The 71,062-nt window shown below is 43.8% G+C and overlaps 5 protein-coding genes, 1 long non-coding RNA gene and 1 pseudogene across 7 annotated transcripts; 3 read left to right on the top strand and 4 right to left on the bottom strand.

Moving 5' to 3' along the window:
- Positions 1 to 10,370: 10,370 nt before the first annotated feature.
- On the bottom strand, positions 10,371 to 19,243 carry LOC136538658 (fructokinase-like 2, chloroplastic; annotated as a pseudogene).
- Positions 19,244 to 23,027: 3,784 nt separating this feature from the next.
- On the bottom strand, positions 23,028 to 26,944 carry LOC136523016 (cytochrome P450 85A1). The gene is made up of 9 exons (XM_066516802.1): positions 26,387 to 26,944; positions 25,563 to 25,884; positions 24,572 to 24,721; positions 24,233 to 24,481; positions 24,055 to 24,141; positions 23,889 to 23,967; positions 23,696 to 23,802; positions 23,480 to 23,604; positions 23,028 to 23,389 (listed from the first exon to the last, which is right to left on the bottom strand). Exons 1-9 carry the CDS (start codon positions 26,575 to 26,577, stop codon positions 23,302 to 23,304), a joined length of 1,398 nt encoding a protein of 465 aa, XP_066372899.1. The 5' UTR covers positions 26,578 to 26,944; the 3' UTR covers positions 23,028 to 23,301.
- Positions 26,945 to 30,692: 3,748 nt separating this feature from the next.
- Positions 30,693 to 33,307, top strand: LOC136536453 (uncharacterized). The gene is made up of 3 exons (XM_066528740.1): positions 30,693 to 30,722; positions 31,999 to 32,114; positions 32,644 to 33,307. Exons 1-3 carry the CDS (start codon positions 30,693 to 30,695, stop codon positions 33,305 to 33,307), a joined length of 810 nt encoding a protein of 269 aa, XP_066384837.1.
- Positions 33,308 to 34,043: 736 nt separating this feature from the next.
- On the bottom strand, positions 34,044 to 35,673 carry LOC136536454 (fructokinase-like 2, chloroplastic). Its single transcript, XM_066528741.1, has 4 exons — positions 35,557 to 35,673; positions 35,029 to 35,324; positions 34,254 to 34,909; positions 34,044 to 34,073 (listed from the first exon to the last, which is right to left on the bottom strand). Exons 1-4 carry the CDS (start codon positions 35,616 to 35,618, stop codon positions 34,044 to 34,046), a joined length of 1,044 nt encoding a protein of 347 aa, XP_066384838.1. The 5' UTR covers positions 35,619 to 35,673.
- Positions 35,674 to 35,819: 146 nt separating this feature from the next.
- Positions 35,820 to 40,527, top strand: LOC136523037 (uncharacterized). Of its 2 annotated transcripts, none has more exons than XR_010776073.1 (3): positions 35,820 to 35,961; positions 36,442 to 39,272; positions 40,487 to 40,527. It is a non-coding gene; the product is annotated as an uncharacterized lncRNA (long non-coding RNA). The 2 variants fall into 2 exon arrangements; XR_010776062.1 differs by lacking the exon at positions 40,487 to 40,527 and adding an exon at positions 39,356 to 39,469.
- LOC136523027 (cytochrome P450 85A1) lies at positions 39,458 to 43,375 on the bottom strand. Its single transcript, XM_066516811.1, has 9 exons — positions 42,817 to 43,375; positions 41,993 to 42,314; positions 41,002 to 41,151; positions 40,663 to 40,911; positions 40,485 to 40,571; positions 40,319 to 40,397; positions 40,126 to 40,232; positions 39,910 to 40,034; positions 39,458 to 39,819 (listed from the first exon to the last, which is right to left on the bottom strand). Exons 1-9 carry the CDS (start codon positions 43,005 to 43,007, stop codon positions 39,732 to 39,734), a joined length of 1,398 nt encoding a protein of 465 aa, XP_066372908.1. The 5' UTR covers positions 43,008 to 43,375; the 3' UTR covers positions 39,458 to 39,731.
- Positions 43,376 to 50,285: 6,910 nt separating this feature from the next.
- LOC136536455 (uncharacterized) lies at positions 50,286 to 52,526 on the top strand. Its single transcript, XM_066528742.1, is given in 5 exon segments — positions 50,286 to 50,311; positions 50,528 to 50,601; positions 50,604 to 50,952; positions 51,035 to 51,578; positions 51,975 to 52,526. Coding segments are annotated over 5 exon segments (1,545 nt in total).
- The last annotated feature ends 18,536 nt before the right edge of the window (positions 52,527 to 71,062 follow it).

Raw genomic sequence — 71,062 nt, forward strand, 5'->3', positions numbered from 1 at the left:
GTGTATGATACAAATTAAGCAAGATTCATATATAAATAATTGTTAGCGTTTGAAAGGATAATAAGTAGAGGTTAGTTGAATATCAGCTTGTGGCATATATAAATAATTTCTTTACTTACTTCATGTATCAGCACAGCTTTGTTAGAAGTAGAGAGCAAGACAGTGATGCAAAAATTTCTTAGTATTTTCATTAAACAGTGATGTATATATATAACATACAAGGCCTTGGGTGGATAGTTACTTGTCAGTGAGACAGCGAAGAGACACCCCTCTGTCTCTACAAGAACACAGGGATTGATCAATAATAATTCACAACACTCCCCCTTATAAATTAGCTTCTTGTAGGCTCCACTATTCATACATTATTATAATTCTTTAGAAAACACTGTGGAAAAAACCAAAGTAATATTCATACATTATATTCATGGTACAGTAAATGATGCTAGCTGCAGATTGTAACAGGTGCCTGAATGAATTTCAGTAAATTACTCACTTGCATGTGCCACCAACACCACTGGTGTCTCAGCAACATTAGTGTATATATATACACGCATGGCCGGCCGGTGATCACTAACGACCAAGAGATCATGGAAAGGCACGAGTGATATCGCCATGATATTGTGCGCATGAGCAGAAGGCAGTCTCAAAGTGGATGGGATCGAACAGGAATAGCATGCACCGGGAAGGCAGGAACAGCAACACCTCTCACCCGTTCCTCCTGTGTGCACATGTCCAGAACGTCACAATAGCCCAGAGAAGGAGCATCTCGAACGTCACACTGCCTTTCACATCCGCGGAGGATCGAGCTGAGGGATCTTCTCCCTCGCGCTAGCCTGTGGGCTCTCTTCCGCTTGTGTCATAGAAATAGCGTTAGCTGGAACATTGGGACGTGCGAGAAAGACATGTCTTCTAGACATTTTGGCAGGTTTAGACATCATTTAATTTAGAAAATTAACATAAGATTTGTGACATCGTATATTTGCTCTTGCGCATGTGGTCTACGTGCGGCAATAAGTATGTCGAATACCATACTAAATATAGCAGCCATACTGAATATAACAAATACAACAAAAACAGAAGTATACTCAGGGGCGGGATCAGCTCAAGGTCACGGGCGACACGACATCATTCTCACTAGTCGACATAGTGAGTTTTTCGAAATCCTGATATAAAGTCAATTTAGTTAATAGTTCGCTGTGTAGTACTGTGAACGGCCACCCGTTCGCTGGTCTGAAACTTGGCTGAAACTGGCTGAAAACACTGTTCCGGCTGAATTGTTGTGAGAGAAAAACACTGTTCCAGCTGAAAAAATAAGCCGAATATAGAGTAAGCCGAACAGGGCAGTCGTTCGCTAATCATCTGAATGTCGCTGGGAAGTAGACGCTTGATGATCGCCAGGAATAGGAGCAGTCGACCGATGAAGTGTGCTCCCAAAAAATCTCATCACCCACACACCCAAGCAGGTGTTGCAGACATTCGTTGGTTCTTGAGGCTTGCTCTTCCAACTCCTATTCACGCAGGACTAGAGGTGCGGTGGTTGTCATACGCACGAGGCTCAAGCGTCTGCCTGCTCTTATGCGCCAGCGGAGGAGACCGATCGGATGGGGCCAGATGGGGAGATGCATGTGGATACTTCGATGTTACCACGATGGAGTAATCATGGAGTAGTGGACTGAAACTCCTGCAACGATTACTCCCAAGTATAATGTAAGGAGTAAATATCAGTAACCTGTAACTGTACATTTGTTAGCTCTATCAAATGGCTCAAGTGGCAAAACCCATCCCACCCCATGGTGCGCGTGGCCCAGCCTGAGCGCGTACACGCTCACTCCACAGCACACCTCGGTTCGGCTAGACGCACGCGCACGTATGGTACGCCCTTAAACCCGGCTTGATCCGCTTATTTTTTTCATCCGGAACAGTTTTTTTCTCTCACAAATTCATCCAGCATTCCTCCAAACCATCCAGATTCCTCCATAATTCAGACAAGCGAACAGGCCCTTAGGATTTATTGAAAATCACATACGGGACTGACACTTAGTGAAAATCACATACGGGACTGACACTTTAATGCACCTAGAATTTAATGTGGACTTAGGATTTATTAATTTAATTTAATTAAAAATGGGTCAATCCTAATTAAAATCCACCAATCTCTACCAAATTTTAGGACACATAAGAAATGCTCTTGATTCTATGTTGTTTGATATACACATATCAATGTTTCGATGAAGACTGTTAAGTTGAACATGCACCTAAAACAGATGTTACAATTCTTCACAACTGAACAAATGACTATGCCTTTACTGATACTAGGCTGTCAAAAGTATCCCTTTGATTATATTGGAGCATATATGTGAAAATACAGGGCCTTTCATACCTTCCAACTACAAGTCGTCTAATCTTTCAATAGCAGCAGATATACTTGCTACAATTAGCCCACCAGAACATTAACCCATTATCAAAGAATCCATATGCCTTACATGCCAACTCACCCATACAAGCAACCACTTCATATATGGACCAATAACAAGCATGACGATGACTTAATCAACACATATGGTAACCTAAATACTAGGCAGAGAGACTAAGGGTGTGTTTGGTTTGTGGAGTCACCCCATACATCATGAGGTGATGCATCATGAGTTCATCCCATGAATTTTGGTGGAACCAACTCATTCCTCATGCATATACTAATTATTAGCTTGTGAGGAATGAGGTGGTGATGGATCAACTTATTCCATTCCACAAACCAAATACAAAAAGTGAGGATTGAGAAGATGAAGGACCACCCCATTCCTCAAACCAAACATACCCTAAGATTTACGTGGAAACCCCTTTACAGTGGAAAATCATGGGTGGTTGTGAGCAATCTGCTATAAGACGAAGAAGAAATACAAGATGTGGGAGCCAACAAAGTTAAAGGCTCCAAATCCTCCACAAATCTCCCTTTCTATTGGACAGATTTGATGAAACGAAACCTCTCCATTCCTCTTCCTATAACTCTAGCTATCTCTCAAGCACAAGAACAGACAAGATGAGGAAAGAGCCATATATTGGAAGTTTTCATAATGGTCATGAGAGCTTCAAAGTATCACAAACACCCCCAATTTTAGCATACAACATGTAGGCAATATTTTGCATAATAAATAAACCAATTGGCTTCTAAATGGTGAAATCAGGAAATAAACATCACAGTCAGTTTGTCATCACTAACCTTCATCTCACCATTGCACACATAAAAAGTGAAGGCACCACAAGAATCTGGTAGAAAATATTTCAGTACTCTTTAGTCATCCGTGAATCATACAAGTTAAGCAAGATTTATATATAAAAAAACATTGTAACCATTTGGAAAGATAGTAAATAGGGGTTGGTTTGATTCCATACCATATCAGCTTGGCACATAAGCATGACTCAACAGTACTCCTACATCCGGTAAAGGATATACAATTCTAGCAGTATCTAATCAAAACATCTTAAGTTTGACCTAACTTATTTATAAATATCAATATTTATGATACCAAATAAGTATCATCAAATTCTTCATTGAATATATTTTAATGATATACTTATTTTGTGTCATAAATATTGATATTTTTTTATAAATTTGGTTAAATTTTAAATGGTTTGACTAAGGAGAGAACTATAATAGCATATTTTTAGGATGGTGGTAGTAACTGCTTTTCTTAATCCATGTATCAGCACAGCTTTGCTGATGTAACTAATGACATACTGAAGAAATAAGGGAGGGAGACTGTCCTAAAGCAGACGATAACACACTGGGCATTGGCTTATATGTTTTTTACAAAATACAATTAACTGCATTTGTTTGTTGATTAAAAAATTCAAAAGTTTTGGTTATTTTAAATTAACAAGGTTTTTCTGCTTGGATAAGGTAGAGATGTATCTAAAAACGATTATAAGACAAAAGTATTATAAAAAGAAAAAAAATAATTTGAGGATAATATGCAATTCTAGTATCGGTTTTCTCTTAGAACCTTCGTATATTTAATAAAGATAGCAACAATTGTTAAATGGCGCTTCATATTCATATTAGCTGAAATACAAAGCACCCACGGACCATGGTGCAACATGTATATGGAACGTTAACTATTTAATTGTGAGAAAATCATCTGTACTTATATTGCAAGGTAAGACACTATATCTTCGTATTCATTTGTTTATGGTACAGCAAAGCAAATGGTGCTGCAGAATGTAATGTGCCTTAATAATGAGTATCAATAAGTGTCTCACTTGCGCATGTTCCACCAACACCGGTGGTGTTGAGCAACATCTATACATATATTCCTCCAGTATCACTGGCGACCAAGAAAAGAGATGAAACAGCAGCAATGTCCATGATGTGGCGCACATGTCGAGGGGAATAAGGATAGGAGGCACCAGGAAGGCTGGAACAGCTGATAATCTCCCTCCTGCTGCACCAGAATGGGAAGTACGTTGAGCCAGTAATGAGAAGGACCGTCACAAACGTCGCATTGGCGACCCGTGCCTCGGAACACACTCAACGTTGCTTCCGGCCACAAGGATTCTTCTATCTAGGCTGGAGGCCTGGAGCATCGAGCAACGGCGCCGACTGGAGCGGTCCCTCCCACTGCTACTCTGCCTGTTTAATTAGTATAGTCATCTTTTTTTTTTAGAAAATAGAATATATTAATATCTCAGCTTCTACATCGACCAATGCATATTGCTGAGTCATCTTTTTTTCTTTCTGGAAAACGAATCAAATTAAAGCTTTGGGTCTTATGCCAGAGCAAAAGGAGTGGCATCAGATCCGATGCATATTGCATCATTTCACTCGATCATATCTTTGCTGCTCTTACTCGATTTTTCCCTTCATCTACGTAGTTTGACAACTGGCCGCAAAGCTATTCATCCTGCTTTCTTCTATTGCCATCACTGTTGTGATTGTTATGGTTGATTTTGCTCACCAATCGTTTGAATCTATCTTGCGTTCTCAGTTTTCAACCGTTTTGCGGGTACCTAGAACGTGATTATTAATAAGGAAAATTCTATGCACGTGTTGGATGACCCACCTATTAATGAAGTGGAGTGTCGAAAATGCGACAAAATACAACAAAATGGAGGATCTCCCTCGTGGTCAATGGAAAATGAGCATCAACTTCTAAGCTGCTTGAAAAGGTTAAAGTCTCTTTCCTTCTAAATACTGTGGTAGTACTTTTCTTTATCAATAATGTGCATCGTGTGCTATAAAAAATACCGCAAAAAATGGAGGGACTAATAAATCTAGGTTGGACCATCACTACTAATCTTCGTCTTGGCATTGCACACAAAAGATGAATTTGCCACAAGCATCTGGTGCAAAATATTTCAGCACTCTTTAGCTAGTCACTTGTGTATGGTACAAATTAAACAAGATTCATATATAAATAATAAGAGAATTGCTCCAATACTCCTTTTTCTAAAAGAATGCACAGATCTCAAAGCAACAGCCCGTCTAACTAATTGTTTTGATAATTATTTTTCTCTTGGGTCCCGCCTTGGCCTGGCCCATCCAACCCAGCCCGAGTCCAACCCTAACGCGTGTCATATATTGGAGTTGCCGCCGCCAGAACTCGAGCGGTTCGTCACGTACTCACGTGCTCCGTGGTGCCCCTCGTCGAGCGTTGCGTGATCAGGTACTCAGCGTAAGGCTGTCAGTAGTCTTTGGTGCTTTTGATGATCTGCTGTTCAATCATAGTCTCAGCATGGAAAAAGAGACGAGAACACCATGTTGATCGGTCACCGCTCACCAGGTCGATCGATGTTGGTTTCTACTACTAACAACGGTGAATGCGTTAAAGGTAGAATAAATTAACAGCGGTCACATGATCAGGGTTCGTCTAAGAAACATGACAGGAATTGCTTATGGTTCTGGGAACCACGAGCATGGAACTTCCATGATTGAATTGAGATCGGAATATTGGGCGACGCCGGAGAGACACCGAACAAACAGGATCTAGGTTGGACGGGCCAGGCCCATGTGGGACTCAAAAGGAAAATAATGAATTAATTAGAATGGGCTGCTTTAAGATCCGTATATTTTTTTTGGAAAGAGGAGTACCGGAGCAGTTTCCAATTAGAGAACTGTTACCAATTTGAAGGATGATAAGTAGAGGTTAGTTGAATTTCATGCCATATCAGCTTGTGGCATTACTGGCCTACTAAGCATGACTCAACAGACAGTAGTTGCTTTTTTACTCCTTATATCAGCACAGTTCTACCTTTAGTCCCGGTTGGTAATACTAACGCAGACTAAAGGCAGACCCTTTAGTCCCGGTTGGTAAACCTTTAGTCTGGGTTGGTATTACCAACCGGGACTAAAGGTCCCCCGATGGGTTAGTTCAAAAGGAAAGCATTCCATCCATTGTTAGATGTGTTGTGTAGGTGGGGTGGTAAGCTACGCGCGAGGCAGTGCATGAGGTCTTAGGTTCGAATCTCACGTGGCACAGCGGTGGGAGACATTATTTTTTTTAAAGCTGGGATGATCTTTAGTCCCGGTTATGACAAACCGGGAATAAAGAAAACATCTTTAGTCCGGGATTGGTGACACCGAACAAACAGGATCTAGAGAGCTTGGGTCAGGACTGGAATCGGCTAGGTTGGACTGGCCAGGCCCATGTGGGACTCAAAAGGAAAATAATTAAATAATTAGAATGGGCTGCTTTAAGATCCGTATATTTTTTTGGAAAGAGGAGTACCGGAGCAGTTTCCAATTAGAGAACTGTTACCAATTTGAAGGATGATAAGTAGAGGCTAGTTGAATTTCATGCCATATCAGCTTGTGGCATTACTGGCCTACTAAGCATGACTCAACAGACAGTAGTTGATTTTTTTACTCCTTATATCAGCACAGTTTTACCGATGCAAGCAACGGCAAGCTGAAGAAATAAAGGATAGAAACTGCCCTAAATCAGAGGATAACACATTGGCATATATGTTTATTACAATTAACTAAATTTTGTTGATTAAATAATTCCAAAGTTTTGATTATTTTAAATTAACAAGGATTTCCTGCTTGGATAAAGTAAAGATTTAGTTGAAAGCTATTAGAAACAAGAACTATTCTAAAAAGAAAAAAAGCTTAATTTGTGGATAATATGCAATCTCAGTCCTTTCTTAAAACCCTTCAGTTTTAAAGATAGCGACAACTTTTGAATGACGCTTCACATTGATATTAGCCGAAATATAAGCACCCACGGTGAGAGAGGGAGACTGGGCCCAAATGGACAAGCTTCACCACAAGGAAGCTTCAGCCTGTTCGTTTCGTCGTAAATGATCGTGGATTATTTACTGCTGGCTGGTTTGGCTTGTTTGATGTAAGAGAAAAATACTGTTCCAGCTTATAATTCACGATCGTATACGATCGTATAAGCCCAGCCGAATAGGCTGCTTATCAATCTGATCATGATAAAAAGCAATTGTACTATATGTATGATAAATTAAGACACTATCTTGGTATTCATTTGTTTACTTATAGCAGAGTGAATGATGCTGCAGATTGTAACGTGCCTGAATGAATTCCAATAAGTGGCTCACTTGCATGTGCAACCAACACCGTGTCTCAGCAACATGTGCGTGTGTATATATACACGTCCGGTGATCACTATCGACCAAGAGATGGTAGATAGAAATAGAAAAGCATGAGTGATTTCGTCCATGAGATTGTGTGCATGAGCAGAAGGCGATCCTCAAAGGGAATGGGAATAGGAATCAGAGGCATGGGGGATGCAGGAACAGCAACAAGTCTCGCAGCTTGCTCCTGCGAGTGATCGACCAGTACCTTCTTGGTAGAAAGGTACAAAAGGTCTGTGCCAACTAGAAGCTTCTTCGTAGACGAGTGCTTTGGTCAAGCACAGTTGCTTTTGGTCAAGCACAGTGCTTTGGTCAAGTACAGTTGCGATATCAATCTGTGCTTTGGGTCAGGTAACGTGGGGAGATGGAAAGCTCTGTGCTGAGTTGAACGAACTTAAATTCCTCAAAGAGCTTTGCCTGTCAGCTGTTTCGATGGAAGGGTCCGAAACAAATACTCAGGGTGTGATGGGGCCACGAAGAGAATAACTGTGTTGCGATATATGTTGAATACTCTCATTAGAAGTAGACCGTTGATCATACTGAACCTAGACTGTATGGAAATTCTTGCTGTGAGTGCAGTCCAAATGGGGGCCTATATGTTGTTGTTTTTTTGGCGTGAGTGATGTATACCCACGCCCCCAAAACTTTGGATGACCCACCTACTAATGAAGTGTAGTGTTTAAAAAATACGACAAATTGCTCTCTCTCGTGGTCAATGAAAAATGAGCATAAATTTCTAAGCTGCTTGAAAAGGCTACTTGTTTATTTTGGGAGTCTCCTTCGGTAATCGCTTTTCTTACTGCATGTATCAGTGCTTTTCTTACTCCACGTAGCACAGCTTTGCTGATGCAAGTAATGGCAGACTGAAGGAATAAAGGATGGGAACTGCCGTGATGAAGTAATGGTAGACTGAAGAAATAAAGGATGGAAACTGCCCTAAATCAGACGATAAACGCAATTGTACTGTATGTATGACAAAGAAGACACTATCTTCATATTCATTATTTATGGTAGAGTGAATGATGCTGCAAATTGTAACATGCATGAATGTATATATACGTCTGGTGATCACTGGCAACCAAGAAATGGAAAAGCATGAGTGATGTCGTCCATGATCTTGTGCGTGAGCAGAAGGGAGTCCTCAAAGGGAATGAGAGTAGGAATAGGAATCAGAGGCACCAGGAAGGTGGGAACAGCAACAAGTCTCGCAGCAGGAGCATTGAGCAAGAGAGTTTGTTGGAGCATTGACACACGAGGAACACAATGTCCCCATGGGTCTCGTACTCTGATCGATTTCTTGGGACGTGATTGTTTCAAAAAAAAGTTCTTGGGACATGGCCTACTCCTGTAGCCTACAGATTTATGTTTTGTGACACGAGTGATGTATACCTGCGCCCTCCAAAACCTTCCCTGGAGGAAAGGAAAAGGATACAGGGCGGCCACATGCGGCAGCAGTGCAAGCAAACACACTGACCAAGAGGTGGACGGCGAGTGAGGAATTTGCATTGACCAATCAGAACTCTCTGTCAATGTGGCACTATACCTTTCAACAATATACCTTGATTATGAATACAGTTGGTCGCTCTGGAGATCAGAGCTTGCCAAGGGGCTGGTTTTTGTGCAGTTCACTAGGCTGAACCTGATAACAATGGGAGCCAACAATGGAGATGGGCAATACCCTTGTCAGTGTGTCACTTGGCTTCGTCTCGGTGTTGCAGACAAAAATTGAATGTATCACCAGCATCCCTTGGAAAATATTTCAGCACTCATTACCCCCTGTTTATCATAGCACAAACTTTGTTTCGTTATTAAAAAAAAAGTATACATATGGTAGTATGACAAACTGAGTATCGATTTCCCACTCTTAGAAGTCAGAACCCTTCATTAAAGGTAGTCACAACTGTTAGAAGACACTTCACTGGGAGTTGACATATTTTAACTGGCTGGGAAGGAATTTAGAGGTCTGTCTATGAGTACTGAATACAGGACATGACCTACTAAAATTTGGTACCTGATACTATCTTAATCTTATCACCCACAAATGGTTGGCACTAGGATGTCAGCACCACCCAGAACAAGATGGCTAGTTACAGGATGTACTTATGCCACGCTTTCTCCTTTAGTCCTTTATAGCTTGAGATTTTAGAGGAAATGATTGGGGAAAGACACTTACTGACATGGTATCAAACCCAGGAGAGCATTACTCCACGATTTTGCTGGAGAGAGTTTTTGAAGGGACAAAAGTAGTTTTCAGACTAATAATACGAAGAGAGTACCAGGGCTCCACTAGGTCACAAATAACATCACCCCTCCCCCCCCCCCCCAAACACACACACACAAAAAAATTAAAAAATCCACACAGTACATCTCACTGAGCCTATAAATGAACGACTGCTCAAGAATGAATAGATTGTTGGTGACTTGACGTTCAATTAGCCTTTTTTTTTGCAGCAACTTATACAAAAAAATGATTAGTGCAATTGCATGACACAAGAACAAAAGACAATAAGCAATGCACACGATAATGTTGAGAAACATTAGAATGTTTGCAAGGACAAATGACAGCAATTCACGAAAGAAAGCTCAACTTATATTTTCTAAACAGCTGGCTTTAAAAATCTCATCCGATTTGATACTTCCAATTAGCTCTACCTTTTGAAACCCTGGGTCCAACATTAATGTATATATGAGGTGCTTTATTAATAGTAGAAACCAGAACATGTAATGCATACTACCAAATATAGGTACAGCTACCAGAAACTTACTTTGCTTGAAGTAAAACAATTCCTCCATATTCATTGTTCCTTTTTTTTCTTGCAATGAACATTGTTCTCTGTTCCTCTTTTTCTGTCCCAATGATCCATGTCCACTATTCAGTGATGCACGAATGCGAAACAACAAAATCTATCCTTGGTAGGTCGATTTTTTTTAAATCTATCCTTGGTGTCCGTGCCTTGTAATAGGCATAGAACAGCCAACAGCAGACTCAATTTGGACCACAATAAATATGTCATTCAGTGTTAAGAAAAAAAATCTCTTTTACCTGAAAAGGAAACAGACTGGACAAGTCAGTCACATAATATATTTTTGATACACTGGATATATGATAAATAACATTTGGTGCATAGCCGATAAGATCAAAGGAGCTCCATTCCACAATTAGTAGTGGTGCCACTGGCATAAGGTAGCGATTTAACAGAACATGGGTCGCAGAGAAATCAAGAATGAACAAAGGTTGCATTCTAGGCAAATTTCCTGGCATCAGTCACATTTGCATTGTCTCGATAGAAAATTTGATGCTATCAATATGTTAGTCTTACTTTGGGGGCTATCAACCTATACTCGACCAACCTAAAATCTGCATGTTTAAGCTAATTCTTCTGAATACCAACTTCAGCTAACTGCAGCGACAAGCCAGTTTCCATAAATAAATAAAGGAATCCGGTATATAGACACCGATGGCCTGTCCTTTCACTCCACGTATGCAAGTTCACTGGTTGACGAGTTTTCTGATTGCATGGCATCAGGAAGTGTGCAGTATTCCTTCTCTGTGATGAACCTCACTTCATACTGCTCACTGGTTGGATCTGCTCTTTCTTTGGGAAGGAAGCCCCGCTCTCGCGCAAGCATCCACTGATCGATAACACCACATTTAATAGCATGTTTGACTGCCTTGTGCAAGTAAACCTTGTCTGTGACCAGGTGAGGGCTAATTACCAGCATCCTCATGAGGGCTGAAAAGACAAAAAGACACCAAATGTTATAGCAGTTGAATGCATGTCAGACTAGTAAAAGATAAAGTGAGGTTCAAACAGTTTTTAATCAAACTGGAATAATTCTCACCAAAGTAAAGTGGCAATTGTGTTTGTTGCAGCTGTAGGATGCCCAAAGATGGCCCTCACAGCATGCAGAACTTAGAATGTTACAGTCCTGGGATGGGTACTTTGCTAAGCACAGATGGACATTGAGTAATAGGCAATGTCTCCTTCAATATTTTTTTCAGTTATCATAACACCTATTGTTAATGAAACATTGTAATGCACTAGGCTATGCATCATGGTGCACAGGCCAGAAGTTCCTCCCATTATCTTAAACAAAAACAGTATCCTCTCACCTAGTAAAATGTGACAAGAAATATTTAGGGGGTCTTTGGTTTTAAGAACCACCTCATTCTAGATGAGGTGGTGCATCACAAGTCCTTCCCTCAAATTTGGTAGAATGGCTCCATTCCTCATACTATACTAACTATTAGCCTGTGAGAAATGAGGTGGTGATGGATCAACTCGTTCCATTCCAAAAACCAAAAAAAAAAAAGAAGAAGGAGGTGAGGAGTTAGAAGATAAGGACTACCCCATTCTTCAAACCAAACAGCCCATTTATCGTTCACCGCCTAATGTATGGTCTCATTAATGAAACAATAACATATCCTTTAGAAGTATATTAGGGGGAACACATGAGGTACCTGCAACAATGGCATCACCAGACTGTGACATATCACTGGTGAAAGGAGTGGTCGGTGCATCTTCTGTACCATGGACCCAGCCATTGTGCTTTTCTGTGTAATAGTGAATCTTGGAGGTACCATTTGTCACAAAGAGGACCTTGAGATTATTGTGCCACAATTTCATAATAACTTCTGGACTATAGTGTGTGAATTTGGACTTATCATTATCATTTGTGTCAAATTTCCCAGATGGTTTAATGCCGCAGAAAAACTCAAGTTCTTGTTTTGTGACTTCAATAATATCGGCAGCTTCCCATGCTTCCTTAATGAGCAACTTGGTTTCCTTACTGGATGACCATAGTGGAAGTGGAAGATTAAGATCAAAGAATATTGTACCACCAAATTTCTTCGAAACATCAATAGCTTTCAACATGATGACTCTGTAGTGGGCTCAAGCAAAGCAGAAGAATTATAGTAAAACATCTTAGCTTGTATAAGATGCAAAAGGTAGCAGTTAGCAAAGACAAATTATCGTACATGTTCTCTACTTTTATGTGCAGCAACTGTCAGTGCCTTGCCGCTAAAATTTTCTTATCCAATTTGGTATCATTTATTTGTTCTCTCACACATGATATCGGAACACAGTGAATAGCAAGCCCTACTAGAACATTTACAGGCACATTGTTTTTAAAATGTTTATTACAGAATAAAGCAAAGGCCTGCGTAAAAACCAGATAGTAAAGCAGACTAGCAGAGCAATCAGCGGTTGCTGCATTTGGTTCTTACTGGGCCTAACTGTGAACAAGTAATGTAATCCGTGACCTATGCATCAAATATTTAAATATCATAATCATATTCATCCATTTATGATGGAAATAATCTGTATCAAGTTTGAATCGACATGAGTAATGCTGAGTAGCCAAATTTTATTAGATCTACCTGCTAACTGTTATTATTTGCTCCAAACCATTGCCATTATCTCCGGTACTAGCTCTGGTTATTCTTAGGTATTGAACAGTATATGTACAGAGCGACATCTCTGCAATAAAACAACATCAAGATGGAGTTCTAGTATTGTAAATTATCAACAGAAGTATAGCATGCCACAAATTTAATGCAAAAGGAAGGTTCTCAAAATTATCCACAGAAGCATTGATTTAGCTTAGAAATAGTAAATTTTGATAAAATTATAGAATTATTGAGCCAAAATTTTGTTTGTGGCACTACAACATCCATAAAAGATTAAGCATGAATATTTGAACCCAGATACGAGAACTGACTTGTGATGGTTTTGCACCCACGACATTGTCTTAGGGGGAGGGTGATAGGACGTGAGGTCCTACCGGAGCTGCTGCGGAGGTTGTAGGGATGGAAGCCCCGTCCTATTGGGGGGGGGGGGGGGGGGGGGGGGGGGGGGCAGCCTGTGCGATGCCCATGGGCCCATGAGGCTGGGGGCCCATGAGGGTACCCATGTGTATACTGTATAGACGTGCCAGGACGATGTTGTCGAGCGCCATCAGCCCATCAGCGCCTCGGGCACGTCTGGCTCGGCCTCGAACACGTCCAGCCCCGCGCCGCCGAGGCGGCCCTCAGCGAGCGCCGCGACGAGCTCGGACGTCCCTCCGGCGTGGCGGCGTGGCACTGGCACTGCGGTGCGGCGTCCCTCTTCACGGCAACGGCAAGTCGGCAAAGGTATCAGGCCTCTTAAATAAACAAATCAATTTGATTGCAGTTCAGTACTTTAGTGTACAGATCAATACCTGCTTACGGGGATAGGGCTAGGCTTCAGAGATTTGATTTGTAATTCGATATTTTTTTATCATGTTAGATGTTGCCAAAGAAACATAAGTCCGGTGCTCAAAAAAGGAAAGAAAGAAAACAAGAACTTCAATCCAGAGAATCGCAAAAGGGTGCGTTGCATAGGTTTTTTCCAACATCAAGAAATGCCGAAGTCAGTCAAGATCAGGGGCAGGAACATGATCAACCAATAATCGCACAAGCTTATGGCAATGATGGTGGTACAGACGAGCAGATTTTAGATGCACAAGCTGATGCCAATGAAGGTGCTACAGGGGAGGAAAATTTAAATGTGCAAGCTGATGCTAATGAAGGTGCTGCAGGGGAGGAAAATTTAGATGCGCAAGCTGATGCTAATGAGGACATTTTGGGATCAGGTGAAAATTTGCAGCCTTCGGATGATACAGAAAATTTATATATTGATGAACAATCAATGTTGACTATCTTTGATCATAGTGTTAGTCGCTGAATTCTCACTCTTGGTAGTAGGAGAATTCTTACTCTCATCGAGAGAGGATGACACTAGGAGTTGGGGCAATTTTCTTGTCTATTTCTCACACAAGCTCACACAAATGCCATACCAACCTGAGGGGTTGGGGTTACATATTTATAGGCTGCTAGCCAGCCAAGCATATGCCAAGATGCTAGTCTAAGATGCTAGTCTAAGATGCTAATATGCTGTCCTAGCTAAGATGCTGTCCTCTAGTCTAAGATGCTGTCCTCTAAGATGCTGTCCTCTAGTCTAAGATGCTGTCCTAAAAACAGAAAAACAGCCACAAGGACCATGTGAGCAAGAACCAGCCCCACAAAGACCAGCCACACATGACTTATCCATCACATAGGACATGGGAAAATCTTAACAATATCAAAAGAGATATCTTAATTGAGAAAGGGCCTGTGAGAGAGATGGATTTACAATTTCCTAGTGATCCTAGTAATAGGCGTTTTTCATATGCTTACTACTCCAGAAAGTTAACTAATGGAGAGGTTGTTGACAGGAAGTGGCTGGTTTACTGTAAACATGTGGACAAGGTCTTTTGTTTTTGTTGCAAGCTATTCAAATCAAATCAGAACAATTCTTTGTTAGCAAATGATGGAGTGAGGGATTGGAAGCATTTGAGTGAGAAACTAAAACAACATGAGAACAGTGTGGAGCATCTGACAAACATGAATACATGGAATGATATTCGGATTAGATTGAGCAAAAATAAAACAATTGAGGATGAAATGCAGCGGGAAATTGCAAAAGAGAAGGAGCGTTGGAGACAAGTTTTGGTAAGAATAGTTTCTGCTGTGAAGTTTCTTGCTAAACAAAATCTTGCCTTCCGAGGAACAAATGCAAAACTTTATCAATCAAATAATGGTAATTTTCTGGCCACAGTGGAAATGATTGCTGAATTTGATCCTATCATGCAAGAACATATTAGGCGCATTCAAAATAATGAAATCTATCATCATTATCTTGGCCCTAGGATACAGAATGAGTTAATTGCTATGCTTGCTGATGCTGTGAAAAAACATATCTTAAAGATCATAAAAGATGCCAAGTACTTCTCTGTTATCTTGGATTGTACCCCAGATGTTAGTCATGAAGAACAAATGACACTAATTGTGCGGTGTGTTAATATGTCAAGTGCCATTCCAAGAGTAGAGGAATTTTTTTTAGAGTTCTTAAAGGTTGATGACACATCAGGATTGGGGCTTTTTAATGTACTGTTGGATGCATTGCAGTCTCTTGATTTGAACATTGATGATGCAAGAGGTCAAGGGTATGATAATGGTTCCAATATGAAGGGAAAACATCAAGGTGTGCAGGCACGTGTGCTTGAAATTAATCCAAGAGCATTGTATATGCCATGTGCATGTCATAGTCTGAACCTTGTTCTTTGTGATATGGCAAAATCCTGTAGAAAAGCTATTACTTTTTTTGGTGTCATACAACGGATATATGCATTGTTTGCACGATCTACTAAAAAGTGGAAAATTTTGACCGATCATATTGAGAGGTTCACTGTCAAACCCTTGTCTGATACTCGTTGGGAGAGTCGAATAAAGAGTGTGCAACCTATCAGGTATCAAGCTTCTCAAATAAGATCAGCTCTGAAGGAGGTGGAAAGAACTTGTACCGAGGACCCAAAATCGGTGAGTGAAGCTGGATCATTGGTAACCACTATTGAGAATTTTGAATTTTTAGTTGGTATGGTTATTTGGGAAGATATTTTATCTGTTATCAACATGGTGAGCAAAAAGTTGCAGTCTCCAATTGTGTGCTTGGATAGTACTTTGAAACAGATAGAAGGGGTCATATCATATTTTAAGAAGTACAGAGACAGGCTTCAGTGCAAGTATTGAGACTGCAAAATCCATTGCATCTAGTTTAGATGTGGAGCCAACATTTCCTACAAAACGTAAAGGTAAAAGGAAGAAGCAATTTGATGAACAAGATTATGAAACTGAAGAATTACAACGGTCAGCTATAGATGACTTCAATGATGACTACTTCCTAGTTATTGTTGATTATGCAATTGTTTCATTGACTAGCCGATTTGATCAGCTAAAGGAATTTGAGAAAATATTTGGTTTCTTATTCAATTCGGAAAATCTAAAGTCCTTGGATCATAGTGATCTACGAGACTGTTGCACAACTTTTGTGAATACTTTTTCTCATGACAACAAGTCTGATGTTGAGTTAGATGATTTGTTCTCTGAGTTGAAAGTGTTGCAAGTAACTTTGCCAGATCAGTTGATGTCAGCATCTGAGATTCTTCACTTTGTTAAAGTTGCAGATTGCTATCCAAATGCCTCTATTGCATATCGGATTCTGTTAACTATTCCAGTGACAGTAGCATCAGCTGAAAGAAGCTTCTCCAAATTGAAGCTACTGAAAAATTGTTTGAGGTCAACTATGCTACAAGAAAGATTAAATGGCTTGGCTATGTGTAGCATTGAGAAGGATATTTTAGATACAATTGATCTTGAAAGTGTTCTTGAAGATTTTGCATCAAGAAATGCCCGAAGACGCTTTTTTAAAAAGCACTGAAGCACCGTAGTTTTATTTGAGGTAACCATCATAGTTATTTTGCTGTTTTTTATCTTCTTTGATGTACTGTTACCTTTTCAAGAAGAATTAAATATATGCTACAAGTTATATACTTTAATCGTCCTATTCAAATATTACATTGCCGGGCCCTTAGTGTCTTACTGGCCCAAGGGCCCATGAAATTTGTGGGACGGCCCTGAGGGGAGGGTGAGGTCTGATCTCTCAGCGACGGCGTGGTGCCGTGGCGGCGAGAGGAAGAGGCGACGGCTGCTCGCTGCTGCTGCCCTAGGGCTGTGCGTGAGAGGAGGCAGGGAGGCAAGGAAGTCACGTATGTAGCCCTTGGCCCTTGAGGCCAGGCAAATAACGTTTGCCTTGCTTGATTCCTTCAATAATGTTTACAAGATATATATATCCCCTCTAAGAGACCCTATTTTAAGAAATAAATATCTATTTGGGGAAAATAGCAAATAATAAAACACAAGGATAACTGGGCTATTAGCCCATCTAATTCTAGGCGCCACCTATCTGATCTGGGCTGAACTGGGCGCCCCTAGCCACTTGTACGCTGGCGCCTGGTATATTGTATACCAGTCATAACAGAGGGAGTACTAAATCCTTTAGGGAGTGACTCACACAACATGTGACTTGTGAGCACCCAGATACGAGAACTGAAAAAGTCTGAATGCAAGTTCAGAATATGACTAAATGCATTATCAAATATTTTGAAAATGCATCCTTATGTTCTGAAATAGAAGAGGACCCGCACCTACATGTGTACAAAGTGAAAAGCTATACTCTTTTCAGGATCATAAAATAAACACGCAAGAATCACATATCATTATTAATAAATAAAAAATAAATGTCGCACATTGCATCTAAAACATAAAGTATTATACATAGGATATGATATCACAGGATTTATATTTGATGATCGTTTGATATTTACCTCTTTTAGAACTGCCGGGTTGATATCAGACTGCAGGAAACAATCCTCAGCACAAGGTTTAACACAGTTTGTCTTCAGACTTCCTTCGGTTCTGACCTTCATCAAGGACACAGCAGTTGGCACTGAAGGGTCCATACAAACTGCTCGAGTTTGAACTCCACTGATGTTTAAGTGATACAGCAAACTTTGACCGTAATCATCATCACCTAATTTTCCCATGAATGCAACCCTTCCACCAATCGCGGCTAAAGCTAGAGCAACATTGGATGAAGACCCTCCTGGTGCCCTCACAAACTTATCTAGAGACCAAAACATGTCCTTCATTCTATCATGAATCTCATGATCTATAAGCCTATTGGCTGGTCTTCCAGAAGGAATAAAGGAGTATTTGGCAGGTCCAAAGCAGCACACTAGCGGAATTAAATCGTCAACGTCTCCAATATCCTCATGTAGAACTGACTCTATTTTACTTTCCAGAACGTTGGCAGAATTCTGTAGCTGAGTCTGATCTTCTCCTTCATTATAGAGCATCAAATCTTTGCCCGTATGCCCTCCATCATCATCACTAGATTCCTCTACAGTCTTAACTTTTCTCCTTCCCCTCTTCTTCGGTTCCTTGGCCTTATCCTTCTCCTCTGAGCTTGCAGCAGTAGCAGCTGTAACAGAACAGAGAAAAATTGTGACTTGTTAAGGTTCCCAGTAGAGAAAAATCATGAAAACTGCAGCATACAGAAACAAAAGTGCTGCAAAAAATGCAACCAATATGTACATTTACCTTTCTTACGGCCTCTCCTCTTAGCTTCCTTAGTCTCTTCAGCGGCCGTTTGTTCAGTGACGATTTGGTTTCCTTCTCCTTCGCCTCCCGATGTTTCAGCGGCGGCTTTCTTTCTTCCACGTCTTGGGGCTCTTTTCTTTTTAGTTGAGCTTTCACCATCGCTTTCATCGCTTAACTCATCCACAGCATCTTGAGAAGTCCTTGATGCAAAACTAACACTGCGGTTAAGCAACCTCACTGCAGACTTAGTCATGTTCTTCCCCAAAATGTTTGTCTTGTAATGTACCAATTGACCCCTGCCCACAACACAATCCAAATGAATTGACCAAACATTATTCAGGTCCGTGAATCACAGGACAGAGCCGCATTTCTAATCCCAGAATGAACAAAAAGACAATTCTGGCTCCTAATCTCCTCTATCTCACCACAGACTGCAGCGACCGTACGGGGGGAAACCGGCATGTTTCACGCGGGCTCGCATTGATAATTGGGATGTACAGCAGCGGATTCACTATGTTGAGAGATTACCTGATTCGATGATGAGGGCGCAGGGAGCAAGTGAACTGCGGAGGGAGAAGAAGAGAAGCCATCAATGGAGGGGAGTAGCAAAAATCCCAGTAGCCGCTCCAGTCCTGCTGGGAGAAGAGCGACTGTGCCCACTGCTTACTGCTCAGCAACGAGGAACAGCAAAACCCCTTGGCTGGAGCAAATTACTTATTTGCCCATAGTTCTGAGGATAAGAAGCAGAAGCGTCATAACAGGGAAGGCGTATTCCATGAGTTCGCTTTCTTAGTCTGTTCGCATAACCTCTTGTTTCTCCTCCCCGGTCGGCGCACGGCGCAGCGCTCTCCTCTTCGCCGCGTGCGCCGCCTCAAATCAAATGAAATCCGGCCTCCTCAGCACTTCTCCGATCCAAGTTTTTCCGCTCGGGAGGTATTGATATCTTCTTCGCTGCGCCCGTCGAATGGCACTCGAGTTGTTTCTTCTCACATCCATGCTGACATTTGCAAGTAGAACCCTTGATTCCTATCCTGCCTGCCACCAGTTTTCGCAACTAGTTTTAGCGGTTATTGTCGGCGTTGTTGTTTACTGTAAGAACCCTGTCGAGTTCTTGCCTCGAGGCCACAGCGATTCCGCCATTCTTGTCCGGCTCCGACTTTTCAATTTCCAGCACCGGTCACTGTTGCTCTGTTGGAATCCTATCGTGCCCCTGCTCTGGGTCTTCTCATTGTTACTGCCACAGTGCTACAGCTACAGATGTGTGAAATGAAACGCCTCTGCAGCAGATTACCGTTTCAAAGGATTGTTTAGCTTCAAATGCTCATTCTGATATAACCTGTCCATCATTTTTTTCCCCTTTCCTAAATTGACAGTTGAAACAGCCGTTTGCTAATTTTCCTCTCATGTTGGCAGTACCGAGCTTGTTGGGTCATTGACAAGAGCAGGCGTGCATTTCCCGACGCATCATTCATTTGTGGAATCCTATGTCAGTGCAAGCTCCCAAGGCCAAGAGATTGTCATTGCTTTAGGGAGCAACGTGGATGATACAATCAGTGCAGTGTAAGACGACAACCAAGCTTGGACGACATGATTCAGTCGGACGAGTCAAATAAATCGAGTAGGATTTATGCCAAACTGATGAAAATATAGTCCCAAACCAGTTGGTATGGATGTCATATTTTATGATAAGCATCAGACGAACAGAAATATGAGAGGCCAAAAGTTCTAGTTCCTTTTGAAGGATCTTCTAGGTACTGATCCTTGGATCAGTGCAAAGTTGGCATTCACTCTCAAAATGCTGAAATGTGCTGTTTAAACTGTTGAAGAACCTTCAAGGAGAGCCTTTGTTTGATCATAAAAGAGGGCCTAATAATAGTGTTACCTGTGGGTCATGGCCTCATAGACATGCTTAATCTGAAGCCAGATAGCTTTAGTTATGTGCGGAAATTCTTGAAGTGGAGGCGATCTTTTCTGAGATCAAATTTCTAGTATCTGAACTTGCAGATACAGTTGACATTGGCACTCAGTCCACACGCCATTTTGCGACAAGGCTCTCAGAAGATGAAGAGCTTCAAAGGTTGATTCCTGTGCTGGGTGCTATTGTCAAAGATACTTGAAATAGAAAGAAGCTATTATCCATGAATACAATTATATGCAAAAGTGCAAGCGAAACTGTAAACCGAGGAGTATATATGGTCAATGATGTATCTCGCAGGTGTCTTAACCTCATCGTCTCTCACATTGTATGTATATGGCAGGGGATCTATTCACATTGCAGAGAGGCTACAATTTCGGTTTATATGGCCTCTGAGCAATACTCAAGTATCTAACATGGAACTGGCAGAGATCTTTTTGAACAGAACAACAGATCTCTTCTATTAACAGAGAAGAATCAGAACAAAAAAACTGTACAGGACAAAAAACTCAAGCAGAGCTAAACAAGAACATCACACCGAGCTTGATGGGATGATTTCATACAATTTTATGGCTCAATGGAACTGGCAGAGATCCCTTGGTCGAGAATGATTGTTGACCCTGAGATTGTTCTTTTCAAAGTATTCTTAACAGAACCTCCAGCTTCTTTCTGGTGTGTCGTCCATAAGAAAAGAGATGTGTCAAGGAAGCATTATTGCTTCACATGTACTAGTATGTTACTTGAACCATCTAGGAAAAGGATTTCCAGGTTGGATGTGTAACCGTGTCAATCCCACATGCAATGGTAGATTTGATGTTGATACTACAAAGGTTTGTGATGCATTGTTGAAGCAAATAAAAGTGGGGAAGTTTTTTGACACCAAAGTCTTAAACTTGTGCTCTTGTTTTCTTCTCTTATGGAGACTTTTGCACTTGTCGATTAGTATGATATTGCTATTTCCTTTTCAATATAAACTCTCTCTTGTTAGTGAATAAGACGGCTGTACACTCTGACTTGTGTGCATATGCTTGCCTTGCTCCATGTCAGTAACTGTCAGTCCACTGATTTCCAGGAGCAACAGAATTTGGGGAACATACAATGCATTTGCATCTCTTGTACTTGTTTCACCACATGGGATGCCATCATGGCAGGGTGTTACTTTGCATATGCCTTCTTCTGTTTGAGTATGTACCAACTCTTGTGCCCAGTGCACGATTGTTCATACAACGTGCGACTGTCGTTGTCTGTTGTTACTTGTTAGTTCTGATCATAGATGGTGCGTGGAAAAATGTGGACTGACAGAAACTCTCTTCTCCCAGTGCACTACAGAATAGGAGTTTGCATGTCAATTCTTGTGAGTGCATGCATGTGGTTGCCCTGCACTCTGCTTGTATTTCTTGTCCATGTGGCCGGTCTGATTTGTATCTTGTGGGTTGGTCACTTCGTAGTAGACGTGAAAAGCAGTTAGGCTAGGTATTTACTGTTAAGCTTGACTGCTTTAGCATTTTTTTTGTATTTCAGCTAGAAGATACCTAAATTAGATTCTAAGCATTGATTCTGAACATTCTACTTTCAGATTCACGATTTTTTTTCAGTCCTTGTGTATGAAATGGCTTGTGTACGAAAAATTACCCTGCAATCTGTAATAGCTTGTGTACGAAAAAAAGTTTTACATGAATTACATAACATACCCTTTAGTGCTAGGAGTTTTCTCGTTCACAATTTGTTCCTGGTAGGCCACAAGTTAGGAATTTAAGAAAACAAAGTGCAGTAGTTTTTTTTTTAAACGATCAGAACCATTTATCTTTTAAACTTAAGTGAAATGTGCGATGACCAATTATGGATGCCCTGATGATAGGTTTTACTGCAACAGAGTTGAAACAGATAGAATCAAGTTACCAAAACTCTATGTTAGATCCTTTTTTGTGCACTCTTTATTTACATGGCTGATCAAGGATATTGGTTGTTCCAGGAAAATTTGCCCTTCGCCGAAAGCTGAAATCTTGTAGTATCTACAATTTTGAGATTTACTAGTAGTGCATTAACAGCATTGTTCTCGGAGTACGTTGGATAATGCAGTTTCATTTGCACCGAACATTGTCAATGGTGATGCTTCTAAACAACTATTGGCATCTTTTGAAGCAGCAATGAATATTGACTTCCATTATGTTGGACCTTCGATGGGAAGAGAGTGCTTTTGCTTTCATCAATGTGTTGCCTAACTAATTGAAGGAACTTGCATTGTTAACATGAGCTCATTCTTACCTTTTTATATAAGCAATTGGAAGCCTCTACCATTGAAGCAGTTATCATCTATATCCTGAATAAGGTAAAACTCTTACTCTGTTCCTCCATTAGCAATTAGCAGTCACCAATTTAGCATATCCTCAGTATGTGCTTAATGTTTTTTAGTCAGTGTCCATCCATATTTTTAGATCAGTTGGCTATTGGCATTTTTTATTCAACGGGCTCATGAAGCTGGAAATTTGCATATGGATAGCTGGTTCTGTATCATGTTCAAAAGCATAGAAGCCAAATGATACTTCTGTTTAAATTTGAAAATTGATGGACCAAAAGAATACAGGAGCATCTGGTGGCTTTCTACATCAATTTCCTAAGTAAACCTATCATACCTATATCCTCCCTATAATATTCCTATTGGCATGGACACATTTTACAAGCACCAATGGCTGTTCTAATCCTTTCAAGAGGCCAGCAGCATCAGCATCGCAGGGTTATTCTATCTAAGTCTGAATCCTATCTAAACTTCGCAAAACGTCTCACAAGTTCAGTAATCTTGAACTCGGATATGTAGCCCGTTGGGAGCTGCCACTCTGGGGAACTTTGATATTGTGTTGTTTCCCTCCTCCTCCCATCTGCAAGAGAAGATCAGCGCCAAGTCTTTCAGTGAAGAGCTCTTGAGGTTTTTCTATAGCTAGTATCAAAAACTTGTGAGAGGAACAAACCTGTAACGCGTAATGAAATAGTGAAGGAACGTTGCAATTTCAACTGTTCCTACTTCCTTCCCTGGGCACATGCGGGCACCTCCTCCAAACAACATGAAGTGTGGATGTGATTCGAGGTTCATCTCCTATTGTCAGGAAGCATTGTCAGGTTAGAATTTTGTGACATATCTTGGTGCCTATTTATTATCTGAGACGTTTGCTTGTTCTATTCCTTACCAGCCATCTCCATGGGTTGAAAACCATCGGTTCCGGGTACAGGAATGGATCATAATTTATCTCCCTTGTGTAGACATAAATTCTCCAGCCTTTTGGAATAACATACCCTGAAATAAATACATAATATTGCATTAGAACTAGCTTGAGATTTGCATCGCTATCAGTAGAAGTATGGATCCCGTAGGATTCTCACCATTCATTTCTACATCCTGGGTAGTTTTCCTCAGCAGCCCATTGACAACTGTAGCTAGTCTTAGAGTCTCATAAATGACCTGCATATTAGAAGAATAAATTAGTTTGTCGTGTCCATAGTACAATTCTACTCTGACTGCTTTCTGGGTGTATCATCTCCAACTTACAGCTTTGGTGAAGGTCATTGACTTATAATCATTCCAGTCAAGGGCATCCTCTGGTGATTTAGCCTTCCTGATGTCAAGATGCTCTTTCTGCAACAGTCAACAGATCATCCCTAAGCTCATGGATTATAGGACTAATCGCTTTGCGGTAGAATTGAACTTGGTTGCGAAGTATATGTACCCTGATTTGTTCAAGAGCTTTTGGATTGTCCGATAGGTACTTCACCGCCATCATCGAGGTGGTCGACACGGTTTCATACCCAGAGTATATGAGGGTGATAAGAAGGTCAATGATCTGGTCATCACTGAGCTTCGCCCTGGTGCCTTCATTGCCGCTCAACAGCGCATCCAGCATGTCATCTTGAGCGCAACCAGAGGACCTCCGGTCCGCGATCATCTGCCGCAGCATTGCCACAAGCTTCTTCCTTGCCTGAAAGACAACACTGCTGTTGTTAGAGTGCTCAGTTCAGCTCAACTTTTTTCTTCTGATGTTTTCAGGTATGCAAGCAATGAACAGTACCTGGAGCCCTTTGCTGTAGTTGGTTCCTGGGATGTTGATTGGCAGGGAGAAGGTGCCAAGTACAAGGGTGTACAGCTCTGCCTTTAGGGCATCAGAGAGTGGGCCAGCAGAGATGCCAGCAATCTGCCTGAGAGCTGAGAGCAAAGCCATCTGATGAAAAAAAACAAAGAAAACAAAGGCAGATAAGATTCCATAATAATAAGTTGCCATGCTACGCTATGGAAGAGGTATGGAATTCAGCACCCAGCCAAGTGCTTCTTTTGCATTGAGACATGTGATGGTGATGATGGTGCATGGAGTGTTTGTTGTGCACTTTGGAATGTGTATATATAGAGAGAGAGAAAAGAGAGGGGGAGGGGAGTTTCCTTTCCCCTCTGTCTGCCCTTTTCTTCGGCTCATAAATTTTTGCCAATCCAGCAGTGCAGTACAGGTTCTAGAAAGCCAAAGATTCCCCTTTTGGTAGAGAGAGAGGAAGGGATGGGGAAGATCCCTTCCTTTTGCTCGCAACTCTTTTGAAATCAACAGTCGATGAATTCCTCAGTTTTCAAGGGGCACCATCATTCTGCCGTGTCGGCCAGCCTATGGCATTGCCTCTCTGGATCCGAGTCGGAGGGCAAGTGAAAAATGGTGGCGGTGGGTGCTGTAAAAATTGAGGAATGTGTCCCATTCCACTTTCAGTCAGATTTGTTGCCAAAGCAATGTCAACAGCAATGGCAATTTGGCCACTGAAATGCAATATAGTCAAGGTAAATCAGTAATCTTTCAACCGTGGGCCCCACAAAATTACTGCTTTTTCCCCCTTTTTTTTTCCTTCGTCACCCTTTTCCAGCCGGCTGTTCTCTCGCTGTTTTTCTTTTTTCTCTCTTTTTCTGTCAGAGCTCACGAGTCAAGGAGGTTTGCACAGCATCAAGAGCATCAGAGCAAAAGAAGAGAGCATAACAACAACAACAACAACTGCGTCCTAGTGTATCTGTGTATTACACTACCATACCTCCTTGGTCATCTCCTGGATGTCGACGCGTCGTTCGGCCCAGCCGTGGAGGTGGGCGCGCATGAAGGCGTCGATCTTGGGGAGGAGCGCGGCGCGGATCATGTGGGGCCGAGTGAGCGCGAGCATGGCGCCGCGCATGGCGCGGTGGAGCGGGCCGTGCACGGCGGCGATGTTGTTGGGCCCCAGGATGTCGAGCATGGACTGCGGGTAGCCCGGGACGAAGCCGGCGCCCTCGCTGGCCAGCGTCCGGCGGTTCAGCTCCGGCTCCATGCACACAACCGTGGGGCAGCCCAGGATGTGCGTCCGGAACAGGCTCCCGTACCTGCCACCATGCCGCCAATGATTTTACCATAAGCTTCTTCATGCTTCTGTGCTTGCTTGCTGTTACTGTTAGCAAATGATTTATTTTACCATGACTAGACTAGCTATGCTTATTATTCTGTATATAATGGAAAGACTGTTTTTTTTTTCCTTCCTCATGTCTGGCAGCAGTGGCAGTATATGATAAGGTGGTGGTGGCGTGGTGCTTTAGGAGGATGATGATGGCATGGAACTAAGGTAATCAGCCAGCAGAGAGGAGAGCTGGAACAGGAACAGTGCGGGGCTGCGAGCTTTTGGGGAACACGACACTGATGCTCCGCCTCTTCCTTCTCCTCCGGATCGCCGCTTTTTGTTTTTTCTTTTTTCATTCTAGTACTACTATGCTTTCTTTCTTTCTTTCTAACGAATGATTGATCCGGTGACAGACACTGCAGTTGGCAAGGCGAAGGCAAGCGAGCAGGGCACGGACGGCGAGCGGAATGCGGACGGGGTTGGTATGGTACCTGAGCCGCCTCTGCTTCATGAAGCTGGGCCCCTGCTTGAGGAACTCGGTGGTCTCGCCGAAGAGCGGCCACCCCATTGTGCCCGGCGGCAGGCCCCGGCGGCGGCTGTACCGGAGCTCGTTCCACCGCAGCAGCAGGCTGCTCGCCAGCACCACGCCGAGCACGGCCACCAGGAGCAACAGCAGCGCCATCACTTCTATCTCTCTCGCTCGCTTGCTCTTCCAGCAGGAGGAAGAGGAGGGGGAGGCTGCTTCTTCCTGCTGCAGGAATGGTGGTGTGCTCCAACTCCGTGCACGGCAGAGCAAGGAGAGGTCTTGCTTTGCTCGCTGTTGTACCGGGGCGCCGAGCAGCCCTTTATATAGGCCACAGGCACACCAGGTCACCGAGGCACTATCTTATGAATTGCCACCCGGCCTCTTTCCTCTCTTTTTTTTTTCGTTTTCTTTCATTTCATTTAAGCCCCGTTTAGATGCCAAAATTTTTGGTTTTTTTTTTTTGCTACTGTAGCACTTTCGTTTATATTTGGTAAAAATTGTCCAATTATGGACTATTTAGGCTTAAAAGATTCGTCTCGTCAATTACGGGTAAACTGTGTAATTCGTTATTCTTTTTATCTATATTTAATATTCTATATATATGCCGTAAGATTTGATGTGACGGAGAATCTTAAAAAATTTTGGATTTTGGCTTCGGAGCCTTATTTTCTCTACAGTGTATCACTTAAATTGCGTTGCAGAATAGATAGAGGAGGAGGAGGAGGAGGAGGAGCTCGAGCTAGGGTCCACATTCCAAGGCGAGGCTTGACCGTGGGGTCACGACAAGCGTCAGAGCTCAGAGCGGCACAGGGAGGCAGCAGAGCGGAGCAGGTTGTGTGTGTGCAATGAGAATCCTGCTGGCCGGCCCGCTAGGCTTGAAGACGGAAGAGATCAACAACGGCAAAGAAAGAAAGAAATTGGAGCATCGGCAGCAGCAGCGTCTGATGACCTCTCGATCGAGCTATCCATTGCAGCCGTGTGCCCGTGCGCAGTGTGCAGTGGCCTTGGGAACGACGCTGCCTCGCGCCGCGGTGCCACTACTGCCACCGCTTTGGTCAGGTCAGGGTCAGGCTCAGGGCAGTCAAAGCCCACCCAACCCCCATGTGTGCGCGCCTGCGCGGCGCACGCTTGCTTGTTTGTTTTCTGGCCCTGCACACCGCCCGGCCGCATGTTGGTGTATGCAGTACGGCACGGCAACTTAGGAGGGGTTTTTTTTTTCTTTCCTTTTTATATAAATTGTTTAGTAGGTATTGGATCCGGCCAATTAACAGTCACTGTACGTAATAGTACCTGCTAAAATTAGCTGTGGTAGATTTCCTAATATCAACAATAACAACTATCAATTGACATGCAGCTAACAGTTTAAATGTTAAAGTAGTTTAATGAGACAATTGTTAGTTAAGGGTTACCGCAGGTTAGGCATAGGTGTTTGTGGCGTGGTCTGGCAACTTGCGGTAGCAATCAAACAGGCCTTTTATTGAAGCTTCTAAAAGAAGAAGGGTATTATAGTTAAACGCCCTGATCGTTTCGCTGAAATTTAGCATATGCTGATGCTTATGCTGATTTGTTGTGAGAGAAAAACGTCGTTCATTCGCTGAAAAGTACCGCTGAAGTAGTGCTGCGGAATTGGGCCAAAATCATCAAATGCGTCCATCTCTTAGTTGTTGAATCTAAATATCACCAAGCTAATAATTAACCAGTCAATAGTTATGTAGCTAATATCAGTCGTGAATCATTAGTTGCTAGGGGATCCAAACATACTCTTAATCACATGAACACAAAACATTTTGGCGTTCAGGCTTGTTACCTTTGCATCATGGATATTAAGTGGTTGTTTGGATTGCCTCCAAGCAATGTTTCCTAACATGTGAAATGCTTCCATATGTTCGATTTCGGACGCTTGGACTATGATCACTGCCTGTGCATCTGCTGGGAGGCGTCCAAGCAAACATGTCCTAAGTATCCTAAATACTATGTGCATACCTCTCTCTGTACTATTGATGACTGCTGTGAATTAGATAAATCAGATACTCTGTGTTCATAGGCACACTCTTTTTGTTTCTTTTAGAAACTTGGTCTGGATGACCGGCAAATCTTGGGAGCAGACAAAAGCATGGTTTTGAATATCCAATTATAGTGTTTTCATAGAGTTTACCATTGTGATGTTGCTAATTGTTTCACTACTACTACTAATGATATTTTAGCTCTACTAAACATTGCTATTTGGTTTAGTCGTGAAATATTTTTTAGCACCACTAATATGGACCGATGCAAATATTCATTCTTTACTTGAGACGATTATAATTTATGCCTCTCTATTGTGTTATTTACTTAATCAATGTTGTAATGAACCATTGCAATTTGTTGATTCATGAATTAATTTGGATGTAATCGTAGTTGTGCGTATGTTGATTGATTTCATAAATTTAAGTAATAGACTTGAGACATGTTCCCCTAGAGGCATATAACGGTACATGTAATTGAGTTCATGATAATTAGTTAAGAATTCTTATGTTTTTTTACAAAACTATTAAATGAAACGGCTTCTACTATATCCTATTATAGCTTAATATAGCTCTGGAAAAGGCCACCACTAAATGGCTTAGTCCACTATTTATAGCCTTGGAAAGAGTCATGGTTTATTGCTAGGCACATCGTGTACTACCTAAACAAATAATAAGAACACCAACTAGCAAGCACAATAATATACTCCTCGACCACGAATAAGTGAAATTTTGGATTGTCTTAGGTTAACCGTTCTAAAGTCATACTATAACCTAACATTTTTGTTTTTTGGGGATCTTTGCAGTATAGTATATAAGAGTACTTTCGCGATAGTATACATTTATTGCATACAACAGACATTGGGAAAAATTGGTAAAAGTTAAGTGTTATACCATATTAATGTCTAAAACATCACTTATTTTCTATAAAAAAACCTTTTACGTTGCGAATTCACATAGTAGTTTTTTTTAATTTATTGACTATCAAATTTAAATACTTATATAAAATCAACAAAGTTGAGATATAGAATTCAAGTTTGGGAATGTATAATATCATCATACAACCTATGAGTAAATCGAAATTCTCCGCCTAATGCGACGTGGAGTCGAAACATTATTCAAGAACTTCTAGTTCACGCCTCCTAGTACAAACCAGGCTTCAAATTAAAACTACATAGCTCAACCCTTCATCATTTCAACCCAATGACTAGATGTTTTGTTGCACACCCAGAAGGGTTTGTGTATCATTATAGTATCAGTGGAGATGTGCTCCAAGATTCTCCATTGGGCTTGTCAACCGCCAAACACGGGTACTAATTTGCAAGCTCAACACCGAAACATCACGAATGTTAAGTGATCATGTATTTGGTGCATGCATGAGAAAGTTAAGCTCAATATATTTTCATCTTCAAAGGAGATCGATGATGTATCCTCAATCCTGTTAACGGAGATTTGTTTGTGAGTGGGGCTGATCCAATCAATCATGAGATGGCCAACAAAAAAAAATACTAATGGAAAAAGGAATGCATGCATGGGTGGTCGACGGCCGGCGCCATGTGCAGCATACATGGCCGTGTCCAGCTACTGATTGCTCATGCACAGTGCGGTGCACAATGAGATTTTAGATGCATGGATAGATTTGATATTAATCACCACTAGAGTAGTAGAATAATAAATCCATGTCCAGTAGTCTAGTGTATAGTGTACTCCCTCGAAAGAATGAAACTATGGATTGCGTGCCAGTTAAAGAGGTTTGACCAAATTTTTAATGAATGATATTCACATTTATGGTTTCAAATCAATTTATTATAAAAATAAATTTTATAATTAATCTAATGATATTAATTTGATGTTATAAATACTAATACTTCTTTATCTATAACTAGTCAAACTTAATAAAGATACTAAAACGTGATACTGTGCTAGAATTGTATTCTTTCTTGGAGTGAGGAAGTAGCATATATAGGTTCAAAACAACTTAGGCCATGTTCGTTTTGCCGAAAAGTCATGACGGAAAGTATTGTTCGCTGATTTATTATGAGATAAAAACACTGTTCGTTCGCTGAAATAGTACGGCTCGTAACGAACAGGGCCTTAGTAGTAAAACTAATCAAAAGATTAAAAAACACATACAGGGAGAGGGGGAGAGAGAGAGAGAAAGATGGTTGCAAGCAGTGCAATTGAGGTGGCACATGGGGTGGTTTCCATTGGACCATTGCTGTGGGAGAGGGGTTGATTGAGCATAGTACAAAAGTACTTGAGGCAACAATGAGCAATTACAAGAGCCAGATGGAACTGGTAGCAAATCAGGACACCAGCAATCACCTCACATGCATATCAAGTGGCTAGGAGTAAGGTTAGTTAGATCTGTGATTTAACAAGCTACATCTGTGTTTACATGAAAAATACTATATCATGACTGATACACGATGCTCGCCTTTCAGGAAGATGCATGGTAGGATATGATACTCCTACGAAGAGGTGCAGGGCTGCATCAGAGAGAGGGTGTGACCCAGGAAGCCAGGACCCTGCTGCCCCTGGCTGGCCAAAGAGTGGCTCCTCACCTACTGAGTGCATGTGAGTGTTGGCGGCAGCACATAAATAAATCCTTGGCCCTACTACACGGCCGATTCCACTGGATCTCCTGCGGCGTGCACTGCCCACTCGTGCACACCTCTGCTCCGCCTGCTCCAACTCTGTTCCCGCCCACTTTTCACTTTTAGTTTTACTGCTCAAATTACTGGCTATATATACTGGTGCTTGGTTATTGAAATACTCCATCAAAGCTGCTGTTATGATGCCACTAAAATTTCGCAGAACTTCATGCCAACAGGGCCAAACATTGCCACTAGTTTTTTCGGCAAGTTAGATCATGTTAGGTTATTGTTTGGTTTCTTGACAAATTCTTATTAAGTTGGTCACGCAAAACTTCACTCTAGCTAGGACCCATGTGTCATACGCCCATAGGGATGTAGCAAGATTTTTTTAGACAAGTCAAGTTTTTTTTTTTTGCCATGAGACAAGCCAAGTTATGGCGAGCTTTTTGTTTTTTTATACGAGCTTACCTGTGTTATTTTGTAAGAAAAATGTACGGAAAGGGATACAAACACATGAACGTGCTAAAAATGCAGAGGGCATAACTGCTCAAATCTTCTTACACAAAAGACCCTAAACAAAAAAAAAACAAAAATCAAATAAGCCCTTGGGATCTTCTGTGCTATCTAAAGATGTAGTTTTACGCTCTTCTCCATCGCCGTCAATGCCACCACCGGAGAAAAGAGAAGCCGACAAGAACCCTAAGGCCGGAGAAAGCACTATCGCATGAAGGCTTTGAAATGAGCCACAACAGTGTCTCGCCCCAGAGGATAGGAATGAGACTACGAAAGAAAAACATCGGCTAGGAATGCACCCCACGCTTCACTGACCAAGATCATGTGTACGTCGTCGGCAAATTGTGCGGTGTGTTAATATGTCAAGTGCCATTCCAAGAGTAGAGGAATTTTTTTTAGAGTTCTTAAAGGTTGATGACACATCAGGATTGGGGCTTTTTAATGTACTGTTGGATGCATTGCAGTCTCTTGATTTGAACATTGATGATGCAAGAGGTCAAGGGTATGATAATGGTTCCAATATGAAGGGAAAACATCAAGGTGTGCAGGCACGTGTGCTTGAAATTAATCCAAGAGCATTGTATATGCCATGTGCATGTCATAGTCTGAACCTTGTTCTTTGTGATATGGCAAAATCCTGTAGAAAAGCTATTACTTTTTTTGGTGTCATACAACGGATATATGCATTGTTTGCACGATCTACTAAAAAGTGGAAAATTTTGACCGATCATATTGAGAGGTTCACTGTCAAACCCTTGTCTGATACTCGTTGGGAGAGTCGAATAAAGAGTGTGCAACCTATCAGGTATCAAGCTTCTCAAATAAGATCAGCTCTGAAGGAGGTGGAAAGAACTTGTACCGAGGACCCAAAATCGGTGAGTGAAGCTGGATCATTGGTAACCACTATTGAGAATTTTGAATTTTTAGTTGGTATGGTTATTTGGGAAGATATTTTATCTGTTATCAACATGGTGAGCAAAAAGTTGCAGTCTCCAATTGTGTGCTTGGATAGTACTTTGAAACAGATAGAAGGGGTCATATCATATTTTAAGAAGTACAGAGACAGGCTTCAGTGCAAGTATTGAGACTGCAAAATCCATTGCATCTAGTTTAGATGTGGAGCCAACATTTCCTACAAAACGTAAAGGTAAAAGGAAGAAGCAATTTGATGAACAAGATTATGAAACTGAAGAATTACAACGGTCAGCTATAGATGACTTCAATGATGACTACTTCCTAGTTATTGTTGATTATGCAATTGTTTCATTGACTAGCCGATTTGATCAGCTAAAGGAATTTGAGAAAATATTTGGTTTCTTATTCAATTCGGAAAATCTAAAGTCCTTGGATCATAGTGATCTACGAGACTGTTGCACAACTTTTGTGAATACTTTTTCTCATGACAACAAGTCTGATGTTGAGTTAGATGATTTGTTCTCTGAGTTGAAAGTGTTGCAAGTAACTTTGCCAGATCAGTTGATGTCAGCATCTGAGATTCTTCACTTTGTTAAAGTTGCAGATTGCTATCCAAATGCCTCTATTGCATATCGGATTCTGTTAACTATTCCAGTGACAGTAGCATCAGCTGAAAGAAGCTTCTCCAAATTGAAGCTACTGAAAAATTGTTTGAGGTCAACTATGCTACAAGAAAGATTAAATGGCTTGGCTATGTGTAGCATTGAGAAGGATATTTTAGATACAATTGATCTTGAAAGTGTTCTTGAAGATTTTGCATCAAGAAATGCCCGAAGACGCTTTTTTAAAAAGCACTGAAGCACCGTAGTTTTATTTGAGGTAACCATCATAGTTATTTTGCTGTTTTTTATCTTCTTTGATGTACTGTTACCTTTTCAAGAAGAATTAAATATATGCTACAAGTTATATACTTTAATCGTCCTATTCAAATATTACATTGCCGGGCCCTTAGTGTCTTACTGGCCCAAGGGCCCATGAAATTTGTGGGACGGCCCTGAGGGGAGGGTGAGGTCTGATCTCTCAGCGACGGCGTGGTGCCGTGGCGGCGAGAGGAAGAGGCGACGGCTGCTCGCTGCTGCTGCCCTAGGGCTGTGCGTGAGAGGAGGCAGGGAGGCAAGGAAGTCACGTATGTAGCCCTTGGCCCTTGAGGCCAGGCAAATAACGTTTGCCTTGCTTGATTCCTTCAATAATGTTTACAAGATATATATATCCCCTCTAAGAGACCCTATTTTAAGAAATAAATATCTATTTGGGGAAAATAGCAAATAATAAAACACAAGGATAACTGGGCTATTAGCCCATCTAATTCTAGGCGCCACCTATCTGATCTGGGCTGAACTGGGCGCCCCTAGCCACTTGTACGCTGGCGCCTGGTATATTGTATACCAGTCATAACAGAGGGAGTACTAAATCCTTTAGGGAGTGACTCACACAACATGTGACTTGTGAGCACCCAGATACGAGAACTGAAAAAGTCTGAATGCAAGTTCAGAATATGACTAAATGCATTATCAAATATTTTGAAAATGCATCCTTATGTTCTGAAATAGAAGAGGACCCGCACCTACATGTGTACAAAGTGAAAAGCTATACTCTTTTCAGGATCATAAAATAAACACGCAAGAATCACATATCATTATTAATAAATAAAAAATAAATGTCGCACATTGCATCTAAAACATAAAGTATTATACATAGGATATGATATCACAGGATTTATATTTGATGATCGTTTGATATTTACCTCTTTTAGAACTGCCGGGTTGATATCAGACTGCAGGAAACAATCCTCAGCACAAGGTTTAACACAGTTTGTCTTCAGACTTCCTTCGGTTCTGACCTTCATCAAGGACACAGCAGTTGGCACTGAAGGGTCCATACAAACTGCTCGAGTTTGAACTCCACTGATGTTTAAGTGATACAGCAAACTTTGACCGTAATCATCATCACCTAATTTTCCCATGAATGCAACCCTTCCACCAATCGCGGCTAAAGCTAGAGCAACATTGGATGAAGACCCTCCTGGTGCCCTCACAAACTTATCTAGAGACCAAAACATGTCCTTCATTCTATCATGAATCTCATGATCTATAAGCCTATTGGCTGGTCTTCCAGAAGGAATAAAGGAGTATTTGGCAGGTCCAAAGCAGCACACTAGCGGAATTAAATCGTCAACGTCTCCAATATCCTCATGTAGAACTGACTCTATTTTACTTTCCAGAACGTTGGCAGAATTCTGTAGCTGAGTCTGATCTTCTCCTTCATTATAGAGCATCAAATCTTTGCCCGTATGCCCTCCATCATCATCACTAGATTCCTCTACAGTCTTAACTTTTCTCCTTCCCCTCTTCTTCGGTTCCTTGGCCTTATCCTTCTCCTCTGAGCTTGCAGCAGTAGCAGCTGTAACAGAACAGAGAAAAATTGTGACTTGTTAAGGTTCCCAGTAGAGAAAAATCATGAAAACTGCAGCATACAGAAACAAAAGTGCTGCAAAAAATGCAACCAATATGTACATTTACCTTTCTTACGGCCTCTCCTCTTAGCTTCCTTAGTCTCTTCAGCGGCCGTTTGTTCAGTGACGATTTGGTTTCCTTCTCCTTCGCCTCCCGATGTTTCAGCGGCGGCTTTCTTTCTTCCACGTCTTGGGGCTCTTTTCTTTTTAGTTGAGCTTTCACCATCGCTTTCATCGCTTAACTCATCCACAGCATCTTGAGAAGTCCTTGATGCAAAACTAACACTGCGGTTAAGCAACCTCACTGCAGACTTAGTCATGTTCTTCCCCAAAATGTTTGTCTTGTAATGTACCAATTGACCCCTGCCCACAACACAATCCAAATGAATTGACCAAACATTATTCAGGTCCGTGAATCACAGGACAGAGCCGCATTTCTAATCCCAGAATGAACAAAAAGACAATTCTGGCTCCTAATCTCCTCTATCTCACCACAGACTGCAGCGACCGTACGGGGGGAAACCGGCATGTTTCACGCGGGCTCGCATTGATAATTGGGATGTACAGCAGCGGATTCACTATGTTGAGAGATTACCTGATTCGATGATGAGGGCGCAGGGAGCAAGTGAACTGCGGAGGGAGAAGAAGAGAAGCCATCAATGGAGGGGAGTAGCAAAAATCCCAGTAGCCGCTCCAGTCCTGCTGGGAGAAGAGCGACTGTGCCCACTGCTTACTGCTCAGCAACGAGGAACAGCAAAACCCCTTGGCTGGAGCAAATTACTTATTTGCCCATAGTTCTGAGGATAAGAAGCAGAAGCGTCATAACAGGGAAGGCGTATTCCATGAGTTCGCTTTCTTAGTCTGTTCGCATAACCTCTTGTTTCTCCTCCCCGGTCGGCGCACGGCGCAGCGCTCTCCTCTTCGCCGCGTGCGCCGCCTCAAATCAAATGAAATCCGGCCTCCTCAGCACTTCTCCGATCCAAGTTTTTCCGCTCGGGAGGTATTGATATCTTCTTCGCTGCGCCCGTCGAATGGCACTCGAGTTGTTTCTTCTCACATCCATGCTGACATTTGCAAGTAGAACCCTTGATTCCTATCCTGCCTGCCACCAGTTTTCGCAACTAGTTTTAGCGGTTATTGTCGGCGTTGTTGTTTACTGTAAGAACCCTGTCGAGTTCTTGCCTCGAGGCCACAGCGATTCCGCCATTCTTGTCCGGCTCCGACTTTTCAATTTCCAGCACCGGTCACTGTTGCTCTGTTGGAATCCTATCGTGCCCCTGCTCTGGGTCTTCTCATTGTTACTGCCACAGTGCTACAGCTACAGATGTGTGAAATGAAACGCCTCTGCAGCAGATTACCGTTTCAAAGGATTGTTTAGCTTCAAATGCTCATTCTGATATAACCTGTCCATCATTTTTTTCCCCTTTCCTAAATTGACAGTTGAAACAGCCGTTTGCTAATTTTCCTCTCATGTTGGCAGTACCGAGCTTGTTGGGTCATTGACAAGAGCAGGCGTGCATTTCCCGACGCATCATTCATTTGTGGAATCCTATGTCAGTGCAAGCTCCCAAGGCCAAGAGATTGTCATTGCTTTAGGGAGCAACGTGGATGATACAATCAGTGCAGTGTAAGACGACAACCAAGCTTGGACGACATGATTCAGTCGGACGAGTCAAATAAATCGAGTAGGATTTATGCCAAACTGATGAAAATATAGTCCCAAACCAGTTGGTATGGATGTCATATTTTATGATAAGCATCAGACGAACAGAAATATGAGAGGCCAAAAGTTCTAGTTCCTTTTGAAGGATCTTCTAGGTACTGATCCTTGGATCAGTGCAAAGTTGGCATTCACTCTCAAAATGCTGAAATGTGCTGTTTAAACTGTTGAAGAACCTTCAAGGAGAGCCTTTGTTTGATCATAAAAGAGGGCCTAATAATAGTGTTACCTGTGGGTCATGGCCTCATAGACATGCTTAATCTGAAGCCAGATAGCTTTAGTTATGTGCGGAAATTCTTGAAGTGGAGGCGATCTTTTCTGAGATCAAATTTCTAGTATCTGAACTTGCAGATACAGTTGACATTGGCACTCAGTCCACACGCCATTTTGCGACAAGGCTCTCAGAAGATGAAGAGCTTCAAAGGTTGATTCCTGTGCTGGGTGCTATTGTCAAAGATACTTGAAATAGAAAGAAGCTATTATCCATGAATACAATTATATGCAAAAGTGCAAGCGAAACTGTAAACCGAGGAGTATATATGGTCAATGATGTATCTCGCAGGTGTCTTAACCTCATCGTCTCTCACATTGTATGTATATGGCAGGGGATCTATTCACATTGCAGAGAGGCTACAATTTCGGTTTATATGGCCTCTGAGCAATACTCAAGTATCTAACATGGAACTGGCAGAGATCTTTTTGAACAGAACAACAGATCTCTTCTATTAACAGAGAAGAATCAGAACAAAAAAACTGTACAGGACAAAAAACTCAAGCAGAGCTAAACAAGAACATCACACCGAGCTTGATGGGATGATTTCATACAATTTTATGGCTCAATGGAACTGGCAGAGATCCCTTGGTCGAGAATGATTGTTGACCCTGAGATTGTTCTTTTCAAAGTATTCTTAACAGAACCTCCAGCTTCTTTCTGGTGTGTCGTCCATAAGAAAAGAGATGTGTCAAGGAAGCATTATTGCTTCACATGTACTAGTATGTTACTTGAACCATCTAGGAAAAGGATTTCCAGGTTGGATGTGTAACCGTGTCAATCCCACATGCAATGGTAGATTTGATGTTGATACTACAAAGGTTTGTGATGCATTGTTGAAGCAAATAAAAGTGGGGAAGTTTTTTGACACCAAAGTCTTAAACTTGTGCTCTTGTTTTCTTCTCTTATGGAGACTTTTGCACTTGTCGATTAGTATGATATTGCTATTTCCTTTTCAATATAAACTCTCTCTTGTTAGTGAATAAGACGGCTGTACACTCTGACTTGTGTGCATATGCTTGCCTTGCTCCATGTCAGTAACTGTCAGTCCACTGATTTCCAGGAGCAACAGAATTTGGGGAACATACAATGCATTTGCATCTCTTGTACTTGTTTCACCACATGGGATGCCATCATGGCAGGGTGTTACTTTGCATATGCCTTCTTCTGTTTGAGTATGTACCAACTCTTGTGCCCAGTGCACGATTGTTCATACAACGTGCGACTGTCGTTGTCTGTTGTTACTTGTTAGTTCTGATCATAGATGGTGCGTGGAAAAATGTGGACTGACAGAAACTCTCTTCTCCCAGTGCACTACAGAATAGGAGTTTGCATGTCAATTCTTGTGAGTGCATGCATGTGGTTGCCCTGCACTCTGCTTGTATTTCTTGTCCATGTGGCCGGTCTGATTTGTATCTTGTGGGTTGGTCACTTCGTAGTAGACGTGAAAAGCAGTTAGGCTAGGTATTTACTGTTAAGCTTGACTGCTTTAGCATTTTTTTTGTATTTCAGCTAGAAGATACCTAAATTAGATTCTAAGCATTGATTCTGAACATTCTACTTTCAGATTCACGATTTTTTTTCAGTCCTTGTGTATGAAATGGCTTGTGTACGAAAAATTACCCTGCAATCTGTAATAGCTTGTGTACGAAAAAAAGTTTTACATGAATTACATAACATACCCTTTAGTGCTAGGAGTTTTCTCGTTCACAATTTGTTCCTGGTAGGCCACAAGTTAGGAATTTAAGAAAACAAAGTGCAGTAGTTTTTTTTTTAAACGATCAGAACCATTTATCTTTTAAACTTAAGTGAAATGTGCGATGACCAATTATGGATGCCCTGATGATAGGTTTTACTGCAACAGAGTTGAAACAGATAGAATCAAGTTACCAAAACTCTATGTTAGATCCTTTTTTGTGCACTCTTTATTTACATGGCTGATCAAGGATATTGGTTGTTCCAGGAAAATTTGCCCTTCGCCGAAAGCTGAAATCTTGTAGTATCTACAATTTTGAGATTTACTAGTAGTGCATTAACAGCATTGTTCTCGGAGTACGTTGGATAATGCAGTTTCATTTGCACCGAACATTGTCAATGGTGATGCTTCTAAACAACTATTGGCATCTTTTGAAGCAGCAATGAATATTGACTTCCATTATGTTGGACCTTCGATGGGAAGAGAGTGCTTTTGCTTTCATCAATGTGTTGCCTAACTAATTGAAGGAACTTGCATTGTTAACATGAGCTCATTCTTACCTTTTTATATAAGCAATTGGAAGCCTCTACCATTGAAGCAGTTATCATCTATATCCTGAATAAGGTAAAACTCTTACTCTGTTCCTCCATTAGCAATTAGCAGTCACCAATTTAGCATATCCTCAGTATGTGCTTAATGTTTTTTAGTCAGTGTCCATCCATATTTTTAGATCAGTTGGCTATTGGCATTTTTTATTCAACGGGCTCATGAAGCTGGAAATTTGCATATGGATAGCTGGTTCTGTATCATGTTCAAAAGCATAGAAGCCAAATGATACTTCTGTTTAAATTTGAAAATTGATGGACCAAAAGAATACAGGAGCATCTGGTGGCTTTCTACATCAATTTCCTAAGTAAACCTATCATACCTATATCCTCCCTATAATATTCCTATTGGCATGGACACATTTTACAAGCACCAATGGCTGTTCTAATCCTTTCAAGAGGCCAGCAGCATCAGCATCGCAGGGTTATTCTATCTAAGTCTGAATCCTATCTAAACTTCGCAAAACGTCTCACAAGTTCAGTAATCTTGAACTCGGATATGTAGCCCGTTGGGAGCTGCCACTCTGGGGAACTTTGATATTGTGTTGTTTCCCTCCTCCTCCCATCTGCAAGAGAAGATCAGCGCCAAGTCTTTCAGTGAAGAGCTCTTGAGGTTTTTCTATAGCTAGTATCAAAAACTTGTGAGAGGAACAAACCTGTAACGCGTAATGAAATAGTGAAGGAACGTTGCAATTTCAACTGTTCCTACTTCCTTCCCTGGGCACATGCGGGCACCTCCTCCAAACAACATGAAGTGTGGATGTGATTCGAGGTTCATCTCCTATTGTCAGGAAGCATTGTCAGGTTAGAATTTTGTGACATATCTTGGTGCCTATTTATTATCTGAGACGTTTGCTTGTTCTATTCCTTACCAGCCATCTCCATGGGTTGAAAACCATCGGTTCCGGGTACAGGAATGGATCATAATTTATCTCCCTTGTGTAGACATAAATTCTCCAGCCTTTTGGAATAACATACCCTGAAATAAATACATAATATTGCATTAGAACTAGCTTGAGATTTGCATCGCTATCAGTAGAAGTATGGATCCCGTAGGATTCTCACCATTCATTTCTACATCCTGGGTAGTTTTCCTCAGCAGCCCATTGACAACTGTAGCTAGTCTTAGAGTCTCATAAATGACCTGCATATTAGAAGAATAAATTAGTTTGTCGTGTCCATAGTACAATTCTACTCTGACTGCTTTCTGGGTGTATCATCTCCAACTTACAGCTTTGGTGAAGGTCATTGACTTATAATCATTCCAGTCAAGGGCATCCTCTGGTGATTTAGCCTTCCTGATGTCAAGATGCTCTTTCTGCAACAGTCAACAGATCATCCCTAAGCTCATGGATTATAGGACTAATCGCTTTGCGGTAGAATTGAACTTGGTTGCGAAGTATATGTACCCTGATTTGTTCAAGAGCTTTTGGATTGTCCGATAGGTACTTCACCGCCATCATCGAGGTGGTCGACACGGTTTCATACCCAGAGTATATGAGGGTGATAAGAAGGTCAATGATCTGGTCATCACTGAGCTTCGCCCTGGTGCCTTCATTGCCGCTCAACAGCGCATCCAGCATGTCATCTTGAGCGCAACCAGAGGACCTCCGGTCCGCGATCATCTGCCGCAGCATTGCCACAAGCTTCTTCCTTGCCTGAAAGACAACACTGCTGTTGTTAGAGTGCTCAGTTCAGCTCAACTTTTTTCTTCTGATGTTTTCAGGTATGCAAGCAATGAACAGTACCTGGAGCCCTTTGCTGTAGTTGGTTCCTGGGATGTTGATTGGCAGGGAGAAGGTGCCAAGTACAAGGGTGTACAGCTCTGCCTTTAGGGCATCAGAGAGTGGGCCAGCAGAGATGCCAGCAATCTGCCTGAGAGCTGAGAGCAAAGCCATCTGATGAAAAAAAACAAAGAAAACAAAGGCAGATAAGATTCCATAATAATAAGTTGCCATGCTACGCTATGGAAGAGGTATGGAATTCAGCACCCAGCCAAGTGCTTCTTTTGCATTGAGACATGTGATGGTGATGATGGTGCATGGAGTGTTTGTTGTGCACTTTGGAATGTGTATATATAGAGAGAGAGAAAAGAGAGGGGGAGGGGAGTTTCCTTTCCCCTCTGTCTGCCCTTTTCTTCGGCTCATAAATTTTTGCCAATCCAGCAGTGCAGTACAGGTTCTAGAAAGCCAAAGATTCCCCTTTTGGTAGAGAGAGAGGAAGGGATGGGGAAGATCCCTTCCTTTTGCTCGCAACTCTTTTGAAATCAACAGTCGATGAATTCCTCAGTTTTCAAGGGGCACCATCATTCTGCCGTGTCGGCCAGCCTATGGCATTGCCTCTCTGGATCCGAGTCGGAGGGCAAGTGAAAAATGGTGGCGGTGGGTGCTGTAAAAATTGAGGAATGTGTCCCATTCCACTTTCAGTCAGATTTGTTGCCAAAGCAATGTCAACAGCAATGGCAATTTGGCCACTGAAATGCAATATAGTCAAGGTAAATCAGTAATCTTTCAACCGTGGGCCCCACAAAATTACTGCTTTTTCCCCCTTTTTTTTTCCTTCGTCACCCTTTTCCAGCCGGCTGTTCTCTCGCTGTTTTTCTTTTTTCTCTCTTTTTCTGTCAGAGCTCACGAGTCAAGGAGGTTTGCACAGCATCAAGAGCATCAGAGCAAAAGAAGAGAGCATAACAACAACAACAACAACTGCGTCCTAGTGTATCTGTGTATTACACTACCATACCTCCTTGGTCATCTCCTGGATGTCGACGCGTCGTTCGGCCCAGCCGTGGAGGTGGGCGCGCATGAAGGCGTCGATCTTGGGGAGGAGCGCGGCGCGGATCATGTGGGGCCGAGTGAGCGCGAGCATGGCGCCGCGCATGGCGCGGTGGAGCGGGCCGTGCACGGCGGCGATGTTGTTGGGCCCCAGGATGTCGAGCATGGACTGCGGGTAGCCCGGGACGAAGCCGGCGCCCTCGCTGGCCAGCGTCCGGCGGTTCAGCTCCGGCTCCATGCACACAACCGTGGGGCAGCCCAGGATGTGCGTCCGGAACAGGCTCCCGTACCTGCCACCATGCCGCCAATGATTTTACCATAAGCTTCTTCATGCTTCTGTGCTTGCTTGCTGTTACTGTTAGCAAATGATTTATTTTACCATGACTAGACTAGCTATGCTTATTATTCTGTATATAATGGAAAGACTGTTTTTTTTTTCCTTCCTCATGTCTGGCAGCAGTGGCAGTATATGATAAGGTGGTGGTGGCGTGGTGCTTTAGGAGGATGATGATGGCATGGAACTAAGGTAATCAGCCAGCAGAGAGGAGAGCTGGAACAGGAACAGTGCGGGGCTGCGAGCTTTTGGGGAACACGACACTGATGCTCCGCCTCTTCCTTCTCCTCCGGATCGCCGCTTTTTGTTTTTTCTTTTTTCATTCTAGTACTACTATGCTTTCTTTCTTTCTTTCTAACGAATGATTGATCCGGTGACAGACACTGCAGTTGGCAAGGCGAAGGCAAGCGAGCAGGGCACGGACGGCGAGCGGAATGCGGACGGGGTTGGTATGGTACCTGAGCCGCCTCTGCTTCATGAAGCTGGGCCCCTGCTTGAGGAACTCGGTGGTCTCGCCGAAGAGCGGCCACCCCATTGTGCCCGGCGGCAGGCCCCGGCGGCGGCTGTACCGGAGCTCGTTCCACCGCAGCAGCAGGCTGCTCGCCAGCACCACGCCGAGCACGGCCACCAGGAGCAACAGCAGCGCCATCACTTCTATCTCTCTCGCTCGCTTGCTCTTCCAGCAGGAGGAAGAGGAGGGGGAGGCTGCTTCTTCCTGCTGCAGGAATGGTGGTGTGCTCCAACTCCGTGCACGGCAGAGCAAGGAGAGGTCTTGCTTTGCTCGCTGTTGTACCGGGGCGCCGAGCAGCCCTTTATATAGGCCACAGGCACACCAGGTCACCGAGGCACTATCTTATGAATTGCCACCCGGCCTCTTTCCTCTCTTTTTTTTTTCGTTTTCTTTCATTTCATTTAAGCCCCGTTTAGATGCCAAAATTTTTGGTTTTTTTTTTTTGCTACTGTAGCACTTTCGTTTATATTTGGTAAAAATTGTCCAATTATGGACTATTTAGGCTTAAAAGATTCGTCTCGTCAATTACGGGTAAACTGTGTAATTCGTTATTCTTTTTATCTATATTTAATATTCTATATATATGCCGTAAGATTTGATGTGACGGAGAATCTTAAAAAATTTTGGATTTTGGCTTCGGAGCCTTATTTTCTCTACAGTGTATCACTTAAATTGCGTTGCAGAATAGATAGAGGAGGAGGAGGAGGAGGAGGAGCTCGAGCTAGGGTCCACATTCCAAGGCGAGGCTTGACCGTGGGGTCACGACAAGCGTCAGAGCTCAGAGCGGCACAGGGAGGCAGCAGAGCGGAGCAGGTTGTGTGTGTGCAATGAGAATCCTGCTGGCCGGCCCGCTAGGCTTGAAGACGGAAGAGATCAACAACGGCAAAGAAAGAAAGAAATTGGAGCATCGGCAGCAGCAGCGTCTGATGACCTCTCGATCGAGCTATCCATTGCAGCCGTGTGCCCGTGCGCAGTGTGCAGTGGCCTTGGGAACGACGCTGCCTCGCGCCGCGGTGCCACTACTGCCACCGCTTTGGTCAGGTCAGGGTCAGGCTCAGGGCAGTCAAAGCCCACCCAACCCCCATGTGTGCGCGCCTGCGCGGCGCACGCTTGCTTGTTTGTTTTCTGGCCCTGCACACCGCCCGGCCGCATGTTGGTGTATGCAGTACGGCACGGCAACTTAGGAGGGGTTTTTTTTTTCTTTCCTTTTTATATAAATTGTTTAGTAGGTATTGGATCCGGCCAATTAACAGTCACTGTACGTAATAGTACCTGCTAAAATTAGCTGTGGTAGATTTCCTAATATCAACAATAACAACTATCAATTGACATGCAGCTAACAGTTTAAATGTTAAAGTAGTTTAATGAGACAATTGTTAGTTAAGGGTTACCGCAGGTTAGGCATAGGTGTTTGTGGCGTGGTCTGGCAACTTGCGGTAGCAATCAAACAGGCCTTTTATTGAAGCTTCTAAAAGAAGAAGGGTATTATAGTTAAACGCCCTGATCGTTTCGCTGAAATTTAGCATATGCTGATGCTTATGCTGATTTGTTGTGAGAGAAAAACGTCGTTCATTCGCTGAAAAGTACCGCTGAAGTAGTGCTGCGGAATTGGGCCAAAATCATCAAATGCGTCCATCTCTTAGTTGTTGAATCTAAATATCACCAAGCTAATAATTAACCAGTCAATAGTTATGTAGCTAATATCAGTCGTGAATCATTAGTTGCTAGGGGATCCAAACATACTCTTAATCACATGAACACAAAACATTTTGGCGTTCAGGCTTGTTACCTTTGCATCATGGATATTAAGTGGTTGTTTGGATTGCCTCCAAGCAATGTTTCCTAACATGTGAAATGCTTCCATATGTTCGATTTCGGACGCTTGGACTATGATCACTGCCTGTGCATCTGCTGGGAGGCGTCCAAGCAAACATGTCCTAAGTATCCTAAATACTATGTGCATACCTCTCTCTGTACTATTGATGACTGCTGTGAATTAGATAAATCAGATACTCTGTGTTCATAGGCACACTCTTTTTGTTTCTTTTAGAAACTTGGTCTGGATGACCGGCAAATCTTGGGAGCAGACAAAAGCATGGTTTTGAATATCCAATTATAGTGTTTTCATAGAGTTTACCATTGTGATGTTGCTAATTGTTTCACTACTACTACTAATGATATTTTAGCTCTACTAAACATTGCTATTTGGTTTAGTCGTGAAATATTTTTTAGCACCACTAATATGGACCGATGCAAATATTCATTCTTTACTTGAGACGATTATAATTTATGCCTCTCTATTGTGTTATTTACTTAATCAATGTTGTAATGAACCATTGCAATTTGTTGATTCATGAATTAATTTGGATGTAATCGTAGTTGTGCGTATGTTGATTGATTTCATAAATTTAAGTAATAGACTTGAGACATGTTCCCCTAGAGGCATATAACGGTACATGTAATTGAGTTCATGATAATTAGTTAAGAATTCTTATGTTTTTTTACAAAACTATTAAATGAAACGGCTTCTACTATATCCTATTATAGCTTAATATAGCTCTGGAAAAGGCCACCACTAAATGGCTTAGTCCACTATTTATAGCCTTGGAAAGAGTCATGGTTTATTGCTAGGCACATCGTGTACTACCTAAACAAATAATAAGAACACCAACTAGCAAGCACAATAATATACTCCTCGACCACGAATAAGTGAAATTTTGGATTGTCTTAGGTTAACCGTTCTAAAGTCATACTATAACCTAACATTTTTGTTTTTTGGGGATCTTTGCAGTATAGTATATAAGAGTACTTTCGCGATAGTATACATTTATTGCATACAACAGACATTGGGAAAAATTGGTAAAAGTTAAGTGTTATACCATATTAATGTCTAAAACATCACTTATTTTCTATAAAAAAACCTTTTACGTTGCGAATTCACATAGTAGTTTTTTTTAATTTATTGACTATCAAATTTAAATACTTATATAAAATCAACAAAGTTGAGATATAGAATTCAAGTTTGGGAATGTATAATATCATCATACAACCTATGAGTAAATCGAAATTCTCCGCCTAATGCGACGTGGAGTCGAAACATTATTCAAGAACTTCTAGTTCACGCCTCCTAGTACAAACCAGGCTTCAAATTAAAACTACATAGCTCAACCCTTCATCATTTCAACCCAATGACTAGATGTTTTGTTGCACACCCAGAAGGGTTTGTGTATCATTATAGTATCAGTGGAGATGTGCTCCAAGATTCTCCATTGGGCTTGTCAACCGCCAAACACGGGTACTAATTTGCAAGCTCAACACCGAAACATCACGAATGTTAAGTGATCATGTATTTGGTGCATGCATGAGAAAGTTAAGCTCAATATATTTTCATCTTCAAAGGAGATCGATGATGTATCCTCAATCCTGTTAACGGAGATTTGTTTGTGAGTGGGGCTGATCCAATCAATCATGAGATGGCCAACAAAAAAAAATACTAATGGAAAAAGGAATGCATGCATGGGTGGTCGACGGCCGGCGCCATGTGCAGCATACATGGCCGTGTCCAGCTACTGATTGCTCATGCACAGTGCGGTGCACAATGAGATTTTAGATGCATGGATAGATTTGATATTAATCACCACTAGAGTAGTAGAATAATAAATCCATGTCCAGTAGTCTAGTGTATAGTGTACTCCCTCGAAAGAATGAAACTATGGATTGCGTGCCAGTTAAAGAGGTTTGACCAAATTTTTAATGAATGATATTCACATTTATGGTTTCAAATCAATTTATTATAAAAATAAATTTTATAATTAATCTAATGATATTAATTTGATGTTATAAATACTAATACTTCTTTATCTATAACTAGTCAAACTTAATAAAGATACTAAAACGTGATACTGTGCTAGAATTGTATTCTTTCTTGGAGTGAGGAAGTAGCATATATAGGTTCAAAACAACTTAGGCCATGTTCGTTTTGCCGAAAAGTCATGACGGAAAGTATTGTTCGCTGATTTATTATGAGATAAAAACACTGTTCGTTCGCTGAAATAGTACGGCTCGTAACGAACAGGGCCTTAGTAGTAAAACTAATCAAAAGATTAAAAAACACATACAGGGAGAGGGGGAGAGAGAGAGAGAAAGATGGTTGCAAGCAGTGCAATTGAGGTGGCACATGGGGTGGTTTCCATTGGACCATTGCTGTGGGAGAGGGGTTGATTGAGCATAGTACAAAAGTACTTGAGGCAACAATGAGCAATTACAAGAGCCAGATGGAACTGGTAGCAAATCAGGACACCAGCAATCACCTCACATGCATATCAAGTGGCTAGGAGTAAGGTTAGTTAGATCTGTGATTTAACAAGCTACATCTGTGTTTACATGAAAAATACTATATCATGACTGATACACGATGCTCGCCTTTCAGGAAGATGCATGGTAGGATATGATACTCCTACGAAGAGGTGCAGGGCTGCATCAGAGAGAGGGTGTGACCCAGGAAGCCAGGACCCTGCTGCCCCTGGCTGGCCAAAGAGTGGCTCCTCACCTACTGAGTGCATGTGAGTGTTGGCGGCAGCACATAAATAAATCCTTGGCCCTACTACACGGCCGATTCCACTGGATCTCCTGCGGCGTGCACTGCCCACTCGTGCACACCTCTGCTCCGCCTGCTCCAACTCTGTTCCCGCCCACTTTTCACTTTTAGTTTTACTGCTCAAATTACTGGCTATATATACTGGTGCTTGGTTATTGAAATACTCCATCAAAGCTGCTGTTATGATGCCACTAAAATTTCGCAGAACTTCATGCCAACAGGGCCAAACATTGCCACTAGTTTTTTCGGCAAGTTAGATCATGTTAGGTTATTGTTTGGTTTCTTGACAAATTCTTATTAAGTTGGTCACGCAAAACTTCACTCTAGCTAGGACCCATGTGTCATACGCCCATAGGGATGTAGCAAGATTTTTTTAGACAAGTCAAGTTTTTTTTTTTTGCCATGAGACAAGCCAAGTTATGGCGAGCTTTTTGTTTTTTTATACGAGCTTACCTGTGTTATTTTGTAAGAAAAATGTACGGAAAGGGATACAAACACATGAACGTGCTAAAAATGCAGAGGGCATAACTGCTCAAATCTTCTTACACAAAAGACCCTAAACAAAAAAAAAACAAAAATCAAATAAGCCCTTGGGATCTTCTGTGCTATCTAAAGATGTAGTTTTACGCTCTTCTCCATCGCCGTCAATGCCACCACCGGAGAAAAGAGAAGCCGACAAGAACCCTAAGGCCGGAGAAAGCACTATCGCATGAAGGCTTTGAAATGAGCCACAACAGTGTCTCGCCCCAGAGGATAGGAATGAGACTACGAAAGAAAAACATCGGCTAGGAATGCACCCCACGCTTCACTGACCAAGATCATGTGTACGTCGTCGGCAAGCACCGAGATCAGAGCACGGGTCCATCCACCGCAAAAGCCCCCAACCTACCCGCTATCCCTCTGCTCCACATCACCGGAACCAGTACCATATCTTGTTGAAGCACCAACCATGAACCTCCTAAACATAAACCACCAAGATCTAGAAGATAATAGTCGCCAGTGTCGACTTCCGATCTAGTGGACACCACCCTCACAGGCACCTCGCCTGCGTCGGATAACGTAACAACGAGATGGTGACGATGTCGGAGGGACTTATAACTTATTCTGAAGTTGCGCTACCACCACCAACTTTGTCGCCGCTGCCTAGGACACCAAGCCCAGAGAAACAAGGACCTAACCTCCCGCACACTAGGAATCCATGTTTTGCCTCTCCTCCACGTGACGTGAAGGCCATTGGAGTCAAGGAAGACCGTTGATCATGGCAATAGAGCCCGAAGACCTAGGGTCCCTTGTTTTTGTCAGTCTCCTTTTCTAGAGAAAGACTTCAAAGGCTCGGAAAGGAAAGGTTGAATTCCTATTTCGTGGCAAGATTTTTCTTGACCAGGAGTTAGCCAAGTTTGGCGCGGAAGTGTGTCAACACTAGCAATTATAGGCCATATCAATCAAACATGTCTTGTTGATTTGTGATATACTCTCTCCGTCTTGAAATAAATCAAGTCGTAGAGTCACCCTAAGTCAAATTGTTTTAAGTTTAACCAACTTTATGAGGAAAAGTAACAACTAACAACATCTGCGACACCAAAAAAATGATTTACTTTGGGACGGAGGGTTTAGTAGCTAATTTTATGTGTTCTTTTTGTTGACACTGGTACTTAGGCCCTATTTGGATGCATAGGGCTAATTGCTAGCCATATAATATCTAGCCCAAATTAGCTCGGGTTCATCCAAACAAGGGGCTAATTTATTAGCCAAGTCTACACCTAGTTGTTAGTCAACTAGCTGGTCAGCCTCAACTAATTTGGACTAATTTTTAATCCTGACTAGTAACTAGCTTTGATCCAAACATGCCCTTAAATCTAGAGTTTAAGTTAATTATTTTAATTTGGACGAAGTTTATTTCCTATGTAGTTTTTTGTTGTTGTGACACTTAAATCTAGAGCTTAGATCGAACACTGCGAGTTGCCTGTGATATTCCTCTGTGGGCATAATAACAAATAGGAGTAGTCAGGGGCGGATCCAAGGCCCGGGCTGCCTGGGCTGTAGCCCGGGGCGCGGCCCATTAAATCTAGGAACAAGTTTCACAAAAAACACAAAAAAAGCCTTGGCAGCCCAATAGCCCCCCCTGGCATGAATGCAGCCCAACTAGTATTCTAGTTAGCCCTGGCCGCACGGCAAAGCACGCAGCGCAGTGACCCTTGGCCTGATCGACTTTTCACATTCGCGCCTCGCTCCGTGCGGCCTGCGCGATTCGACTCCCTCGGGAAGTCGCGATCGCGAGTCGGAGTCGCGACCTGGCGACGTCGCTCGCCGCCCGGTCGATCTCAGACTCCGCCACTCCGGCCTCCGCGATCTTCAGTGGGCAGCGGCACGTCGTCCACTGTGGCACTGTCCACTCGGTCATCTTGCAGTCCTGCTCGGCTGTCCCTGCAGGAAGCACGCAGGTGAGAAGAGATCCAATATTCCCAATTCCCATCCCTAATTCTTTCAAGTCTGTACTATAGTCTGTAGAGTCAGGTGTCTAGAGGATGTTAATTGATAATTATTATTTCTTAATTCATATCCAATGTGTTTTAGGATGGAAAGATATTATGCTAAGAAAGATGCATCAAATAGTAATACAGGAAATAAAGAGACATAGAGTCGGCTTGAACAGAAAAGACTAAGGATTGAACTTGATTTGAGAGATATAGTTGATGATCCAGGCAATAGAAAGCCAATTGATGAGTTTCATCATGACATTAGGGATGAGGCTAGGAGAGCGTATCTACAGAAAGGTCCATATAGGCCAACTGGTCATAAGTTTCCAAAAACAAAAGTCAATGGTAAAGGTCAAGCAAGAGGATTTGTTGGGTCATGGTTTGATCAATTTGATTGGTTAGAGTACAGTGTAACCAAGGATGCAGCCTATTGCTTTTATTGCTATCTCTTTAAGCCACAACAAATTGGGTTTCACAGTAATGATACATTCACTAGAGTTGGGTTCAGAAATTGGAAGAATGCAAAGGATTCTTTCAAGGAGCATGCTCAATCAGTTGATGGCTTTCACAGTAATGCAATGAAGCGTGCACTTGACTTCAAAAATCAGAGACAAAGTGTTGAACATGTGTGGACTGTGACAAGCGCAGCAGAAGAGGAGGCATATAAAGCTCGTTTAACTATTATGTTAGGCATTGCTAGATTTCTCCTTTTACAAGCTCTAGCCTTTCGTGGACATGATGAGTCTAAAACATCAAAAAACAAAGGGAACTTTCGGGAGATGCTTGAATGGTACAGAAAGAAGCATCCGAAGGCTGCACTTGTGACGGGTGAAAATGCTCCAGGCAATAATCAAATGAGTTGCCCAATAGTTCAGAAAGATTTGGTTAGAGCTTGCGCAGAGGAGACAAGTGAGTTAATTAAAAATGAAATTGGAGATCGTTGCTTTGCGGTGCTTGTTGATGAGGCTCGTGATGCATCTATTAAGGAACAAATGGCTGTGGTTGTGAGGTATATATCATCTCTTAATTTGTGTATTTCATTGATTTTATTTTTTCTTTCCAATAAATATATTTTTTCTTTTCTCTTGTAGGTTTGTCAATGATAAAGGAAATGTCATTGAGAGGTTTCTTGGCATTGAACATGTTTCTGACACCACATCACATTCACTAAAGGAAGCATTGGATACTATGCTTAGGAGGTATGGTCTATCTATTTCCAAGATTAGAGGACAAGGATATGATGGAGCTTCAAACATGAGAGGACAGTTTCATGGATTACAAAGGCTGGTATTGAATGAAAACCCATTTGCCTTTTACATCCACTGTTTTGCTCATCAATTGCAACTTGTGGTAGTTTCTGTAGCCAAGTGTTGTACTTCAACATTTGATTTCTTCAATTATGTCACTTCAATTGTCAATACTGTTAGTGTTTCTTGCAAAAGAAAAGATCAACTCCTCCAAAATCACCATGACCATCTTGTTCAGCAATTAGATAGTGGTGATATTTTTCCTGGGAGAGAGAAAAACCAAGAAACTAGTCTTGCTAGGCCTGGTGATACACGGTGGGGAACACATCACAAAACATTGGCACGTCTTATGCTCATGTGGGGTTCTGTACTTGAGGTGTTAGAGAATGTTAGTGAAGATGGAACTGATGGGGAAAAGAAAACTATTGCATCTGGATTAATAACAAAAATGGAGTCATTTGAATTTGTGTTCATATTACATCTTATGATTAGAGTATTGGGGTTGACTCAAGAAATATCACAATGTTTGCAAAGGAAAAATTAGAACATTGTTCGTGCAATAGGATTGATTGGTTTTGTGATGAGAAATATGAATGCCACGAGGGAAAATGGTTGGGATGATCTTTTTGAAGAGGTCAAAAGCTTTTGTGTCCAAAAGAAGATAGACATTCCTAATATGGAAGATATGATACCAGTTAGAGGTCGTTCCAAATTCCGTGGTGCCAAATTAGTGACACACTACCATCATTTTCATCATGGAATTTTCATTGCTGTGATTGATCAGATTCTTTGTGAGTTAAACAATCGGTTTCCAGAAAGATCAACTCAACTCTTGAGATGTGTTGCTTGTCTTGATCCGAATGGTTCTTTTGCTAACTTTGAGATAGAGCAATTAGTTGAGCTTGCTAAGATCTATAAAGATGACTTCAGTGATTATGATTGTGAAAAGCTAAGGGGTGACCTCCTGGTATTTATTGATGATGTCAAACATGATAGAGATTTTGGCACATGTACTGATCTTGGTAACCTTGCTGAGAAGATGGTTCAAAGTGATAGACATACACATTTCCCTTTGGTGTATCGTCTCATTGAACTTGCATTGATTTTGCCGGTGGCAACAGCAACAGTTGAAAGAGCATTCTCCGCTATGAATATTATCAAGACCGAACGGAGGAATAAAATGAATGATGAATGGATGAATAATAGCATGATATGCTATATCGAGCGGGATTTGTTTGCATCAGTTGAAGATGATAAAATTTTGAAGCGCTTTCAAGGTTTCAAAAACCGAAAGATAAATTTGCCACGCGAGCGCCCGAGGTGCGTATTGTTTTAGTAAATTTCATTTTATAATGCTATCTTGATATATGAAGAAGTATGACATTTTAAAAATTATGTAGCATTGAGCGTGGTGGTTCAAGTGGTGTGAATTCGTGAAGACGGAAGACATCAGGCATGGATTTTTTTTTATTATGGAAGGCTCTTTGTATTTGGTACTTTTCTATTCTCGTCATGGTTCTATGTATCTTTGAGCACTTTGAATTGATATCAATATTTGCTATATCTATTAGTCTACTGTGTACAGTGAGCAAAAAAAAATTTTGCCCTCTATTATTTAGCCCCCCCCCCCCCCCCCCCCCCCCCCCCCCCCTCGGTCCATTTCTGGATCCGCCACTGGGAGTAGTCCTATGCGGAGACAAGTCGGCGCAGATCAAATTGTCACGGCCGCACAGCTTCGTATCCTTGTTGTGAGAAGGAGATGGGAATTCAGTAGGAGCCTCTGGCTCCTCCTGTTTCATCAAAAAAAAAAGGAGATGGGAAGATGGGAGGACCAGGACTGTGTGGATTTGATTACAGGGGCTGTAGGACAGATTTCGACGGATTCGTACTTTCGTAGGACATGGCGGTGCCATCCATTCAACCCGGAGGGCACAGTGCTCCCGATGGGTTGCTGATCCATTCCGATCCATGATCCTTTCGTTCCAATCCATCATCCATGGCATATATCCATCACAACGTCCTCTTTGTTTACCTAGAGGCTAGTAGTAGTAGCAGAGGATCCATGGCATTATATGATAGGGTGGTACGAGCAGGAGCAGCATGCATGTGTGCTGTGCCGCGCTGTGAGATGTTGCGGCACATCCATCAAATCCAACAGCATGGATCGATGGGAGAGGCCGAGGCCATCTTTTTGACCCGATGGAGATCGCGGAGGACGGCGACCGCAGGGGCTTGTCGTCCGTAGTCGGGTTCGGGTCGGCCCGGGGACGGGGACCCGTCTCTCGCCTCTCGCCTCTGCTGCCTGCCGGCACACGCGCGGCGGCAGATGCTGACTGTCCTGTCCAGCTCTCCGAGAGAGAGACGAGAGAGGAGAGGACGGGGTGAGTGAGCAGGCGGAGCACAGCCACGCCCACTCTGAAGAGCAGAGACAGTCATGTCCGACGTGTGGCTCACACTATAGCTAGTCCTTGTGCCTCCCAACTGATTGTGAACTATTTTTTTTTTCATTTTCACCGAACAGATTAATGTGAATTTTTATTTAGGGCCCCGGAATGTGACAAAAGGATATATGTGGGATTTACAAAATGAAATCACCTCATTGAAAAATTCACCAAAAGTACCCGTCCTAAAGGCTGTAGAAATTTCACAAGAACATTCACCAAGTACCAGTCCCAGAGGCTCCTTTAGAACGTGGGAATTTTACCTGAACAATATAGAAATTTCACATATATTAGTTTATTTTCATAGGAAAAACGTAAGAGGAAAGTTTCCCATGATCAAAGGGAGCCTAAGAGACAATTTTCTGTGTGCCACGGGAGAAATGGTCGATCCGTCTATACCATCGAAAAGTGCAGCGACCCCTCCAAAGTGCAGGCCATTGCCTTCAAATGTTCGGATTAACGACTGACGGACCAGGGTCCTAAGGGTTCCCCGTGGGGTACTACTTGGATAGGCCCGGGGATGGCCCACAATATGTTGAAGGACGTTAGGCAAGGTGACGTGGATTTCAAGCTATTCAGATCGACTTACAGCCTGTTCGGTAGGGCTGAATTGGCTGGCTAGTGCTGTGTCGGGTACCATAAAGAGGGGTCCCTTAAGAAACAACCGAAAAGAAAAAAAATCGCTTAGACCCCGTCAAAATCAAAGCCAAGAGACAACTATTGGATAACCCCCGGCCTTGTCCGAGGCCACCGACTCTCCGCCTCGATCGAGGCCTCGCACGAAAGGCCTCGGACGTCCCACCAAATCTCCGCCTCGCTTGAGGCCTCACACGAGAGGCCTCGGACGGTCTACCGATTTTCCGCCTCGCTCGAGGCCTCGCGCGAAAGGCCTCGGACAGGGAACCGATTCTCCGTCTCGCTCGAGGCCCCGCACACACAGCCTCGGACGAAATGCCGATTCTACGTCTCGCTCGAGGCCGGCTCGGCAATAACCCCGTCGCCTCTGCCTCGATCGATCTCCCCGATAGAGCGTCATGTCCAATTAATGCGACCAACCACTCCCGCGACATCAGCCGGACGACGGCTCGACACAGCAGAGCGGCCGACGAGACGGGAAGTCGCATCAACGCCATACCATCCAGGACAGGACGGGGCAGGGGTTACCGACCACTATGCTTGGTGCTGTGCCCACGACCGGCGCCCGCACTACACTGTGCTACCTAACCCCTGCTCCAGGAACAACGCGGCGTGGGGAGTCAAGTCCGGGTCACTATAGCCTTGAAATCAGTATACAGGACCAACTGCTCCCTCCAAGCCTCGGTGATCTACTTCAGGGTCTCGGCAACCTCAGGATTCACGCCCGTCGAGCCCCCCACGATGGCTCGGCCTCGGCACCAACTGAGCCTCGGCTCTTTACACGGTCAACACGCAGCGACCGGCACATCGCCCGCCATGCTCTGCGTCAAGCTATCACTGGAGCTCCCACGTCGTACAGGATCAGGTGGACAAAGACCGCTCTGTCGACCATGCCATCATAGTGACAAGCTACAGGGCTCGGAAACACCACCTCCGCTCTTAGGACGCCGCGTAGTGAACGCATGTATCACCCCTGTCCCTCCTTCAACTATAAAAGGAAGGGACCAGGTCCGTTTCTAAAAAACGGGCTCACGCTCTCACGAGATAGACGAACACACGCTCGACACCCTGTAATGCGCACGCTTCCCCGCTGCCTGAGATCAACATCTCAAGCAATCCACGCCGCTCCACGCAGAGACCTGGGACTAGCTCCCTCTCTCGCCCTGCTTGTAACCCCCTACTACGAGCATTTTGGTGCAAGGAATACAAGATCGATCTCTCAGATTGGACGTAGGGCACCTATTGCCCGAACCAGTATAAACCTTGTGTTTCTTTGCATCACCATCCGGGATTAGGGGCACGCAGTACATTTTCACTAGTTGGTTGAGGGCTCGCCGGTCCAAAACACCGATAGTTGGCACGCCAGGTAGGGGCACTCTGCGTGTCAGCTTCGTCGTCCCGACAAGTTCTGGATGGCAGACCCCGTGCGACCACTGTGTCTCCGCACGATAATCTGGTTTGGGAGCCTAGAGTTCATGTCTCTAGGACATGAGTACGATATGGTACTTCTCTCACCCAGAGTCCCACTGACCGTCGACGACGTCACGCCCCAGCAGCCTAGGCGCAGGCGGCGCCCAGGCCGCCGCTCTCATCACGATCGCCAGGCACGGCATGGGCGGGACCACCCCGGCACCATGCAAGCTCAGGGCGACGCGCCGTGCTCCACCGGTATCCTACGCCCAGCTGTTGGCACAAGGTCCCTGGTTGGGGGCCTGTCTAGCCTGAGCCTGGACAAGGGAAAGACGCCGGTGGCGTGCAGCGATGCCCCGTCGTCAAGCTCTGCCCCACCACCTCCTGAGGAGTCGACTTCAGCGGAGCAAAGCCTGGCGATGGCACCATCCCCGTACCCCTTCGGGTTGAGAAATGCTGCCGCCACCTATGCTTCCGCTCACATGGAGCCCTCAGGACGCAACCAACGCTTCGCCCTCGACCTCGACGCCACAACTTCGACTCACACCCGCGCCGACTCCTCGGACGAGGACGAGGCGTGGGCCGGAGCAGACTTTTCTGGGCTTTGCGACCCTGAAGCCATGCGCCGTTTCTTGGCCGCAAGCGACTACTGCTTCAGCTACTCTGACTTCGACGACGAAGGCACTTACGACCCCACTCACAAATGCTTCCACATCGAGCTCGGGATGTCAAGAGCGGGCGATGAGGATGAGGGGATAGGTAACCATTCCCCGCTTCGCCAGGGGGCAGGCGGCGCCACACCTCCATGCACTGTCCCACCGGCAGCACGGAACGAGAACCTTGCCCCTGGACAACTTCAACGACCGGACCTGGAGCAGCTCCATGAGCTTCAGGCCAAGGTTGAACAAGACCGACTCCTTCTGCAGCAGCTCCGAGACACTCTCGAGCAGGAGCCGCGAGGTCGCGGTGATGGCGGAGGAGCTCGGCGGAGGGCCCGCGACGTCCACCACCGCATCAACGATGACGAAGGGGGTGAGCAAACCCCAATCTTCAATCACGCTAGCCAGAATGTCGTGGCAGCGGCGATGCTAGTCCGAACGATGCCCGAGCCCTCTACCACGGAGGGGCGATGGGTCCGCGGTGAGCTCCGGGACCTCCTTGAGACTGCCGCGGTGCAACAGGTCGAAAGTTCCGCCTCTCAACGGCACGGAGGCACCTCGAAACTTCCCACGGCACCGCCTCAGCAAGATAGGGAGGCCTCGGTTCATCCCGAGCCTGCTCGGGCACCGACACCCAACAGGGTCCCCTTGGTTCACGACCGCCTCGGCAACCGACGCAAGGCACAGGGCAACCACAAGGTGGTCAGCAGGCGATGGCGCCATGACAATGAGGGGCCCGCCTGGGGCTACCATCCGCACCGAGGCGGCCGCTATGATAGTGGGGAGGACCGTAGTCCTTCTCCTGAGCCGCCTGGCCCTCGAGTTTTTAGCAGAGCCATCTGCGCTGCTCATTTCTCGGCCCGGTTTCGGCAATCGGCCAACCTCATGAAGTATAGCGGCGAGACCAATCCCGAACTTTGGCTGGCCGATTACCGCCTGGCTTGTCAGCTAGGCGGTGTGGACGATGACCTGCTCATCATCCGCAACCTCCCGTTGTTCCTATCAGACTCGACGCGAGCCTGGCTTGAACACCTTCCTCCCTCACAGATCCACGACTGGTGCGACTTGGTAAGGGTCTTCGTCGGGAACTTTCAGGGCACATACATGCGCCTTGGGAACTCCTGGGACCTCAAGAGTTGTCGCCAGGGACCGGACGTGTCTCTCCGAGATTTCATCTGGTGCTTCTCCAAGAAATGCACCGAGTTGCCAAGCGTCGGCAACTCGGAAATTGTCCAGGCTTTCCTCTCTGGCACCACCTGCCGAGACCTGGTCCGAGAGTTGGGCTGGAACGTGCCAACCTCGGCGGCCGCACTCCTCGACATCGCCACCAACTTTGCCTCGGGCGAAGAGGCTGTTGGGGCCATCTTCCTCGACAACGACGCCAAGGGGAAGCGGAGGGATGAGGCCCCCGGGGCCTCGGCTCCCCACCTCCCCAAGAAAAAGAAGAAGGGTCGCTAGGGGAAGCAAGAAGTCCTCGAGGCCGGCCTAGTCGCGGCCGCAGAGCGCAAGAATCCCCGAGGCCCCGGGCTCTTCGACGATATGCTTAATAAACCCTGCCCTTACCACTAGGGCCTGGTGAAGCATGCCCTCAAGGAGTGCACCATGCTCCGGCGTTACTACGCCAAGCTTGGGCTCCCCGACGACGATGCCAAGAGGAGGGGTGCCGGAGATAGGGATGACAACAAGGACGACGGGTTCCCCGAGGTGCACAACGCCTTCATGATCTTCGACGGGCCCTCAGCGTGCCTCACGGCACGCCAGCGAAAGAGGGAACGCTGGGAGGTCTTCTCGGTGAAGGTGGCCACTCCCCGGTACCTCAACTGGTCTCGGGAGGCGATCGCCTTTGACCGGGACGACCACCCCGATTATGTCCCAAACCCCGGGCAGTACCCACTTGTCGTCGACCCCATCATCGACAACACCCGGCTCACTAAGGTATTGATGGATGGAGGCAGCGACCTCAACATCCTCTACGCCAACACCCTGGAGCTCCATGAGCTCGACCAGTCACAGCTCTGAGGCGATGCCGCGCCCTTCCACGGCATCGTGCCAGGGAAACGCACGTGGCCCCTCGGGCGCATCGACCTGCCCGTCTGCTTTGGTACTCCCTCCAACTACCGCAAGGAGGTCCTCACCTTCGAGGTGGTTGGGTTCAAGGGAAGGTACCACGCCATCCTAGGGCGGCCATGCTACGCCAAGTTCATGGCGGTCCCCAACTACACCTACTTCGAGCTCAAGATGCCGGGCCCCAACGGCGTCATCACTGTCGAGTCCACGTATGAGCATACATACGACTGCGACGTCGAGTGCATCGAGTACGCCGAGGCTATCATAGAGGCCGAGACTCTCATCGTCAACCTCGACCGACTCAGTAGCGAGGCACCTGACTCCAAGAGTTGTGCTGGGACTTTTGAGCCCACGGAGGCCGTCAAGCTCGTCCTGGTCGATCCCATCTGCCCCGACGACCGGGCGCTGAGGATTAGCGCCACCCTCAACATCAAATAGGAAGTTGTGCTCGTTGACTTCCTTCGCACGAATGCCGATATGTTCGCGTGGAGTCCCTTAGACATGCCGGGCATACCGAGGGAGGTCACCGAGCACGCCTTGGACATTCGGGCCGGCTCTAGGCCGGTGACGCAGCGCCTGCGCCGATTCGACGAGGAAAAGCATAGGGCCATCAGAGAGGAGGGGCAGAAGCTTTTGGCGGCTGGATTCATCAAAGAAGTGTCCCATCCGGAGTGGTTAGCTAATCCTGTATTAGTTAAGAAGAAAAATGGGAAGTTGAGGATGTGTGTAGACTACACCGGTCTGAATAAAGCATGTCCAAAGGTCCCTTTCCCATTACCTCGAATCGACCAAATCATTGACTCCACCGCGGGATGTGAAACCCTATCCTTCCTTGATGCGTATTTCGGTTACCATCAGATCAAGATGAAAGAGTCCGACCAGCTCGCGACTTCTTTCTTCACACCATTTGGCATGTACTGCTATGTGACTATGTCGTTCGGCCTCAGAAACGCAGGGGCCACATACCAGCGGTGCATGACCCAGGTCTTTGGCGAGCACATTGGGCAAACCGTCGAGGCCTATGTGGACGACATTGTGGTCAAGTCCAGGAAGGCCAGTGAAGGGGTCGAGATGGCAGACTAGAGGGGGGTGAATAGTCTTTTCTAAAATTAATAGCATCGGCTAACCGATATAAATGCTGAATTAAAACAATCGGTCTAGCCAAGACTACACCCCTCTATATATGTTCACTAGCACCTAGCAAAGATACTAATTATGCAACTAAGGTGCCGGGCCAGCTAGAGCTCTCCTAAACAATCTTAGGAGTAAGGTCATACAAACCTATGCCACTAGTACTTTAAGCAACAAGGGAGCTCCTACACATGCTAGTAAGCAAAAGCACAAAGCCAACTAAGCTCACTAGCAATGCTCAATAACAAGGCAACCAATGCCAAATTAGAGAGCGCAAATACTTAGCTACACAAACTAAGTAATGTGACTAACAAGGTTACACAAACCAAATTAGCCACGCAAGGGAGCTACTTCTATGCTACACAAGCAAGAAGGTAATTAGCAAGCTACACAAGCTATCTAATTACAAGAGCAACTACACAAGCTTAATATGTGTAAAAGTAATTGCAAGCTTGTGTAATAGGGATGCAAACCAACGGGAAGAACAAGGTTGACACGATGATTTTTCTCCCGAGGTTCACGTGTTTGCCATCACGCTAGTCCCCATTATGTCGACCGCTCACTTGGTGGTTCGGTGGCTAATTAGCATCACCCACTAAGCCCGCACGTCGGGCGCCGCAAGAACCTACCCCTTGAGTGAGGGTAGCTCAATGACACGCTTTACTAAAGTTGCTCTTCGTGACTCCCGTGGGGCGAGCACAATGCCCCTCACAAAGCACTTCTCCGGAGCGCCGCACAAGCTTCTTGCGGGCTTCGATGGAGACCACCACCAAGTCGTCTAGGAAATGGCAACCTCCAAGAGTAACAAGCACCATCGGCTTGCAACTCGATCACCTAGTGCCACTCGATGCAACCTCACGATGCAATCGCACTAGAATTGCTCACTCACACAATCGGATGATCACTATCAAGTATGTGTGAGATGGAGGGCTCCTAAGCACTCTCAAGCATGGACACAAAGTCCCCCAAGGTGCTCCACACCAGCCATGGCCGAAGGCCACTTCTATTTATAGCCCCAAGGGCTAAACTAGCCGTTACCCCTTCACTGGGCAAAAGTCGGGCTGACCGGACGCTCCGGTCGTGTTGATCAGACGCTCCGGTCGTGTTGACCGAACGCTGGACCTCAGCGTCCGGTCGCCCGCAGATGGCCATGTGTCCTGATTCCAACAGTCACTTGACCTGACCGGACGTAGCAGCTTCAACTGACCGGACACTGGACCCTCAGCGTCCGGTACAGTAAGGTACATGAGGCGTATTTCTTCGACCGGATGCGTCCGGTCCACCTTGATCGGACACAGACCAGCGTCCGGTGCAATACCCTAGGTACTGTACAGACCAACCACTTGACCGGATGTAGCCCTTCAGCGTCCGGTCGCCGAGCGACCCAGCGTCCGGTCAATAGACCGACGCCAGCATCTCACTGTTACACATTACCGGACACGCCGGTCCCTCAGAGGTCCACCGTCCGATCACTGTATAACCAGCGACACTAACTCGTTTTTACTTCTAACTTCTCCACCCTTGCTCCAATGTGCCAACCACCAAGTGTATCACCTTGTGCACATGTGTTAGCATATTTTCACAAACATTTTCAAGGGTGTTAGCCACTCAACTTGCCACGCCACTCGATCCTAGCGATGATGCAAAGTTAGATCACTTGAGTGGCACTAGATGACCGATATGCAAACAAGTTTGCCCCTCTTGATAGTACGGCCATCTATCCTAAACCCGGTCATAAACTTCTCTACACACCTATGACCGGTGAAATAAAATGCCCTAGGTTATACCTTTGCCTTGCGCATTCCATTCCATCTCCTCCAATGTCGATGCAACACATGCACCAACACGATCAACAATGATATGATCCACTTCATATCATCACATGATCATATTGGTTCATCGATCTTGACTTTACTTGCTCTTCACCGTTGCCATCGTCCATCGGCGCCAAGTCTTGCTCAAGCTTCGCCGCCATGCGGTCCATCACTCCAAAGCCTTTGACTTGCCCTTCACGCTTGCAACCGGTCCATCAAGCCAAGTCTTGTCTTGATCTTCTCCACCTTGATCACATGACTCAATGTCATGTCTCATGTGCATCTAAGCTCCTTCATCATCACATGTGTGAGCTTTGCAACATCTTCAAGCCATTTTCACCTTCATGGCATATGTTGCTCACACACATGTACCTGTGGACTAATCACTTGTGTATCTCACATAAACACAATTAGTCCACCTAGGTTGTTACTCAATTACCAAAACCAAACAAGGACCTTTCAATCTCCCCCTTTTTGGTAATTGATGACAACTCTACAAAGATATGGAAATTAAGCTCTTTTGGATTCATGTTGCTTGCCCAAGCAATTTTACCATGTGAAAATGATTTTGGACAAGTACCACAAACCCAAAATGGTAGTATTAGCTCCCCCTACATATGTGCTAGAATGTTTGATTTGAAGCTCACACATATGCATAGATTAAAAATGTGGGAGAGTAAATACAACAAAATGATGCTAAGGTGTATAGAATAAACCTTTGAAGCGTGTACCAATTGGAGTTGCACCTTTAAGTTCATCCTTAGCACCATGGTTAGCTAGATATCACTTGGCAATAAAAGCACTAGATACCTTGTGAGATCAACATTAAAAGCAAGGTACTAGCATTACTTGAAAAACATACCAAGTGTCTAGCTATCATCCTATGCATGCTAGTTATCAAATCATCATTCAAGTTCTACAACTAGCATACACCACACAAGCATGCATATTGAATTTGAAAGCTTATGCAATGCAAGCAAGCACATGAATATGCACATTTCAAATGCAATCAATCCAAGTTCATGAGCTTGCTCCCCCTACTTGTGTGCTTCTCTTGTCCAAGAAATTATGATCCATCTCTTTTCTCCAATGTTGCTCCCTCTTTGTCCATATTCATGTCCAACCTCCTAAGCTTTCATATCTTATCTCTCCCCTTGCACAATTTATCTCTCCCCCCTACAATTTATCTCTCCCCCCTATAGAGGCTTTTATATCTTTGTACAATCTCTCCCCCTTTGTCATCAATTTCCATAAAAGGTGTGCTTCTTATTGATGCAAAGGTATACATTTGGGGTAGATGGTTGAGGCTTGAATCTTGCATTTTTGATGGACATCTTCATGATTGTTGGAATGACATCACTTGTAAATACCACTTGTAGCTTGTACCACTTGTATCTTGTGTAGGGCTTCTTGAGATACCACACATAAGATCTTTGATCTTGATATCAATTTGTGGGATATCTCCCCCTATGTGATAGCATGGGTCATCCATTTGATACACTTGAGCTCTTGTAGGTGAGGGGTGCATTCTTCATTTGATGATCACTTAAAGTTGAGGATCACTTGTGGAACCATCATCTTGCATGATTGATACTATGTATAGATACCACTTGTAGGAAGTGAATATCATTTGAAAAAATCTTCTAGTATGGAACCACTTATTTGATTTATCAATAAAGACCATTTCTTGAACATTTGCTATTTTTATGAGTACCACTTATAGGATATCACTTGTGAGTTGATCTAGACATCACTTATGAAATCTTGATGAAATACTTGAGTCTAGATACCACTTGAAACATACAAACTAGATATCCATTTGCATTGTTGTCTTATGCTTGTACTCTTATCACTATCATGAGCTTCTATGGTTGACTTGAACTAAATTGATTTGCCTAAGCTTTCAAGTCCGGTTTGAACCAATAACAAGCTTCTTCACACCTCTTGCAAGGGTTATCTTGCCAATGTTATACTTTGTCACTTGTTAGCAATCCAAATTAAGTCAAGTACTTGGGTTCACTAGCTCATGAACAAATTCATGTACTAACAACTAGATCAAGTAATCATTCAAGCAATAGTGGTAGGCTATGAATTTAAACATTTCATTTGTTATGCATGATCCTATGAAGCATGTACTATATGCACTAACCGCATACTAGTAAGGGATGAAATGATCATGCACATTACAATGATACCTTTGCTATGTTGGAGTAGAGGATAGTCACATAGATTCCAATTCATTACTCCAATAGCAATGTGAAGTCCAATTTTAAGCTTGGTGAAGACCAATAGATATCATGTTGAATTTCATTCTTCACCCATATGAAATGAATACCACTTATGATCAAGTGCACTTTCTTGTTGTGGTTGACTTGCTTTATCTTTTGATCTTTGCTTGCATGAGAGTATCAATTTGAGAATACCACTTGAAATATCATGACTAACTCTCTTTTGGGTGTTGCTTGCTTTTCTTGATCAATCCTTTTGATTGCTTCAACTAAGCATCTCAAATGTCCCTCGGATCACCAATTCCATGTTAGCCTTCCAAGTACCACACTTGGTTTACCTACACATAGGCGGCAAGCCCCTACACTTAGGGAGAAGTGACCTCTCTCCAAGAATCATTCTTGATACTCACTTGAAATAACTTGATTGATTGATCCAAGTGATGGACTTAACTTGATGAGTAACCTTGATTCCTTCTTTAAGTCCTTTTCTTTCTTCTTGTTTAAGTCCTTTTCTTTCTACCAAATGATTTCCAATAGTCACTAGAACTTAACCTTCAACTTTATCTTGAGTTTGATCTTGATCTTCCAATTTGAGTACCAAATATGTGCAAAATACACCCTCCATAATCAAATGGCCTTGTACTTGTTTCTTGTCATGCTTCTAGATCATCTCAAAACCAAACTTAGGTACCTCTAATACTTATAAACATGTTTCCAACTTGAGGACCTTTCAATCAAAGTGATTCTAGATCAATCCAACATTTGTCACTTTTCTGATAGATTTTGTACCTTTCAAAGAAATAAGCATATCCACCAAAGTACAAATCTAAATACCACGAAATTTGGTGGAGATGTTCTTTGCTAAGTTATCTAGCAGCTGTAAAAATTAGAGCTTCATTTGACTTCTAGATTGCTGTCAAATTTCAATTCTTCCACCACTGCTACATGCTGAAAACAGCTGCACTATAGCTGACAAGAACTACTCCAAAACCGAAGCATTTCTTATCCGATTCTTATGAAATTTGTACAGCGTCTTATACCATAAGTCTAGAGCATGTACACCGATTTTTATGCCAATCCAATAAGTTTTCAATACTCAAACATGGCTAAGTTCACAGCTAGCTCAGATTTTGCAATATAGGACAGATTTCAACACTTGAGCTGTTCTTCATCAAATATGAATCAAACTTGAAGCTAACTTGTTTGAATACTTCCATAAGACATATATCCATTCAAATCACTTACTAAATGTCATCTCATGAATTTATCCAATACAAATCAATCCAAACTTGATTACTAAGCAATTATCCATTCAATCAACTTATAGCATGCAACTTTGCATATTTATCCAATTCAATCAACTCATATGCACCCAAATGAAATGATCAACAAGAGATATACCTTGATTAGCTCATGATCATCCAATTAGCAAGCTTGAACTCAATTATTTGCAAGTCATCAAGTATATCCAATGAATCACCACTAACTTGAAATTTACACTTGTATATTGTAGCACATTTGGACTTTATTCAATTTGTCATGGCATTGGGATAATGATCATCACTTAGCAATACTTGGCTCAACTACATGATCAACAAGATGAATATCATTTGAACCAAGCCTCCAATGCCGATGGTACCTACAATCAATCATCCACTTTTTGATGGTACCCAAACAAGTTTGGGTCCTCTCAAGTTAGGAGCAACATACTTAGGCAACGCCTTAGTATGAGTAGCGGGATGCTTTGCAATAGCAATCATAGAGGTACCATTACCATCCTTTCTAAGCACATTATTATCAACAATTGAAATAGGCTTAGAAATGTCACCTAGGGGACATGAATATGCCATGTGTCCCCTTTCCCGGCATGAGTAGCACTTTCTCTTTGCTTGAGCCTTCTCTTCTTTGCTCATGTGGTGCTTCTCATTGCCTTGCCTCTCATGGATTGCTTGTGCCTTCTTCTCAAGCTTGGTAGGACACTTAGAGGCAAAGTGTCCCACACTTCCATACTTGAAGCACTTGATGTGAGCATAATCTTTCTTCTCATCTTCATTCTTGCTCATCATCTTGGCATCTTGAGTTTGCATTTGATGCCTTGCCTTTCCACCCCTTCTTATTTTCTTCTTCTTTATCATCAAATTACCACCATCTTCATGGTTGATCTTGATTTGAACTTGGAGTGTCTTCTCTTGCTCAACTTGTGGCTTTGGTTGAGGCTTCACTTGTTGCTTCACCAATTGCTTGGTTAGGCACATTGAGGTAAGATGACCCCAAGTGCGGCACTTGAAGCACTTGACATGACTTAGCCTCTCTTCTTCTTTCTTCAACTTGAGCCTTTCTTCATTGGGGCAACCATTTGCAAGATGTCCCACTTCATGGCACTTGAAGCACAAGAAATGAGAGAGCTTCTCTTGTTCTTGCTTCTTTATCTCTCTTTCATATCTTCTCTTGCCCCATCTTTTGCCCTTGATCTTGCTCTTGTTGAAGCTAATGCCACTTGTGTCATTGCGGCTTTCTTGATGATTGACTTTGCTAGTCTTGAAGCTGACTCCACTCTTGTCACCAAAGTTTCTTTGAGTCTTCAACATATGCTCAAAGGTGACTTGAGAGTTGTAGCACCTCTCTAACTTGTTGCTCAATTTCTTCACTTCATTTTTGAGCTCATTGTTCTCCTTCAAAAGGTTAGTCTCACAAGACATAGAAGTAGAACAAGCATCTATATGTGAAGAGCATGGCATATCTAATAAATCATCACAAGAGGTGCATACATGCTTCTTGCCTACATCACAAGGGTTAGCAACATTTTGTAATTTATCATTTGATCCATGTGATGAGCTCTCATTATTTTTAAGTTTCTTTGTAAACACTTTAATGAGAGAAGCATGTTGTTCTAATAATTCATCATGAGATGCAAGTAGTGTCTCATGATTCAATTTTAGCTCATGAAGTGAAGATTTATATGCATCATGTAACTTCTTATGTTCTTCACAAGAGTTCTTTAGAAATGTGTTTTCATTTTCTAATTTCAATGTTTTAGCTTTCTCATTTTCTAAAGACATGGTCATGCTGCAAGTCTACTAACAAGCTCATCATATGAATCAACATGATCAACCACATTATCATTTGATACCTTGGTGTCACCTTGTGACATGAAGCAATGTGGTGATGTAGTCGGAGAGCTTGTAGTAGCATCTTCATCATGGCTTGAGCATGAACCATCATCACCATCAAGTGTGCATGGGGTAGCATCATCACTTGCAACACTTGTGGCATCATCATCAACCTTGTCAAGTGAACTTGTGGTAGATCGATCATCATCATCATCACTTGACCATGAGGTGGAGCAATCTTCCACAATCACCAAATTGTGGTTATGCTCAACACACTCATGTGCCTCCTCCTTGGGCTCATCATCATCATCAGACACCGTCCCATATTTCTCATTGAGATAACTCCAAATCTCATGGGCGGTCTTCATGTCCATGATCTCTCCAAATATGCAATCATGCAAAGATCTATACATGATGTTAGTAGCATGGATGTCGAGATCTAGGCATTTCTCTTGTGCTTGAGTTAGATTATCTTCATCCAACACATGAGAAAAGCCTACATCTACCATCCACCACATTTGAGGGCACACATACTTAAAATTACCTATCATCCAATTTTTCTATCGTGTAAAGTGTGTGCCATCGAAAATGTGTGGACAATCAACATCTAGCCCATAAGCCAGTACAGAGCTCAGGGTCAGATGATGATGGCACTCAGTTTCATCTTGCTCCACGTACTTTAGCGCCCGGCTCATCCGCTGCAGCCCCACCGACCGACCCTTAGGTTTTGGTGTTTGACGCCAAAGGGAGAGAGGGTTCGAGTATGTAGACTCAGGGGGAGCGACATTTAGGGGGAGCTAGTTATCTAGTATTAGCTTATTATATACATTTAGAGTTTTTATCTGTGTGATACACTATTACTTTTATGCATTTGTGTGTTACTTTCATGCATATTATTATATCTATGTGATAGTGATATCTACGTGATTGTGATAAATGACATGTGTGCTCTCTACTTTACATTATTTATATGTCATATCACTTGTGTTATGCTCATTTGCCTTTGCTTCCGCGTTTATACTTCGATGCAAATGAGCGTTGTTACTTGTACTCATGCTTATGTCATATCCTTTGAGTACATTGTGTTGGCTTTAGTCATATAAGCTTGCCTAACACTTTTGTTCTTATCGACAAAAGCTTATATGAACCAAGCCCGTAAAAAACCTCACTCTTTTACATACTCGAGGTGGTATTGTCATCAATCACCAAAAAGGGGGAGATTGAAAGCATCTAGGCCCCTAGTTGGGTTTCGGTGATTAATGACAATACAAGATTACTATGACTAACGTGTGTTTTGCAGAGACAATTAAGTTAGGTCATGGTAATGGAGATCAATTGGGCAATCAAGGTTGTCATGCCCCTACGATGGAAATCGTTTTGGTTTTCAAAGGATGGACGACAAGGTTAAGGATGACTAGTTTTAAGTGTCGATTGGAGTTGGAGTGACACTTAGAGTAGTTTAGGACTTTGTTTTTCCTTTGGCCGTACTATTAAGGGGGGTATGGACGGGTAGCTTGACCTAGGTGAGTCTAGTGAGTTAGGTGTGGTGCACACTTGTTAAAACTAGCTCTAGGTAGCTCCTATGAATGCCTAAGATCCTTTGGAGCAAACTTCATTCACATATGATCGAGAGTTGGAAGTGAATGGAGGGTCAAATGCTAACCGGACGCTGGCTCCAGTGCGACCGGACGCTAGCCGCAGGGTCCGGTCAGTTCATTTGATCAAGCAGTCTGCGTTCGGTGCGACCGGACACTAGAGAGGTCATGTGACCAGACGCTGAGAGGCAGTGTCCGGTCGACTCCAGTAAGATTCCAGAGAAGGAAATCTGCGACCGGACGCGTCCGGTCAGTACTGACCGGACCCTAGGGGTTCAGCGTCCGGTCGAGTACAGTAAGGTTCCAGTAAGGGTTTAATGCGACCGGACGCGTCCGGTCAGTGGTGACCGGACCCTGCCAGCGTCCGGTCAACACATTTTCACTAGTTCGCGGGTTGAACTGGCCGGAGCGGCCAGTCAATACGACCGGAGCGTCCGGTCACCCCGCAGAAGCTCATTACGGTTCGTTTTTCAGGCTGCCTTATAAATAGAAGCTCCACTCGTGTGTGGAGTCACTTTTGCTCATTCCAACAGCTGAGAAACACGTTTGTGAGTGCCAAGAAGAGCAAGGTCCTAGTGAGGTGATTGAGATTTGAGAATCCAAGAGAGTAGCCTCATTAGTGAATCAAGAGTAGCCAAGTGTGCATCCATCTTCTCATTAGGCTTAGCATGGTCAAGTGAGAGTTCGTGCTTGTTACTCTTGGTGATCGCCATCACCTAGATGGCTTGGTCGTGATTGGGAGCTTGGTGATCACCTAGCGGAGCTTGTGGGTGACCCAACTCAAGTTGTGAGCGGCTTTGGGTGATTCGTCGCGATGGAGTGTCAAAGAATCAACCCGTAGAGAGCACTTGATCCTTGCGTGGATCAAGGGGGAGCTACACCCTTGCGCGGGTGCTCCAACGAGGACTAGTGGGGAGTGGCGACTCTCTGATATCTCGACAAAACATCGCCGCGTTCCTCTCTCTCTATTTACTTTGAGCATTTACTTTGAGCATTTACTTTGAGCAATTCAATACTTGTCTTTACATTCATAGAATTGCCATGCTAGAGTAAGTTTGGAACATAGGTTGCAAGTCCGGTGTGCGTTAGATTAATAGAAACACTTTTCTAGGCACAAGGGGTTAATTGGGCTAACCGTAGGATTTGATTATTGCAAAAAAATTTAGAATTAGCCCAATTCACCCCCCCCCTCTTGGGCATCTTGATCCTTTTAGCCAGGGATCTCGTCAGCGACTTGGAAATAGCCTTCAGATGCCTTAGAGAAAAGGGCATCAAGCTCAACCCCGAGAAGTGTGTCTTCGGGGTCCCCCGAGGCATGCTCTTAGGATTCATAGTCTTAGAACGCAGCATCGAGGCCAACTCGGAGAAGGTCTCGGCCGTAACCAACATGGGGCCAATTCGATACCTCAAGGGAGTGCAGAGGGTTATGGGATGCCTTGCGGCCCTGAGCCGCTTCATCTCGCGCCTTGCGAAAAAGGCTTGACCCTGTACCGCCTCTTGAGAAAATCGGAACGCTTTTCTTGGACCCCCGAGGCCGAAGAAGCCCTCGCCAAGCTCAAGGCATTGCTCACCAATCCTCCCATCCTGGTACCGCTAGCCAAGGGCGAGGCCCTCTTACTCTACGTTGCCGCAACGACCCATGTGGCCAGCGTGGCCGTGGTGGTTGAGAGGCAAGAAGAGGGGCATGCCCTACCCATCCAACGACCAGTTTACTTCATCAGCGAAGTGCTCTCCGAGACCAAGACGCGCTACCCCCACATCCAGAAGCTGATCTACGCCATAGTCTTGGCTCGACGCAAGCTGTGTCACTACTTTGAGTCCCACCCGGTGATCGTGGTGTCGTCTTTCCCCCTGGGAGAGATAATCCATAACTAGGAGGCCTCGGGTAGGATAGCCAAGTGGGCCTTCGAACTCATGGGGGAAGCCCTGTCTTTTGCACCCCGGAAAGCAATCAAATCTCAGGTCTTAGCAGATTTCGTGGCTGAGTGGACTGACACCCAACTACCACCTGCTCAAGTCCAGGCGGAATGCTAGACCATGTACTTCGATGGGTCCCTGATGAAGACCGGGGCAGGCGCGGGTCTGCTCTTCATCTCACCCCTCGGAGTGCACATGCGCTACATGATTCGGCTCCACTTCGCCGCCTCCAACAATGCAGCCAAATACAAAGCCCTCGTCAATGGCTTGCAGATCGCCATCGAACTTGGAGTACGGCATCTCGACGTACGGGGCGATTCGCAGCTCGTTGTCGATCAAGTAATGAAGGAGTCAAACTGCCATGACCCCAAAATGGAGGCGTACTGCAAGCTGGTACGTCACCTTGAAGACAAGTTCGATGGTCTCGAACTCAACCACATCGCACGTAAATTCAACGAGGCCGTGGACGAACCAGCAAAGATGGCATCGGCGTGGGCCCCAGTCCCCCCAAACGTCTTCGCCAGGGACCTCCACAAGCCTTCCATCGATTACGCCTCGGCGGCGGAAGAGGGCCCAGTGGTCGAGCCCCCATAGGGCTCGAGGCCCCCCTGTCGCTGAGACCCCTTCGGCCGAGCCCGAGGTCATGGAAGTTAACGCGGAGCCTCCCGAGGCCAACCAGGGCATAGACTGGTGAGTCCTGTTCCTTAATTGCTTCGTCCGAGGAGAGCTTCCTGCAGACAAGACCGAAGCCCGATGGCTTGCTCACCGAGCCAAGACTTACGTCCTCAGCAACGGCGAGCTGTACAGGCGAAGCCCATCTGGCGTCCTCCAACGATGCATCACCACCGAGGCAGGTCGAGCCCT

This window comes from Miscanthus floridulus, chromosome 2 (genome assembly GCF_019320115.1).
Source record: "Miscanthus floridulus cultivar M001 chromosome 2, ASM1932011v1, whole genome shotgun sequence".
Lineage (NCBI taxonomy): Eukaryota > Viridiplantae > Streptophyta > Magnoliopsida > Poales > Poaceae > Miscanthus > Miscanthus floridulus.

Bases quoted from the DNA above. Each gene is read 5' to 3' on its own strand.
- LOC136536453 (XM_066528740.1), top strand. From the start codon at position 30,693: ATGAGCAATTACAAGAGCCAGATGGAACTG. The intron at 30,723-31,998 runs GTAGCAAATCAG...GATGCATTGCAG, and splicing joins ACAAGAGCCAGATGGAACTG to TCTCTTGATTTGAACATTGA. The intron at 32,115-32,643 runs GTATATGCCATG...CATTGCATCTAG, and splicing joins GAAATTAATCCAAGAGCATT to TTTAGATGTGGAGCCAACAT.
- LOC136536454 (XM_066528741.1), bottom strand. From the start codon at position 35,618: ATGGCTTCTCTTCTTCTCCCTCCGCAGTTCACTTGCTCCCTGCGCCCT. The intron at 35,325-35,556 runs GTAATCTCTCAA...TGTTGTGGGCAG, and splicing joins CGCCCTCATCATCGAATCAG to GGGTCAATTGGTACATTACA. The intron at 34,074-34,253 runs GTAAATATCAAA...GTACACATGTAG, and splicing joins ACCCGGCAGTTCTAAAAGAG to GTGCGGGTCCTCTTCTATTT.
- LOC136523027 (XM_066516811.1), bottom strand. From the start codon at position 43,007: ATGGCGCTGCTGTTGCTCCTGGTGGCCGTGCTCGGCGTGGTGCTGGCG. The intron at 40,233-40,318 runs GTGAGAATCCTA...TATTTATTTCAG, and splicing joins CCAGGATGTAGAAATGAATG to GGTATGTTATTCCAAAAGGC. The intron at 39,820-39,909 runs GTTTGTTCCTCT...CTTCTCTTGCAG, and splicing joins TATTTCATTACGCGTTACAG to ATGGGAGGAGGAGGGAAACA.
- LOC136523016 (XM_066516802.1), bottom strand. From the start codon at position 26,577: ATGGCGCTGCTGTTGCTCCTGGTGGCCGTGCTCGGCGTGGTGCTGGCG. The intron at 23,803-23,888 runs GTGAGAATCCTA...TATTTATTTCAG, and splicing joins CCAGGATGTAGAAATGAATG to GGTATGTTATTCCAAAAGGC. The intron at 23,390-23,479 runs GTTTGTTCCTCT...CTTCTCTTGCAG, and splicing joins TATTTCATTACGCGTTACAG to ATGGGAGGAGGAGGGAAACA.